Source organism: Anomaloglossus baeobatrachus, chromosome 4, assembly GCF_048569485.1.
Source record: "Anomaloglossus baeobatrachus isolate aAnoBae1 chromosome 4, aAnoBae1.hap1, whole genome shotgun sequence".
NCBI classification, from domain to species: Eukaryota; Metazoa; Chordata; class Amphibia; order Anura; family Aromobatidae; genus Anomaloglossus; species Anomaloglossus baeobatrachus.
This window is the reverse complement of record NC_134356.1, coordinates 407,089,479-407,161,567: the sequence shown is the minus strand read 5'-3', so window position 1 is coordinate 407,161,567 and position 72,089 is coordinate 407,089,479. Positions and strand designations below refer to the sequence as shown.

The following is a 72,089-nucleotide window of genomic DNA, read 5'->3' as shown; positions in this document are numbered from 1 at the left end:
CTTCCCGACAATCCTCGGACCGGATAACAAAGCAATCGTCCTTACAGTAGTCCAAAGAGTTCCACACAATCCCACGGGCCGCCACACAGGCCTAGCTCCGTCCGTGTCCACAGCTACCCAGGCTGGGGCTCCTGCTCTCTTCAAGTTTCAGCTCACTCTGAAGTTACAAAAAGGGAAATGCATTGTCTGGGCTGCTTGACCAGCCCACCATGTTTGTTCAGGGGGTAGGGGTCACACTTCCTATCATCAATGGTTTGGTCCATCACAGGGCTCCAATATGTCTGCCAGCCACAGTAGATGAAGGGATCCCCTGCTGTAAAGAACAATGACTATTCCTTCACTGGCCAATGCAATTACAGATTAGATACACAACTCTGGAAAGAAGAGGACAGGCTATTTACATAATCACATTAGATGCCAAGACTACAATTGTATGAGAGAGACACATTGAGACCAGTAGCTCCCCCAAGAAAATACATGAATTACAACTAATACAACCAGGGAAATATACATATCATGACACAGTATCACAGCATATACAGTGAGAGGGTAAATTACATCTTCACAATCCCTCCCCCTCCCAACTTGTGTACGTACTAGGGACCTCTACAGGTCACTGGTTAAGTACACACAGGCAGAGCGTTACTTACATGTGGCTTCATGCAGCCACGAATTGGCATCGTAGCTCTCCCACATCATTGCCCAGGAGAACAGCTGCAGGCAGACCACCCATCACCCCAACCACACATCGCCTGACCCCAAAACCAAAGTTCAGATCCACAGTGGCTGTGGGAATAGTCCTCCATTGTCCACCAGCCAGTTCAATAACAATCCCAGGTCCTCTATGGATTGCCTCAGGCCGAACCACTCGGGGATCAGCCAGTGTGAGGAAAGCACCCGAGTCACAAAATCCAACAAGTCTCTGTCCATCCAGCACAACCTCCTGCAAGTGCTTACCTCGATGAGCAGAAGTCGTCATAACTGCGGGTCGCACCCCGTAAACTCCTGGTGGTGCAACATGGGGGGCTGAGTCACTAGGCCAGTCCTCACATAACGGTGCCACATCTTCCTCCATGGCACTGGGCTGTAAATAATTAACAATCCGATTGGGTGCAGGATCAGTCCTCATTTGAACAGCTGGGCAGGAGACTTGCCGATGCCCTGGCTGTCCACATTGATAGCATCTGAGCTGGGTCTCCCTCCATCCAAGGCGTCCTCTTGGGTAAGGGGTAGGGGAACTTGGAGGCCGGCTCCCACCTGAAGGTGCTGTAGGGGTTTGAGGATGATTCCTCCATGGCCTGGCTGGGCATGAGGCCTGCAAATGCCCGGGATGCCTACAAACATAACACCTGCGCTCTGTTACTTCCTCTCCCCGGCGTATTCCAGAAAGTGCAGTAGAAGCAACTGGAGGCACATTAACACGGGTATCAACATGTGGTGGCTTAGAGGAACGGGGAACAATGGGGACAGAATAACTGGGGGCATCCGGTGTTGTGGAGCTATTAGGCGTCTCTCCATCCTCCAACAGAACCCTCCACTGAGGCTTGATGGTGAGAGCCTCATCAGCGAGAGCAGCAGCTTCCTCCACTGTCGCTGGTTTTCTCTCACGCACCCATTCCCGGATCTCAGCGGGGCACTGGGCAAAGAATTGTTCTTTTAGGATGACCTACAGGAAGGTCTCCCAAGATAAGGCCTCCTCTGCCTCCAGCCAGCGATTACATATTTGTTTGAGTCTATGAGCATATATCTTAAAAGACACTTCCCCATCACAGGCTAAAGCACGGAACTGAGTCCTGTAAGTGTCTGGGGTCACAGCATAATGTTCTAGAATAGTCTGTTTAATATCCGCATACTCACAGTTCCACCGAGGGTCCATAGCTCTATAGGCTTCAGCAGCTCCCCCCTCTAGGAGCCCAACCAGATGCCGGACACGCTCCCTGTCCGGGACTTCCATTAATCGACACTGATGCTCAAAGTCCTGGAAGAAGCCCTCAATGTCGCCTGCAGCCTCATTAAACGGCTTAAAGTCTTTGCGGGACACCCTGGGAAGTTCCCTCATGATGGGTGCTGGGGTTACAGTCTGTCTGGAACCTCTCGCGGCTTCCACAGCGAGCTCCTTATCCAGCAGTGCCATCTCCTCCATCCTGCGCTCCTTCTCTTTAGCTCCACGCATGGCCTCCCTCTTATCTTCTATGGTGGCCTCATCTCCAAGCAGTGCCATCTCCTCCTTGTACCACACAACCCATTGACGTTTTTGGGTATTCACCTCCGGCTGCCGTCTTTCTTCCGTTTGCTGTGAGGATCCTTCCTCCACGTCATTTTGCGAGCAGACTCCTTCTAGCGCCTCAATCAGCTGCTCCTTGGAGAGTCCTTTGAAACGAACTCCTACTTCAAGGGCCTTTGATTGCAGGCTCCCCAAAGTCCAGGTCTTGTACTCTGCAGTGCTGGTTCCTGATGTTGAGCCATTGTCCTCCATTCCTTCTGCTCTGATCCCAGCGCTGCCAACCAGTTTGTGACGGGAGTGTACAAGAGAGCAAAGGATGGACGAGGCCGAGGGACGATCCAACAGGTTTATTCACAAGAACACTGGAACAGCACACGATAAGTCCACGTAAAACAGATTCGGGGGCCCTTCCCGACAATCCTCGGACCGGATAACAAAGCAATCGTCCTTACAGTAGTCCAAAGAGTTCCACACAATCCCACGGGCCGCCACACAGGCCTAGCTCCGTCCGTGTCCACAGCTACCCAGGCTGGGGCTCCTGCTCTCTTCAAGTTTCAGCTCACTCTGAAGTTACAAAAAGGGAAATGCATTGTCTGGGCTGCTTGACCAGCCCACCATGTTTGTTCAGGGGGTAGGGGTCACACTTCCTATCATCAATGGTTTGGTCCATCACAGGGCTCCAATATGTCTGCCAGCCACAGTAGATGAAGGGATCCCCTGCTGTAAAGAACAATGACTATTCCTTCACTGGCCAATGCAATTACAGATTAGATACACAACTCTGGAAAGAAGAGGACAGGCTATTTACATAATCACATTAAGGCCACTTCACACATAACGAGATCGTACAACGAGATCGTTACTACGTCACAGTTTCTGTGACGCAAGAACGACTTCAATTGCGATCTCGTCATGTTTGACACGTACCAACGATTCACCCCCTGCTGCGAAATCGCTGATCGATGCCGAACAGCTTGGGCCATTTTTGGCTCGTTGGAGTCCTGCTGGGCTGCATGAATCTGTATGTTTGACACCCTATTTACGATTTCGTTGACGACCTAGATGAGATGCACGAAGGCGTGTTGTTGCGTCCCCGTTTCCACGCCCCTTCTGCGCCCATTGGTTGGCGCTGAGAACAATAGTGTTTAGTTACGTCGCCATTTCCGCGCCCCCTCTCTGCAACGATTGGTTAGCAATGAGAACACTATTGCGCTCTGATTGGGTATCACTTCATGCTTTGTTCCCTTTTGAGTCTTCTAGGAGCAAACCGGTGACTACACCCAGATTCATTCGTGCTTTGTTCCCGCTTGCTTGGTTTTCGGATCAAAGCTGCATCTTCCCTCATTCATTCCCGAGCGTGTCGCTGTATTACAGATTCATTCGTGCTTTGTTCCCGCTTGCTTGGTTTTCGGATCAAAGCCGCATCTGCACTTGTATATCCCTCATTCGTTCCCGAGCGTGTCGCTGGGAGGATCGAAACTGCGATTATTAATAGATAGCATAGACGGCTGCATTTTCTGGACGTGGTAAGTCATTTTCGTAAAGTCTATGTTACTTGTTCCATGTTTTTGTTATAGTATGGAAAGTATTTGTGTTTATAGATAGTAATTATTTTTGCGGATCATCAAAGTGGTTGGTTGTTATCTGTACACATATGTCCTTTTGTGCGTCCATCGTCCTTTTATGTGTCCTTATGTAGTATTGCTGGTTATTTTGTCTCTCTGATACAGCCGCCATTTTGTTTCTCTGACACAGACAGCCGCCATTTTGTTTCTCTGACACAGTTACAGCCGCCATTTTGTTTCTCTGACACAGTTACAGCCGCCATTTTGTTTCTCTGACACAGTTACAGCCGCCATTTTGTTTCTCTGACACAGTTACAGCCGCCATTTTGTTTCTCTGACACAGTTACAGCCGCCATTTTGTTTCTCTGACACAGTTACAGCCGCCATTTTGTTTCTCTGACACAGTTACAGCCGCCATTTTGTTTCTCTGACACAGTTACAGCCGCCATTTGTTTCTCTGACACAGTTAGAAGTGGTGCACTTCTATGGGGGCGGCCATTTTAGTGTCTCTTTTACACCCCCCCAAAAAATGTGATTGGTTTATAGCAACTTTTCTCATCTTTACATGTTTTTTTGCAGTGTGGACAACATGAACGACATGCAGCGTGTTGTGCTGGGTGCTGCATTGATGTTTGAGGCCGGTCGGCTACGTGAAGTGGAACAGAGGCGTTCCAAACGAAAGCGCCACATGTGGACCAGAGAGTGGCTGCAGAAGAGGTACAAATACTCCCACATGCAACTGCTAAGAGAGCTGCAGGAAAATAATCCTCAGGATTTCCGCAATTTTCTGCGGATGTCAGAAGAATCATTTAGCCTTTTACTCGAAAGAGTTACGCCAATTATTCAGCGCAAGAATACAGCGATGCGTGCTGCCATCCCGGCAGATGAAAGATTGGCAGTCACGCTGCGTTTCCTGGCCACCGGACGCTCCCTGCAAGACTTACATTTTTCTTCTGCAATTTCAAGGTCCCTGCTCAGCATTCTTATTCCGGAGACATGTAGAGCAATTTTCCACAGTCTGCGTAACTACATTGAGTTCCCCAAAACTGTGGAGGAATGGCAGAAGATTGCCACCGATTTTGAACACCTTTGGCAGTTCCCAAACTGTGGTGGTGCTTTGGACGGGAAACATGTGCGGATCACTCAACCACTGAACAGCGGCTCCTATTTTTATAACTATAAGGGCTATTTCAGCATCATCCTAATGGCCCTTGTGAATGCCAATTACGAATTTATTGCTGTTGATGTTGGCATGAATGGCCGGGTTTCTGACGGTGGGGTTTTAGAACACACAGGCTTTGGTGAACGTTTGCAAAATGGTGAACTGCATTTGCCCCCCAACTCTGACACTACCGCAAACCTTAACTTTGTATTTGTGGGCGATGAAGCCTTCCCACTTCATCCCAATCTCATGAAACCATTCCCACAGAAAAGTCTAACGGCGGAAAGACAAAGGTTCAATTATAGATTATCAAGGGCACGCAGGGTTGTGGAAAATGCCTTTGGGATAATGGCAAATCGCTTCCGCGTTTTCCACACACCAATTAACCTGAGTCTACCATCAATAGACGCAGTTGTTTTGGCCTGTTGCGCCCTTCACAACTTTCTTCGACGGCGAGATGCTATTACGTACTGTCCAACAGGCTTTGTAGACTCTGATGACTTAAATGGCGAAGTGGTGCTTGGCGAATGGCATTCTGAAGATCCCGCAATCGCAGGACTTCAACCATTGGCGCCCGGCAGAAATACCGATGATGCGAAGGCCTGTCGAGAAAAGTACTGCCAATATTTTAATGGTCCTGGTGCAATTACGTGGCAGCATTAGATAAACTTGTATTGAGCACATTTATTATGCTGAGTTTTATTTTCTTGTATTGATTGGTTTTAGAAACTTCCCTTCTTAATTTTAAAAAATATATGGTTACTTGTATTATGTTCATCACATTTATACTAATTTTAAAATATATGGTTACTTGTATTGTTATGTTCATCACATTTATAATAAAATGTCATTTTTGCAAAATGATTACTTTAATAAACAGTTGTTTTAACTTTCCACAAGATTTGTTTGTCATTCATTCACTATTAAGGGCTACTGTGGGGAGCAGTACCACCATTGCTGCCGTTACATCACCCCCGGAGGCCCCATACAGCAGCGGCGGATTAAGGTGGCGTCACGAATATAAACTACAATCACCCCCGCTGAAGCCATGACTCCGGCAACCACTTACGACCCCCAGACTAGTCCGGCCCGGCACCGGGTGTCATCACCGCTATCATTGGGCCTCCTGCTCCGGATCGCACATTGAGAGTGAGCGTAGCGAACAACAGCGTGCCAAAATATGTGCCAAACCAGTTGATTTCAACCACATATTACATATGGGTGCACTAAGAAGAAATTGCACAATATATTTTATGGTGAATTTTATCTTGATACCATAGTAGAAATGCTCAATGGTATGACTAAAATTTATTTTTGGGTTTAAAAGTAAAATGTTCACTTTTAACTTCAACATTGCTTTTCTTTAGGTAAAACCCTGCAAAGGTTTATTTACTTCCTCAATTTGGCGTCCAGCTGTATGATGAATACATCATTTAGGGCTCTTGTACAATTTAGATTTCCATGTACCAATGCAATAAAAAAAAAACACACAAATTATGAATATGAAGCCTTATATATTTTCATTTGGGGTTTTTAAACGGGGACGTTTGTGCGTCCCCGAAACCTTCAAACGACATCTCTTTTTAGATTTTTTATAATTGTATGTGCGCTCGCAGTGTGTGATACCACGACCCCTTGACACAGCATTTGCGTCATGGCGCGATCTCATTTCTGCAGCAAAGATCATTCTGATTTGTTAAAAGTGCGTCGCACTTTCACCTTCAAACATAGCATTGTAATATTTCACAAATCAACAATCCCGCCATGGCCGACGGCGGCCATTGGCTGGAGCAGGATCAACAACGTCCACCCCAATCTGATTGGAGCTAGCGTTCACGTGACGCTGTCGGTCGAATCAGATGTGAAGAGGCGTTACCGCGGGTGACGCAACTGCGTTTGCTACGTAGACACACCAGCGAACAATGGCGGCACGCAGGAGGGCAACAGCTTGGGGAGAGGCGGAGGTCCGTTACCTAATTAGAGAAGTGGATGCTCGCGATTATGATTGCCGTGAGGCGCAAGAGCATCCACTTCTCCATAAGAAAGCGGTATTGCGCAGGATCCAACGTGGGTTGAGGAGGAGATTTCATTTGGAGCGCACCTGCGCCCAGATCCGAAAAAAATTAGCGGATCTGCGGTACCGCTCCAGTGCCCGGATCTCTGCCATACAAGCAGAGTTACAAAACCAAGGTAGGCGCAGATGAGTGTGCCTTGGCAACGTATAATGGTGTTCTTAAATATATATCTATTTATTTATATATATATATATATATATATATATATCTCTATCTATCTATCTATCTATCTATCTATCTATCTATATATATATATATGTATATATATATATTTATTCTAAAAATAAATATATAAATATATAATACATATATAAATAATATATATATATCATATATATATAAATCTATACATATATTTTTAAATTAAATATATATATAATTCATATTAATTATATATAAATATAAATATAAGAAAATATACATATATAATAAGTAATAAATATATTGATTTAAATGTATATATTTATGATATATATATCCTTTTACTTAATTAAAATTATATATATATAATCTATTTTATAGATCGATAGATTATATATATATATATATATATAAAACATATAAAATATATATATATATATATATATATATAGATACAATTCGAAAAATATATTTAGATATATATAATAATAAAAAAAAATATACATATAATATATATATAAATAATATATATCTATATATAATTATAAAAATATATCATATATTAATTATATATATATATAATTATAAAAATATATAATATATTAATTATATATATATATAATTATAAAAATAAATATATACAGATAATATTTAAATAATAAATATATATATTTTAATGTATATATATTTATTATATATATATATATATATATATTTCCCATGAACTGACAACCCTCTATCAGCACACAGTTTTCATATGTTCTGATATACCTCTTGTCCTTGGCACCCAGCTTCGCCATGCTTGGCAAAACATCATTCCCTCACCACCCAGCTTTTCCCATATCAGAGAGAGCATGGCAAAGCCGGGTGCTGTGGGTAGTGGGTCTTTTTCCCTCAGCACAAAAAAATTCCATCTCCTGCTTGTATTTTTGTACCCCCTCATATCTAGTTCTCCAAATACAATATTGGCCCCCACATAGCCTTCCATATAGTATAAAGGGTTCCACATAACCCTTCAGATATTAGAATGCATCCCATAGTCCTCCATGAACTGTAATGAATTTCCTAGAGTTCTCCATGAAGTTTCATTCACCCCAGAGTTCTCCATATATTATACTGCACCACATATTCCACAATGTGTTCAAATTCACCCCCATAGTCCTTGTATAAGGTAGGCTACGTAGTCCGCCATATATTTCAATGTACCCCCCACAGTCCTATATGTATCATAACGCAACCACATTAAACTTTATATTTTCTTAAGAACCCCCAGAGGAGCAAGGGGCCGCAGAGGAGGGAGAGCATGTGCCCGAGCCCCCGGTGGATCTACAGCCACCAGAGGAGGAGGAGGAGGAGGAGGAGGAGTACCACCCACAGGGGCCACCGGCCGGATCGCCCCCCGGTAATTTTTTAATATAACATTAACGCCATATAAAGTACAAAACAAAAAGCTGTTGAGTACTATAAAGTGTTTTTTGTTATCATAGATGCTAGTCCAGGCTCCATAAGTGAGTCTGTATCGGACGAGGGGGATAACCGTAAGTCATGAATCTCCTACTTTGTAATAATAAGCAGAAATAAAAATTATGATTTATTAATTTTACCATTCCCTCCATAGGCATACCCACTTTGGCCGAAATCATGTCCTCCCAAAGAAGGATTTTGTCGGCCCACAGGAGGCTGATGGCCAGAGTGGAGCGGCATGCGGCGCTGCTGGCCCGTTATGTGGCTGGACAAGGGGAGGGCAGCAGCAACTAACGTTTTTTTTTTTTGTTATTGTATCCATATTCATGTGTTATAAAAAATTTGAAATTGATATCTGCTGTTTGGTATGTCTCATTGCATAAAGCAAGTTAACAGCTATCACCACTCACAAACTCACCACTCACAAACATCATATTACATGTAGGCATCTGTATAGATGCACCAATCCCATTATCCACGAGGGGGGTGACTAGGCTTTACTGGTTGTTTGCTGTACATGAGTGTGGGGGTTGTGTGGTGGTATGCCAATGAGGGTGGAGTATGGTACAATCTCTGTAACTACCGTGTTTTGCCAGGGCATCACAACCATATGCTGAATTAAGTAACGCAGGCAGCAAGATTGAAACAACATAAATTTATTATTACAATGAAAATATAACAATCAATTGAAATTAATCTCAAATAACAAAACAACAACAATAACAAAATTTAGTGGCCGTCTTCATATTGGTTGACATATTCAGGCCGGGTGGGAGATGACAGTTGGCTTAAAAATGAATCATTTGAATACCTGGGATAATGTGGGGGGGGAAACTGTGGGGGGGGATACTGTGGGGGGGGATACTGTGGGGGGTGGTCAAGCTGCAAGCGTGGTGGATGCATCCTGTTCGGTGTACTTTGCAGGGGCTGGCGAGGAATCCATGTATTAGAATCATGGGACTGGTTCTTCTTGCATATCGTGTCATTGTCATCCAGTTCTCCTCGGCCTGCCTTTCTTAGGACTTCCAACATCAGTCTTTCGGCTTGCTCCCTCTGTGTGGAATCCAATTTGCAGAGTCTGTCCGATGCAAATGCGGCAAAGCTATCGACTGGGGTGCTTTTTGGCTGTGATAGCAGTTGGGTTGCCAAAGAATAAAATTCAGCCGATGTCACAGGGGTGTTGGCCTTCTTTTTGCGTAACTGTCTTCGCCGCATTTCACCAGAGGGTGCAGGTGCCTCATTATCCTCCACAATAGGCTCGCTCGATGTGGTGGGGTTCTCATTCAATTGGGGCCTCACCATATCTGTCTGAGGGTTCTGCGGGAACAGAAAAATAAATGTTAATTAAAAGTCATACATTAATAGTTAGTAAATTTAATTAAAGTGTGACAAAATTGTATTGGAGTGTACTTATCTGAACTGGAAGGGATAACATTTCCAAACTGCACAATAAATCATGGCAACAATAAGTTACTATTTTGTGTTCCTCAATGGCATGTACATAAAAAGTTTGAATACTATGTAACGTGAAGCAAATAAGGTACTTACATCTACAACAGCGGAGGTGTTGTCATCGATCGGGATGTCATCGTTTTCAATGTCTGCTTCCAGGTCTACGTTTCTTTGGTAGGAGCTTTCCATCATTCGTGGTAGCTCCTGGTCCCTTGTGAATTCCAGGAGATTGAAATACCACAAGGGAGAAACATATACCTGGTCAGTGCCGGCCCCTGACTTTTTTGATTTGTCCACCTTATTTGCTTCTTTCTTATATACAGTCCTCAAGCCTTGTATCTTCTTTTTTACTACTTTGACATCCACCGCCTCGCCTCCACTGTGTTTTTTAAAAAGATCCTCCAGTTGGGCATAGGCGGCTTGTTTTTTTATTCTGTCTGAATATTCTGTGGATTTGATTCTCCACAAGCAGGGCAGTGATTTATACAAATCCAACAGCTCACGCACAAAGTCTTCTTTGTTATAATAAGCCATCTGAAATAAAGAATGAAAAATTTATATGTAAACATAAAAGAAGTTGCAATAAACCGATCACAATTTTTGGTTATGGTGTGGCAGAGACTAAAATGGCCGCCCCTATGTGTGGCAGAAACACAAAATGGCGGCTGTAGCTGAGAGACAAAAGATGAAAAAAATCCAGCACTCAAAGCATTCAACTGAAATTGTTTTATATTTTATTCATGGATCTGTGTAATTATTAAAGACGTTTCGGTCATCCGACCTTCATCAGTTTACACAGAAAAGGTTCTGTAGACAGTATGTGACATTGACTGCAGACCGGGACGGGCAGCTTTTTCCTCTGGTCCAGCTTTTTCATATATTTCTACAGAACCTTTTATGCGTAAACTGATGAAGGTCGGATGACGGAAACGTCTTTAATAATTACAGAGATCCATGAATAAAATATAAAACAATTTCAGTTAAATGCTTTGAGTGCTGGATTTTTTTCATTTTTTGATCTGGGGTGGGACCCTATCCAAGCACCAGCGACTATAGAAGGAGTGCCACATTTCTATATTTTATTTAATGAGAGACAAAAGAGCCAGCAATGCTAGGATAGGACACATTACAAACAGCACTATGGAGAGACCCCTCTTTAAAAGGCATTATACACGCACAGATAAAAGCCAGCAACTTTAATTAACTCACATAATAACTATTAACATATATCTAACAGCAATCAACTCACATAATAAATATTAACATATATCTAACAGCAAAAACATTATTCAAAAAAAAGCCCACCCCCCCAACAAGAAAAAAGACCTACCTTTTCAAAGAAGTGTATATCAATGTAGAATCCAAGCGGAATCGCAAATACGATCTCACCGACACTCGAGAGCACTGCAAGGATACTCCAGGTGCAACTGCGGCTTCGATCCGAAAAACACACCAACAAAGCGACCGGGTACAATGGACGAAGGAATCAGGGTGGAGACGCAGGTTCTATCTCAAAGCAAAGCGCAAAAGAAGTGACAAAGGGTGGACGCGATCCAAAATTTAACCGCTAGATACGCCCCCTGCATGCCCAATCAGAACGCAGTATTGGCCGCCAATGAAAGCGGAGGGGGGTATGGAAAAGGCGACGCAAATGTGACTCACTGCATAATGGGATTGGAATCGTTAACATAGTAGCTGTGTGACAGGGTCCTTATCAATCAGAGCGGAGGGGGTGGAAAAGGCGACGCCCGCCCGGCCGCCCAATCAGAACGCAGTATTGGCCGCCAAAGAAAGCGGAGGAGGGTATGGAAAAGGCGACGCAAATGCACGCCTACGTGACTCACTGCATAATGGGATTGGAATCGTTAACATAGTAGCTGTGTGACAGGGTCCTTATCAATCAGAGCGGAGGGGGTGGAAAAGGCGACGCCCGCCCGGCCGCCCAATCAGAACGCAGTATTGGCCGCCAATGAAAGCGGAAAAGGCGACACAAATGCACGCCTACGTGACTCACTGCATTTTACTACGCCCCTAATGGGATTGGAATCGTTAACATAGTAGCTGTGTGACAGGGTCCCAGCGATTTGAAAGATCGTTATACGGGACGCATGCTCGTTCATAAACTCGTTATGTGTGACACCCAACATGCGATTTCAACAACGACTCATAAACGATCCAGAAAGTGTGACGTAGTAGCGATCTCGTTCACGATCTCGTTATGTGTGACTGGACCTTTAGATGCCAAGACTACAATTGTATGAGAGAGACACATTGAGACCAGTAGCTCCCCCAAGAAAATACATGAATTACAACTAATACAACCAGGGAAATATACATATCATGACATAGTATCACAGCATATACAGTGAGAGGGTAAATTACATCTTCACAGGCAACATAAATGATTATTTTTAATTTATAACTCTATTTACATAAGGACACTGTTGTACACATTTTCTGTGAACACCTATTCTTTGTACCTGAGTGGGGGCTGACCAAAGTTGCTATGGGTAGATCTGCGTAACCATGGTGTCTCAGCTGCTCCCTGTTGTGTTCTGGTGTCTACTGCAAGTGTCTCACTACTGGTTGTAGGTGGACTAGGCAATTGTCTGCATCTTCTTGGTGAACTGACGGATCCATTGTTTGTAGTTTCTTCTGGAACTTGAACTGGTTCTTCCATTGGTTGTGGGAACGTGATGAATGGCACTATTATTGCTCCATTGTACTGAGGCCAATTCTCTGGAAAGTCTCCAAATATTGTATGTATCACCTTCTCTTTTTTCTCTGGCACTTGAGGTGCACTGGGTACTTCTCCTTTTAGTTTCAATGGTTCTGGGCATTTCTTCAAATGATCCCTTGAGACTGTTGATGAAGTTTTTCCTTTGTCTCTGCTGATTAAGCACGTTTTCTTATTGTCAGAATTGGAAGGTAGTACTGTGTAGGGTTCTGCTTCCCACTGATCATCGAGTTTGTGGACTCTTCTCCTCTTTAGAACTATTTCTCCAGGTGTTAAGGAAACAGCTTGTTTGTTTTTGTTGTAGTCCTTCTCTTGTTTTTCTCGAGTTTGATTTAAGCTCTTTTCAACACACTCTTGTATTTTTTTGTACTGTGTTTGGCAATTAGCATCCCAGTCTGCACCTGATGAATCCATTTCTGGCATGACGACTCCCATTTCAAGATCTACTGGCAATCTTCCAGGTCTTGCTCTCATCAGATATGCTGGAGTGCAGTTTGTTGTTCACAGGAATGTTGTTGTATATATCCACTACATCAGGTAGTTTTTCTGGCCACATGTTCCTTTCCTCTAGTGGTAAAGTCTTCAACAACTCAATGACAATTTGATTCTTTCACACATGCCGTTGGTTTGTGCATGGTAGGGTGTAGTACGAATCTTTTTACAGCCATACAGGTTACAGAATTCTAGGAATATTTCAGCCTCAAATGCAGAACCTTGATCTGTTAATACCTGTTCTGGGTATCCGTGAGGTCTACAGAAGTAAGCTTGAAAGGCTCTTGCCTTTATTCTCGCTGTCAAGTCCTTTACTGGTACGACCACTAGGAATCTGGAGTAATCATCTAGCATATGTATAGCCTGTGAGAGCGTATGTATAGCCTGTTAGTGTTAACTTCACATGGTCCAGGGCGACAATCTCCAATGGCTGCTTGGTGACAATGGGTCGCAGAGGTGCTCTTTAGTTGTTACGATCTTTCCTCCTCAGAGCGCAAGGACCACAGTTTCTGCCCCATTTTTCTATCGTGGGTCTCATTCCAATCCAGTAAAATCAATCCCGCAGTAACGCTTCTAACTTCTTCCATCCGAAGTGTCCTGCTCGATCGTGGTAGGCTTCCAGCACCATCTGAACGTGGCTTTTGGGTATTACCACTTGACATTCCCTTTCATGGGTTTTGGGGTTGGTAATGTTTCTGCCATACTCCTCCAGCAACCACACTCCTGGGCCCTCAGGTCTCCGTTGCACTCCTGTGTTAGAGCAGTTGTGTCCGTCTTCTCTCACTTCCACTTACGAACTCTAACTGTCCAACTGTTGTTCCCTCCCACCTAGTCGTTGTCTAGTGGACTGGATCGGCTCCACCTCTGGGTGGCCATCCATTATGGTCCAGTTCTAGTCTGTGACCAGTCTATGGGGATGGGGGAAAAAGTGGGATTAAAATGTGTTTTGTTGTTACCGGCACTGGTCTTCCAGGTCCTTGGGGGTAGGCCCTGCATCTTTGGCAGGATGCAATACCTTGTAGTGCCCTAATGGATTCAGGGGTGTGCTATTCCTAATTGTTTTAGTTAAAACTGTTATTTAATGTTTTTTATGCTTGTCTCTGCTGCCATCTACTGGTCAGACCTTTTGGCTCCACTGTTTCTTTTGTCCAGCCCATGGGAGTGTCTGCTGATCCTCTTACATCAGTTCCTGGCATATTCAGTTCCAGACAGAGTTTTGTGAGAATCACATCCCTTATTGGAGCTGCTAGAAGCAAAGTCTTCTGACCTTAGTGACTCCAGAAACAAGCATCACAAGAGAACCACAATGCCAGGTACTTGGACCACTGTACTCTGCATGTCCTAACCTTTGGAGAAAATAAACCACCATTGTTTTATCTCAGCATGTGCATGTTTAACTTTGGAGCGCTCTGGTCCTGTCTGCCTCACCTATAGGAAAAACAAAGGTAAGATTCTCACACTATTCCATAACTACGCACCTTCAATTGCCTTTAAGTAGGGACAGAACAAGGGGCGCTAAATATAGTGAGTAGGAGATGTTGGTCAACAGTGTCGAAGGCTGCAGAGAAGAATAAGTAGAGAGGAGTCACCACTGTTTTGCTGTCAAAAGGTCATTGGTCACTTTGATAAGGGCAGTTTCTGTAGAATGTAGGGGCGGAAGCAGACTGTAATGGATCTAGAAGACAGTGAGCAGTGAGGTAACGGGTAAGGCGGGAGTAGACCAGGTGCTCCAAGAGTTTAGAGAAAAGGGGAGATTGCAGACTGGTCTATAGTTGTTTGTGCAGGATGGGTCAAAAGAATGTTTATTTTAATAATGGAGTAATGACAGAGTGTTTGAAACAGGAGGGGAGGATGCCAGAAGAGAGAAAGAGATTGAAGATTTTAGTTGGGTGTGTAGTGACAGACATAGGGACTGGAGTAGGTGTGAAGGAAAGGGGTGCAAATGGAAGCACGAGAAGAAGAGCCTGAAGACTTTTACTTCTGTGACTGGGACAAATGTGGAGAGTGAGCCAGATAGGATGTGGGGAGGGATGAGAATCATAAAGCTTAGTGGCTAGGAGCCAATCTCCGAATGCATATTTTCTATTTTCTCTGTGAAACAGGAGGCCAGATTGTCAACACAAAGATTTGTAATAGGAGTCTATACTTTAGGACTGAGGAGAGAGTGAAAAGTGTTGAAGACCTTTGTTGGATTGTTGGGAAGTGAGGAGATCAAGGTGGTGAAGTTGGTCTGTTAGAAGAGGTGAAGGGCAGAGTTGTAGGTTCTTAACATAAATTTATCGTCGATAAAGTTTTCTGGTGTGCGAGTTTTCCTCCAAGGGCATTCGGCACTCCTAGAGCATTGCTAGAGAAATCGAGTTTGCGATGTGAGCCAGGGCTCTTTTAGTTTATGGTTGGAGGCTCTGAGGGTGAGGGGTGCTACTTAGTCTGCTTCTGAGATTGTCACTGTAGTGATTTACAGCTAGATCAGGACAGGAAAGTGAGGAGATAGGGGACAGTGAGTGTAGATAGTCTGTAAGTGTATGAGGGTTGATGGCCTGTAGATTTCTGAATGCGTGATAGGTGAGAGAGTGCTGGGGTGGGCAAAAATTTGTGAGCGTGAAGAAGAGGATGTTGTGGTCAGAGAGGGGAAGAGGTGAGTTATCAAAGTGAAAGACTGAGCAGATGTGGACGGACAAAGACCAGGTCAAGGGTGTTACCGTCTAAAAAACTGTTCATTGCTATATGCACATGAGGTCTTTTTGCTGAGTTTTCAGAGCAAAAGCTGAGGAGAACCTCCAAGTTTTTAAGGAATTTCAAGATCTATTTTGGAGATTTTCCGATCAGTTTCCACTCAGTATCTTTGTGCACACAATGAGGGCAATTTGTTAACATGACAGTTGTAGCAAACGCTCCTCATTCATTTAGGCCGGAGTCACACTTGCAAGAGACTCGCGCAAGTCTCACATCGCAGCACCCGGCATGGCCAAACACTCTCCTGACAGGAGCGGGTCAGCTGCATGTATTTCTATGCAGCTGAGATGCTCCTGTCAGGAGAGCTGCAGGCCATGTCAGGTGATGTGATGCAAGACTTGCACGAGTCTCTCACAAGTGTGACTCTGGCCTTAGGGGTGCACTCCACTTAATGGATTAGGCGAGGCATGTAGTGGGGAACGCCACTGTGTGCGCCTTGCCAGAAATCTTACCCAAGCCTCTGCTGTCGCTTGTCATGAATTTAATAAGCGGGGGATGCCATACCCACGGCCCGCCCCAGCTACACCCCCTTTGTCAAGGCTGAAGAGAGTGAAAAATGCCTGAAGTCGCATTTTTTACCCCACCAGAAATCTGGCAAAAAAAGCTTTAAGGTGGTGTGCACACAGTGCGTTTTTATCGTATTTTTTATGCATTTTTTTTGTACAGTTTTGTCTCAAAACAACAAGCAAATCCTTATGCCAGTAAAGTCAATGAGAATCCTCAAGTGTAGTGCACATGTTGATTTCTTTTTCCTTGCAGATTTGGTTTAGAAACTAATCTGCAGCATGACAATTCTTTCAGCATTTGCCTGTGTTTTGCGCATGCTGCTGAGTATTTGGTTGCAGAAATTTCTAAATCAAATTTGCATCTCTTGCCAGAAATAACGCAGAGCAGAAATGCAGATTTTTTAAGCATTTTTTAATGCGTTTCTGGCCATTGATTTCAACGATGAAAAATGCAGGCAAAAAAAAGCTGAAAGAATAGGCATGCTGTAGATTATTTTCTGCACCAAATCTGCAAGGAAAACTCCTTAGGCTATGTGCGCACGTTGCGTAATTTCATGCGTTTACTCTGCATATTGCACTGCAACGTAAACGCATGCGTCCCCAGCACAATCTATGAAAATTGTGCATAATCCATCCACACGTTGCGATTCAGAGCGCAGCGATTTGCTCAAAAAAGTAACATCACTTATTTTGTGCGCTTTGGATGCTGCTCCCACTCTGTCTATGGCCCCCTTCACACATCCGTGAAAATCACGCACGTTTTTCACGGACGTGTCAAGGGTGCGTATATCCCTCCGTGTGTTGTTTTTATGGCTCAATGTGTGTTCTTCGTGTGTTCAGCACCACGGAGATCAGGAACTTTCTGCTCACCTGACCCTGGCGTTGCTGTCTGTGGTGCTGATCTTCGGTCCCTGGTCCTGCCGACTCCCCAATGCTGCTGCTTCCGCCCGCAGTGGAATAAATATGCGATGAGCATAATGAGCGGGGGTTGGAAGCAAGTGACAGCAGCGGCAGAGAATGCAGCACTGGGGACAGGTGAGTATAGAATTTTTCTTTTTTTACCAACACGAGTGTTTTCTCCGGAGTGTGTCACATGGATCATATCCGTGCGGTCTGTGTGTGGGCCGTGTGATACCCGTGATGCCGGAGAAAAATGGACATGTCTACGTGTGGAGTACACGGGCACACGTATGCTCCACACGTACACATGGTCTATAGCAAAACACGCACGTGTGCGCAGACCCATTGATTTTAATGGGTCTACATGTGCCCGTGTCTCCGGCACGTGAGGAAACGAACCAAACATGTACCGGAGACACGGACGTGTGAAGGGGGCCTATGGGAGAGGCAGCATCCAGAGCGCATGAAATTGGGATTTATTCTGCAGACACACTGCATCCATTACGCAGAGTTTCTTCATCGATTTGAAGCGCACATGCACTGCCAAATCACTGCAGATTTTTCAGCATGGACACTACGCAACGTGTGCACATAGCCTTAGCGTGCAAGACACTTCAGGTTTCTCATTGACACAACTACACTAAAAACGTGATAAATACCCGCAACACACATCCGTTTTTTTTTGTACGTGTGCGGTACGTATTTGCACGTACCGGAGACACGTACACACGGAGACCCATGTTATTCAATGGTAGATGGCACACGCACATAAAATCACACGGAACGTGTGTCCGTGTCGTAAGTTCGTGTGTGCACTTTTCTACACGGATGACATGTCCGTTTTTTGCCGGCAACACGCAGGCACGGACCCGCTTTAGTCTATGGGTCCGTGCCTGCACAGACCGCACACGGAGTATTTCCGTGTTCAGCACGTATCGTTCGTGTCCGTTTTTCATCACAAAATCTGAAACACTTGTTACCAATCTATCAGGTCAATTGTAGGCCATTAATTCTGGCGCCAAACATACATTTCCTGTGTCATTTGCACGCCAGACAGCAGCTGGGCACCTGTCCTCTCACTGCAGGGGAACTTTGAGCACAGAGAACAACACAGGTACTGAGTATGGCGCCCAGAATCGATACCGAGAGGCTGATTGGAGAAGTGGAGAGGCATCCAGAGCTGTGGGACACACGTGTTGATGGCTATCATGACAGGTTAATGGTGGAATGAGCATGGATGTCTGTGGCAGAGATAGTCTACCCTAGGAATGGATGGTCTCAATGTACCCCTGGAAAGAAAAATAGATATGGTGAGCAGGGCCGGCTCCAGGTTTTTGTGTGCCCCGGGCGGAAGAGTCCCAGTGGGCCCCATAAACACGCAGACACACACACATACACAGATACATACACGTACATATACATATTTAAAAACAAACTCACAAAAATACATATAAACAGACAAATCTATACAGTCATATACACTGACATACATAGATACACATCATACATGCATACATACAGAGACACACACTGCTATGCTGCATACATACATATAGACAGACACACACATACTGCTCTGCTACATACATACATACATACAGACACACACATACTGCTCTGCATGCATACATACATACATATAGACAGACAAACACATACTGCTCTGCTGCATGCATACATACAGACACACACACACACTGCTCTGCTGCAGACATACATATAGACAGACACACACATACTGCTCTGCTGCATGCATACATACATACAGACACACACACACTGCTCTGCTACATACATACATATAGACAGACACACACATACTGCTCTGCTGCATGCATACATACATACAGACACACACACACTGCTCTGCTGTGTGCTCAGACATACATATAGACAGACAGACACACACACTGCTCTGCTACAGACATACATATAGACAGACAGACACACACACACACACTGCTCTGCTGCATACATACATACAGACAGACACACATATACTGCTCTGCTGCATGCATACATACATACAGACACATAGTGCTCTGCTGCATACATATATATAGACAGACAGACACATACTGCTCTGCATGCATACATACAGACAGACACGCATACTGCTCTGCTGCATACATACATGCATACATACAGACACGCATACTGCTCAGCATGCATACATACAGACACGCATACTGCTCTGCTGCATACATACATGCATACATACAGACACGCATACTGCTCTGCTGCATACATACATGCATACATACAGACACGTATACTGCTCTGCTGCATACATACATGCATACACGCATACTGCTTAGCATGCATACATACAGACACGCATACTGCTCTGCTGCATATATACATACAGACACGCATACTGCTCTGCTGCATATATACATACATACATACAGACACGCATACTGCTCTGCTGCATACATACATGCATACATACAGACAGACACGCATATTGCTCTGCTGCATATATACATACATACATACAGACACGCATACTGCTCTGCTGCATATACAGAGATTAGCGGTAAGATCCCTTCCTCCATCAAACCTCGTTCCAAAAAATTCCTTCCGTTGGCAACATGTGCCAATGTAGAACTCTTTGTTAAAGTAGTTACAAAGGAATTGGAGAAAATCTCTCCTACAATAAGGAAGGATAATCTATCAAGAGCTGAACGTTTGAGACTCCAGGAACTTAAGGAACTTCCAGGAGTGGTGCTGAAGCCAGCAGACAAGGGCGGCAACATCGTCATCTGGCCCACCAAAATGTATGAGAGAGAGGCATTTAAACAATTGAAAAATGAAATATGTTATAAAAAAATGACTTTTAATCCTCTCTCTTCATTTACATTACAACTTAAAAAAATCATTGGTGAGGCAGCAGATGGCGGTGTTGTCGACAGGGGGCTGGCATCGGCGCTACTGGTGGCAGAACCAACAATTGCCACTTTTTACCTACTGCCTAAAGTGCACAAAAATGCCTCCATACCCCCAGGAAGACCTATTATATCGGGGTGTGGCAACTTCCTTGAAAAAGTTAACCGGTGGATTGATTCCATTCTTCAGCCGATGGTTGAAAATTTACCATCATATATCAAGGATACCGGTGACTTCCTCAGGAGGATTGACAGCTTATATGTAGGTAATGACACGATACTGGTGACAGGAGACGTTGAGTCACTATACACCAGTATCATCCATAAGGATGGCATTGAAGCTACCAAATTCTATCTGGATATGGCTGATATGCCCCCGGATTTTCGTGTGTTGGTGTTGCGTCTCCTTGAATTCTCCCTTACACATAATTTTTTTATTTTTATGGGTTCCTTCTCTCTACAGCTCCAGGGTACTGCAATGGGGGCGGCTTTTGCCCCCTCATATGCTAATTTATTCCTGGGGCTGTGGGAGAGGGACCTCCTCCTGTCAGATCGGCAGCCGTTGATGGACCGCGTCCTTTTTTGGGCGCGGTACATCGACAATATCTTCATGATCTGGCAGAGGTCGGTTGAGGAACTTAATTTATTTATGCAGGGAATGGGTTCGGGGGGACGCAACATCAACATCACGTTCAAGTGGTCTTTTGAACAGATTGAGTTCCTGGACGTATTGATAAAGAAGGATGCTGACGGTTTCCTGCAGTCCAATTTATATCGTAAACCAACTTCAACAAATATGCTCCTCCATGCATCTTCTGCACATCCCCAATTCATGATCAGATCGGTACCGGTCGGGCAGTTTCTCCGTCTTAGGAGGATCTGCTCGACCGATGTGGATTTTGAACAACAGGCTCATAACCTCATGGTAAGATTTAGAGAGAGAGGGTACAGTGGGAGAGTTGTAAAAAAAGCATACCACAGAGCCAAGTATTCATCTAGGAATTCACTACTATACTCCCAACCGAAATCTGAATCAAGTGACAAAATTCGCTTTGTGACTAATTATTGTGCACAGATTCCATCTATACGTGATTGCCTGGAGAAGGCATTTCCTATACTCCAAGCCGACCCCACCCTTAATAAAATTATCCCCGAGAAGATATCGATTACCATGCGCCGAAATAAAAACCTTCGGGATCATTTGATCCGTAGCCACTACGTGAGTAATAGGAGAGATCCAACATTTTTGGGAAATTTTAAACCCAGTGTGAAATTGGGGTGCTTCCCCTGTGGAGAGTGCGTCGCATGCCCCAATATATGCCGTGAGAGTACCTTCACTGACGCTAAAAATACTAAAACCTATCAAATACGGAAATATATAACATGCAATTCTAGGGCAGTTATATATTATGCGACATTTCCTTGTCCTAAGATCTATATTGGACTCACGACGCGTCAGCTGAAGGTACGTACTCGTGAGCATATATTGGGGATTGAAGCTGCGCGCAATGCGACTGACATTGAAGGCCTAAAAACCCTTCCAAGACATTTTTTTAAATTTCACTCCTGTAATAGTGGTCTACTAAAGGTGAAAGGTATCGATCAAATTGAGTTGGGGATTAGGGGTGGTGAGATCAGCAGGAGATTGGCCCAACTTGAGGCCAGATGGATATACACACTGGGTACTGTATGTCCATCTGGCCTCAACGAAAATATTAGCTTTGCGTCATTTCTATAGAGTTGCATGCCGTCTTGGCATGCATGGCCTGTAATGCCTTATATATATATTTTTTGTGCCTTATATGCATCTATTTTTATGGTGTTAATTAATTTTTGTCTAATTAACCCCCTTGTTTTTATTATTAATTTCTAGTTAATTGTGAATACCTTCTCATGAATGGAGATATACCTATTGATGGAAGAGAATAAATGGAAAGACTGATGATTTGACATTTCATACCTAATGTATGGGCAGACGCAATGGATATTGCCTAATGACATTGTTTGGCGGACATATGGAAAGTGCTAAGCAGCAACCATTATGGGTGCTGTGGTGATGGGGGACTATACCTATCCCCTTGTTCTATAATAAATGTATAAATATTCTAACTTATATCCGATATTCCATAATTTGTATGTTTTGTCATATATATGGTTTATATTTCTAATCAGTGGTGGTATAGTAATATAATAATTCTTTATTACCTCTTTTGTCGACATCTATGTGCCATAAATAGGATAAGGGTAAATATATATATATCCTATATTTCCCCTTTCCATGAGATGATGTTTTTCACATAACTAGTTTATATGTATAGCACAATTATCATGTTTTTGCACATATATAATTCATCTGATACCTGCACGCACGGCTGTCACTGGCGGCCGGCACTGACCAGCTTGCTGTGTCTATACTGGTCTTCTACTCCCGGGCTATAACATCCTGGGGCTGATGACTGGTGACGCGGTAGCTGGATCAGCGTCGGCAAGGCGTCATGACAACGCGCGCGTCATCTAAGGGGTTGATGGTGATTGGAGGCAGGCAGTATTTAAAGTCCGCACTCCCGGGTGATTAGACACGCCCCCTGACGAAGGTTGAGAAGCCGAAACACGTGTTGGGAGTTCCAGTTTACAGCGGTAAATACACATTGCATTGTTTTGTCAACCACTGTGGCTTGGTGCCTGTAGTACGCCGTAATATACGGTAGTTATGGTCGGCCTTGGCCACAATGTGGTATTGCCGATCAGTGGTCCTATGCCCATAATCTGTACGTCTAGCATATGGTGCAGAGGTGTTTTTGGCCTTTTTTTGGCTATAGATTGGCCTTAGGAAAAATCTGTGATATAGTGACCTCTGCTGTCTATTTGTAAAAACTACACCTATACGATTGGATCTATTTCTGTTTAGGATCCCAATATATGAGTCCCTGGCTCTCCTTATGTTAAGGATATATGGCATCTAACCATGTGCAATGAGCCATTATAGGATGTACCTATTTGCTAGGTTTTATAGACATAACTTTATACATGCAGTTTCCTTTGAACCATGTGCCATATAATAAAGGTGTATATATAGTGTGCTGTTATGGGCATGTATACATGGCTAATTATGTGTCCTTTTGGGAGACTATATGTATGATTAGAGGCTGCATTTTCAATAGGCTATGTAACTGGTGGTTACAACTATACAATCCCGCTGTATAAATATGATATATATATATGATGCATAATTTGTGTCCACAGAATCATTTGTGATAACACTTGACAATAAAAATCACTATTTGTACAACTTTGATCTTTATCTTTATTGGGCTTTGATCGTTTGTTCTCTTTTTTGTTCTCATAAATATTGTACGATTTATGCCCCCTTTTTTTGATATAGTCCTGGTGTCACAATTGAAATTATTATATATGCTATATTGCAATTTGTGAAAATGTAATACTGTATTCTATATTACTGGGTACTGTTCTCAATACACACAGACACGCATAGTGCTCTGCTGCATATATACATACATACATACAGACACGCATACTGCTCTGCTGCATATATACATACATACAGACAGACACGCATATTACTCTGCTGCATATATATATATATACATACATACAGACACGCATACTGCTCTGCTGCATATATACATACATATAGACACAAATACTGCTCTGCTTCATATATACATACATACATACAGACACGCATACTACTCTGCTGCATATATACATACATACATACAGACACGCATACTGCTCTGCTGCATATATACATACATACATACAGACACGCATACTGCTCTGCTGCATATATACATACATATAGACACAAATACTGCTCTGCTGCATATATACATACATACATACAGACACGCATACTGCTCTGCTGCATATATACATACATATAGACACAAATACTGCTCTGCTGCATATATACATACATACATACAGACACGCATACTGCTCTGCTGCATATATACATACATATAGACACGCATACTGCTCTGCTGCATATATACATACATACAGACACGCATACTCCTCTGCTGCATATATACATACATACATACAGACACGCATACTGCTCTGCTGCATATATACATACATACAGGTACGCATACTGCTCTGCTGCATATATACATACATATAGACAGGCATACTGCTCTGCTGCCTGCATACATACATACAAACACACACCTTGCTCTGCGGGGCCCACACACGCGGCTCAAGGGGGCCACACACGCGGCTCCGGGGGCCACACACGCGGCTCTGCGGGGCCCACACAAGCGGCTCTGCGGGGCCCACACATGCACGGGGGGACAGGGAGGGGCGGGGAGGGAGTGATGTCCCACATACTGATCAGGTCACGGTGCAGATGGCTGGGGCCCACACAGCGCTGGAGGGAAGCGATGTGCTGAGGGTCGCTGGCTGGCACTGTGACTCCTTCATCTGTTTCTGTGCGACTGAGCAGGACGCCGGGCGGTAGCTCTGCCCACAGATGATGCTCAATGCAGGAGAACACAGTGAACGCTGTGGTCTGCGGGCCTTAAAGGGCCGGTAGCCACAGTTTCCAGTGCCAAGGACTGCTGTCCCCGGAACTCGGCCCGGGGGCAGCAGAACTGACGAGCTCGAGTGGGCCCCCCCAGCTCTCCAGGGCCCCGGCATTTGCCCGGGTATGCAGCATGCTGACGCCGGCCCTGATGGTGAGTACAGATATTTGCATTGCTTCTGTCTTTACCTACATGTGCACATTCTGTAGGCAGAGTATAAACATATTTGTATAGTTTGTTTGGCATGTATTAATGGGCCTGATTCATTTTGAGATACACTGGAGACTCACAAACAGGAGAGTGTAGTTTTCTGGCCTTTTGAAGTATTCATTGCAGTTTACTAGTAATGTCAGCATGTGTATATGTGGTCTGCAAAGCATGTTATGCATGTACAAAAGGCATTTCAGGGTGGTTAAGCCACATCCGTGAAAATCACGCACGTTTTTCACGGACGTGTCAAAGGTGCGTATATCCCTCCGTTTGTCGTTTTTATGGCTCAATGTGTGTTCTTCGTGTGTTCAGCACCACGGAGATCAGGAACTTTCTGCTCACCTGACCCTGGCGTTGCTGTCCGTGGTGCTGATCTTCGGTCTCTGGTCCTCCCGACTCCCCACTGCTGCTGCTTCCGCCCGCAGTGGAATAAATATGCGATGAGCATAATGAGCGGGGGTTGGAAGCAAGTGACAGCAGCGGCAGAGAATGCAGCACTGGGGACAGGTGAGTATAGAATTTTTCTTTTTTTACCAACACGAGTGTTTTCTCCGGAGTGTGTCACATGGATCATATCCGTGCGGTCTGTGTGTGGGCCGTGTGATACCCGTGATGCCGGAGAAAAATGGACATGTCTACGTGTGGAGTACACGGGCACACGTATGCTCCACACGTACACACGGTCCATAGCAAAACACGCACGTGTGCGCAGACCCATTGATTTTAATGGGTCTACATGTGCCCGTGTCTCCGGCACGTGAGGAAACGAACCAAACATGTACCGGAGACACGGACGTGTGAAGGGGGCCTATGGGAGAGGCAGCATCCAGAGCGCATGAAATTGGGATTTATTCTGCAGACACACCGCATCCATTACGCAGTGTTTCTTCATCGATTTGAAGCGCACATGCACTGCCAAATCACTGCAGATTTTTCAGCATGGACACTACGCAACGTGTGCACATAGCCTTAGCGTGCAAGACACTTCAGGTTTCTCATTGACACAACTACACTAAAAACGTGATAAATACCCGCAACACACATCCGTTTTTTTTGTACGTGTGCGGTACGTATTTGCACGTACCGGAGACACGTACACACGGAGACCCATGTTATTCAATGGTAGATGGCACACGCACGTAAAATCACATGGAACGTGTGTCCGTGTCGTAAGTACATGTGTGCGCTTTTCTACACGGACGACATGTCCGTTTTTTGCCGGCAACACGCAGGCACGGACCCGCTTTAGTCTATGGGTCCGTGCCTGCACGGACCGCACACGGAGTATTTCCGTGTTCAGCACGTATCGTCCGTGTCAGTTTTTCATCACAAAATCTGAAACACTTGTTACCAATCTATCAGGTCAATTGTAGGCCATTAATTCTGGCGCCAAACATACATTTCCTGTCTCACTTGCACGCCAGACAGCAGCTGGGCACCTGTCCTCTCACTGCAGGGGAACTTTGAGCACAGAGAACAACACAGGTACTGAGTATGGCGCCCAGAATCGATACAGAGAGGCTGATTGGAGAAGTGGAGAGGCATCCAGAGCTGTGGGACACACGTGTTGATGGCTATCATGACAGGTTAATGGTGGAATGAGCATGGATGTCTGTGGCAGAGATAGTCTACCCTAGGAATGGATGGTCTCAATGTACCTCTGGAAAGAAAAATAGATATGGTGAGCAGGGCCGGCTCCAGGTTTTTGTGGGCCCCGGGCGGAAGAGTCCCAGTGGGCCCCATAAACACGCAGACACACACACATACACAGATACATACACGTACATATACATATTTAAAGACAAACTCACAAAAATACATATAAACAGACAAATCTATACAGTCATATACACTGACATACATAGATACACATCATACATGCATACATACAGAGACACACACTGCTATGCTGCATACATACATATAGACAGACACACATATACTGCTCTGCTACATACATACATACAGACACACACATACTGCTCTGCATGCATACATACATACATATAGACAGACACACACATACTGCTCTGCTGCATGCATACATACAGACACACACACACACACTGCTCTGATGCAGACATACATATAGACAGACACACACATACTGCTCTGCTGCATGCATACATACATACAGACACACACACACACACTGCTCTGCTACATACATACATATAGACAGACACACACATACTGCTCTGCTGCATGCATACATACATACAGACACACACACACACTGCTCTGCTGCAGACATACATATAGACAGACAGACACACACACTGCTCTGCTGCAGACATATATAGACAGACAGACACACACACACACACTGCTCTGCTGCATACATACATACAGACAGACACACATATACTGCTCTGCTGCATGCATACATACATACAGACACATACTGCTCTGCTGCATACATATATATAGACAGACAGACACATACTGCTCTGCATGCATACATACAGACAGACACGCATACTGCTCTGCTGCATACATACATGCATACATACAGACAGACACGCATACTGCTCTGCATGCATACAGACATGCATACTGCTCTGCTGCATACATACATGCATACATACAGACACGCATACTGCTCTGCTGCATACATACATGCATACATACAGACACGTTTACTGCTCTGCTGCATACATACATGCATACACGCATACTGCTTAGCATGCATACATACAGACACGCATACTGCTCTGCTGCATATATACATACATACATACAGACACGCATACTGCTCTGCTGCATACATACATGCATACATACAGACAGACACGCATATTGCTCTGCTGCATATATACATACATACATACAGACACGCATACTGCTCTGCTGCATATATACATACATAGATACAGACACGCATACTGCTCTGCTGCATACATACATGCATACATACAGACACGCATACTGCTCTGCTGCATACATACATGCATACATACAGACACGTATACTGCTCTGCTGCATACATACATGCATACACGCATACTGCTTAGCATGCATACATACAGACACGCATACTGCTCTGCTGCATATATACATACAGACACGCATACTGCTCTGCTGCATATATACATACATATAGACACAAATACTGCTCTGCTGCATATATACATACATACATACAGACACGCATACTGCTCTGCTGCATATATACATACATATAGACACGCATACTGCTCTGCTGCATATATACATACATACAGACACGCATACTGCTCTGCTGCATATATACATACATACATACAGACACGCATACTGCTCTGCTGCATATATACATACATATAGACACGCATACTGCTCTGCTGCATGCATACATACATACAAACACACACCTTGCTCTGTGGGGCCCACACACGCGGCTCAAGGGGGCCACACACGTGGCTCCGGGGGCCACACACGCGGCTCTGCGGGGCCCATACAAGCGGCTCTGCGGGGCCCACACACGCACGGGGGACAGGGAGGGGCGGGGAGGGAGTGATGTCCCACATACTGATCAGGTCACGGTGCAGATGGCTGGGGCCCACACAGCGCTGGAGGGAAGCGATGTGCTGAGGGTCGCTGGCTGGCACTGTGACTCCTTCATCTGTTTCTGTGCGACCGAGCAGGACGCCGGGCGGTAGCTCCGCCCACAGATGATGCTCAATGCAGGAGAACACAGTGAACGCTGTGGTCTGCGGGCCTTAAAGGGCCGGCAGCCACAGTTTCCAGTGCCAAGGACTGCTGTCCCCGGAACTCGGCCCGGGGGCAGCAGAACTGACGAGGCCGAGTGGGCCCCCCCAGCTCTCCAGGGCCCCGGCATTTGCCCGGGTATGCAGCATGCTGACGCCGGCCCTGATGGTGAGTACAGATATTTGCATTGCTTCTGTCTTTACCTACATGTGCACATTCTGTAGGCAGAGTATAAACATATTTGTATAGTTTGTTTGGCATGTATTAATGGGCCTGATTCATTTTGAGATACACTGGAGACTCACAAACAGGAGAGTGTAGTTTTCTGGCCTTTTGAAGTATTCATTGCAGTTTACTAGTAATGTCAGCATGTGTATATGTGGTCTGCAAAGCATGTTATGCATGTACAAAAGGCATTTCAGGGTGGTTAAGCCACTATTAAACATGTTTGGGTTTTTTTTGGTTTGCATTTCTGTGCATTGTCTATTGCAAATGTGCTGTGAATTGTCTATACATTTTGAGTTGTATTTCTATGTTTGGTTTATTATGCATGTTCCTTGGTGTCACTATGTCTGGAATGGTAACAGTAATGTGTAGTGCAGTCATGGCGAACCTTTTACAGGCCGAGTGCCCAAACTGTAGCCCTAAACTCAATTTTTTTTCCGAAGTGCCAACCAATCCTATTATGTAAATAATTAATTGTAACCTTACCTTTGCCGTCTTCTCTTCTCTTCAGCAGGGGGCATCACGCTCATGCTTACCACACATTGAAGCTGAGCCCCTGCCCTTTCCAGACACAGCAGTTGGATTGATATTTCTGGAAAAAATTGCAGCATATTAGACAGAGATTTTAGCATGGAAAGCAATCAGATGTCACCCTGTAATCCACATCTACATTTCAAAGTCTGAACATCTTGAAATCCCATAAAGACGTACGAGTGGCTCCCCTCCCCATCATTGTGTAGTTCTGTCCACTTCCTCCGCCACTTCCTGGTAAACATGTCCCCCATCCTGATATATATTTCCTACATTCTGGTATATTTGTCCCTATCACGGCCCCATCCTGGTAAATGTCCTCCATCCTGGTAAATGTTATCCATTCTGGCATGTTCCCCCATGCTGGTAAATGTACCCCATCCTGACATATTGCCCATCCTTGTAAATGTTCCCCCATCATGGCATGTACCCCATTCCTGGTAAATGTTCCCCCATCCCGGCATGTACCCCATTCCTGGTAAATGTCCCCCATCCAGGTAAATGTACCCCTTCCTGGTAAATGTACCCTATCGTGGCATGTTTCCTCCATCCTGGCATGCATGTTTCCTCCATCCTGACAGGCATGTTTCCTCCATCCTGGCATGCATGTTTCCTCCATCCTGACATGCATGTTTCCTCCATCCTGGCATGCATGTTTCCTCCATCCTGGCATGCATGTTTCCTCCATCCTGGCATGCATGTTTCCTCCATCCTGCCATGCATGTTTCCTCCATGCTGGCATGCATGTTTCCTCCATCCTGGCATGCATGTTTCCTCCATCCTGGCATGCATGTTTCCTCCATCCTGCCATGCATGTTTCCTCCATCCTGGCATGCATGTTTCCTCCATCCTGGCATGCATGTTTCCTCCATCCTAGCATGCATGTTTCCTCCATCCTGCCATGCATGTTTCCTCCATCCTGGCATGCATGTTTCCTCCATCCTGCCATGCATGTTTCCTCCATCCTGGCATGCATGTTTCCTCCATACTGGCATGCATGTTTCCTCCATCCTGGCATGCATTTTTCCTCCATCCTGGCATGCATGTTTCTTCCATCCTGGCATGCATGTTTCCTCCATCCTGGCATGCATGTTTCCTCCATCCTGGCATGTATGTTTCCTCCATCCTGGCATGCATGTTTCCTCCATCCTGGCATGCATGTTTTCTCCATCCTGGCATGCATGTTTCTTCCATCCTGGCATGCATGTTTCCTCCATCCTTGCATGCATGTTTCCTCCATCCTGGCATGCATGTTTTCTCCATCCTGGCATGCATGTTTTCCCCATCCTGGCATGTATGCTTCCTCCATCCTCACATGCATGTTTCCTCCATCCTGGCATGCATGTTTCCTCCATCCTCACATGCATGTTTCCTACATCCTGGCATGCATGTTTTCCCCATCCTGGCATGCATGTTTTCCCCATCCTGGCATGTATGTTTCCTCCATCCTCACATGCATGTTTCCTCCATCCTGGCATGCATGTTTCCTCCATCCTGGCATGCATGTTTCCTCCATCCTCACATGCATGTTTCCTCCATCCTGGCATGCATGTTTCCTCCATCCTCACATGCATGTTTCCTCCATCCTGGCATGCATGTTTCCTCCATCCTGACATGCATGTTTCCTCCATCCTGGCATGCATGTTTCCTCCATCCTAGCATGCATGTTTCCTCCATCCTGCCATGCATGTTTCCTCCATCCTGGCATGCATGTTTCCTCCATCCTGCCATGCATGTTTCCTCCATCCTGCCATGCATGTTTCCTCCATCCTGGCATGCATTTTTCCTCCATCCTGGCATGCATGTTTCCTCCATCCTGGCATGCATGTTTCCTCCATCCTGGCATGTATGTTTCCTCCATCCTGGCATGCATGTTTCTTCCATCCTGGCATGCATGTTTCTTCCATCCTGGCATGCATGTTTCCTCCATCCTGGCATGCATGTTTCCTCCATCCTGGCATGTATGTTTCCTCCATCCTGGCATGCATGTTTCCTCCATCCTGGCATGCATGTTTTCTCCATCCTGGCATGCATGTTTCCTCCATCCTGGCATGCATGTTTCCTCCATCCTCGCATGCATGTTTCCTCCATCCTGGCATGCATGTTTTCTCCATCCTGGCATGCATGTTTTCCCCATCCTGGCATGTATGCTTCCTCCATCCTCACATGCATGTTTCCTCCATCCTGGCATGCATGTTTCCTCCATCCTCACATGCATGTTTCCTACATCCTGGCATGCATGTTTTCCCCATCCTGGCATGCATGTTTTCCCCATCCTGGCATGTATGTTTCCTCCATCCTCACATGCATGTTTCCTCCATCCTGGCATGCATGTTTCCTCCATCCTGGCATGCATGTTTCCTCCATCCTCACATGCATGTTTCCTCCATCCTGGCATGCATGTTTCCTCCATCCTCACATGCATGTTTCCTCCATCCTGGCATGCATGTTTCCTCCATCCTGACATGCATGTTTCCTCCATCCTGGCATGCATGTTTCCTCCATCCTAGCATGCATGTTTCCTCCATCCTGCCATGCATGTTTCCTCCATCCTGGCATGCATGTTTCCTCCATCCTGCCATGCATGTTTCCTCCATCCTGCCATGCATGTTTCCTCCATCCTGGCATGCATTTTTCCTCCATCCTGGCATGCATGTTTCCTCCATCCTGGCATGCATGTTTCCTCCATCCTGGCATGTATGTTTCCTCCATCCTGGCATGCATGTTTCTTCCATCCTGGCATGCATTTTTCCTCCATCCTGGCATGCATGTTTCCTCCATCCTGGCATGCATGTTTCCTCCATCCTGGCATGTATGTTTCCTCCATCCTGGCATGCATGTTTCCTCCATCCTGGCATGCATGTTTTCTCCATCCTGGCATGCATGTTTCCTCCATCCTGGCATGCATGTTTCCTCCATCCTCGCATGCATGTTTCCTCCATCCTGGCATGCATGTTTTCCCCATCCTGGCATGTATGCTTCCTCCATCCTCACATGCATGTTTCCTCCATCCTGGCATGCATGTTTCCTCCATCCTCACATGCATGTTTCCTCCATCCTGGCATGCATGTTTCCTCCATCCTGGCATGCATGTTTCCTCCATCCTGGCATGTATGTTTCCTCCATCCTGGCATGCATGTTTCCTCCATCCTGGCATGTATGTTTCCTCCATCCTGGCATGCATGTTTCCTCCATCCTGGCATGCATGTTTTCTCCATCCTGGCATGCATGTTTCCTCCATCCTGGCATGCATGTTTCCTCCATCCTCGCATGCATGTTTCCTCCATCCTGGCAGGCATGTTTTCCCCATCCTGGCATGTATGCTTCCTCCATCCTCACATGCATGTTTCCTCCATCCTGGCATGCATGTTTCCTCCATCCTGGTATGCATGTTTCCTCCATCCTCACATGCATGTTTCCTCCATCCTGGCATGCATGTTTACTCCATCCTCACATGCATGTTTCCTCCATCCTGGCATGCATGTTTCCTCCATCCTAGCATGCATGTTTCCTCCATCCTGGCATGCATGTTTCCTCCATCCTCACATGCATGTTTTCCCCATCCTGGCATGTATATTTCCTCCATCCTCACATGCATGTTTCCTCCATCCTGGCATGCATGTTTCCTCCATCCTGGTATGCATGTTTCCTCCATCCTCACATGCATGTTTCCTCCATCCTGGCATGCATGTTTACTCCATCCTCACATGCATGTTTCCTCCATCCTGGCATGCAAGTTTCCTCCATCCTAGCATGCATGTTTCCTCCATCCTCACATGCATGTTTTCCCCATCCTGGCATGTATGTTTCCTCCATCCTCACGTGCATGTTTCCTCCATCCTCACGTGCATGTTTCCTCCATCCTGGCATGCATGTTTCCTCCATCCTCACATGCATGTTTCCTCCATCCTGGCATGCATGTTTCCTCCATCCTGGCATGCATGTTTCCTCCATCCTCACATGCATGTTTTCCCCCTCCTGGCATGCATGTTTCCTTCATCCTGCCATGCATGTTTCCTCCATCCTGGCATGCATATTTCCTCCATCCTAGCATGCATGTTTCCTCCATCCTGCCATGCATGTTTCCTCCATCCTGGCATGCATGTTTCCTCCATCCTGCCATGCATGTTTACTCCATCCTGCCATGCATGTTTCCTCCATCCTGGCATGCATGTTTCCTCCATCCTGGCATGCATGTTTCCTACATCCTGGCATGTATGTTTCCTCCATCCTGGCATGCATGTTTCATCCATCCTGGCATGCATGTTTCCTCCATCCTGGCATGCATGTTTCCTCCATCCTCACATGCATGTTTCCTCCATCCTGGCATGCATGTTTTCCCCATCCTGGCATGCATGTTTTCCCCATCCTGGCATGTATGTTTCCTCCATCCTTACATGCATGTTTCCTCCATCCTGGCATGCATGTTTCCTCCATCCTGGCATGCATGTTTCCTCCATCCTCACATGCATGTTTTCCCCATCCTGGCATGTATGTTTCCTCCATCCTCACATGCATGTTTCCTCCATCCTGGCATGCATGTTTCCTCCATCCTGGCATGCATGTTTTCCCCATCCTGGCATGTATGTTTCCTCCATCCTCACATGCATGTTTCCTCCATCCTGGCATGCATGTTTCCTCCATCCTGGCATGCATGTTTCCTCCATCCTGGCATGCATGTTTCCTCCATCCTCACATGCATGTTTCCTCCATCCTGGCATGCATGTTTTCCCCATCCTGGCATGCATGTTTCCTCCATCCTCACATGCATGTTTTCCCCATCCTGGCATGCATGTTTCCTCCATCCTGGTATGCATGTTTCCTCCATCCTCACATGCATGTTTCCTCCATCCTCACATTCATGTTTCCTCCATCTTCACATGCATGTTTCCTCCATCCTCACATGCATGTTTCCTCCATCCTGGCATGCATTGTTCCCCATCCAGGAATGCATGCCCCCCCCCATGCTGGCATGTGCGTTCCCCCTCCCCCACCCCATGCTGGCATGTGCGTTCCCCCACCCCATGCTGGCATGTGCGTCCCCCCACCCCATGCTGGCCTGTGCGTTCCCCCTCCCCCACCCCATGCTGGCATGTGCGTTCCCCCACCCCATGCTGGCATGTGCGTCCCCCCACCCCATGCTGGCCTGTGCGTTCCCCCTCCCCCACCCCATGCTGGCATGTGCGTTCCCCCACCCCATGCTGGCATGTGCGTCTCCCCACCCCATGCTGGCAAAAAAAAACCGAAAAAGAAAAAGCGCAACACACAACTTACCTGCACACGCTCCCCCGCTGCGCGCTGCTGGGTCCTCAGTTCCCACGCGGCTAGCAGACAGCGCCGGCGCCGCTCCTCCGTCTCCTAGGCAACACACCTGCAGCCTGGGAGAGGAGGAGTGTCAGAGCGGAGGAGAAATGTCTCCTCCGCTCCAACACAGATTTGATCTGCCGGCGCCACTGCACTAGCAGATCAATCAAAACTGCAGAATCGGGCGACAGCACGCGTGCCACCAGAATGGGCTCAGCGTGCCCCTGGTGGCACGCGTGCCATAGGTTCGCCATCACTGGTGTAGTGTATAATGGAAAATCTATGTGGAACATATGGCACTTCATGGGTTAGTAGTCATTTTGTTTCTCATGGCTTTCTGTAGGTTGTTTTTTTTTTGTTTTTTTTTAACATTTAAAAGGAGATAAATGATTAATCAGTGGTTTAAGATTTTTACTGGTGAACTTGTTTTCTTTCTCATGCTTATTGTGTTATTATGTCACTATATGAGTGTTATGGGTTGTTGTTTTCATACACATGGATGTGTGTTCCTATTTTTTACAATTGCTGCAATACAAGACTAATGTCTAATGTTTTTAAATCTACAATTGTTAGAATTTGTGACCTTATTTTACAATTTTATTTTTTTTTTTAAACAGTGGATCTTGTCAAACGGCGATGGCGCTCAGCCTGTGACCAGTTCAGAAGAGAGTATAACCCTGTGGCCACCACAGCTGCCGCTGCAAAAAAAGAAAAAATATGTCCATTATGAAAAACTGAGCTTCCTTGTGCCCATTATGGAAGTACCAAAGTAAGTTTAAACCATTACATCACATGGTGGTTTTATTTAAAAGGCACACATTAATGTTTGTTTGGGTTTTTTTTCATCAAAGTACAGAGGATAACCTGGAAGATAGTGAGGAAGTCCAGTCAGCAGTATTAACAGCGACCTCTGCTTCTGAGATGGGGCCAACCTCATATCAACCACCAACAATCCCCAACACCAGCCAGCCAGACGCAGAAGAAATGTCCTCTGATTTGGGTTTGGGAACAAGTCAATCCACTAATGTAATTGCAGGCCAGTCTACAGGGCAACAAAGTGGCCCTTCACCAGTTCTTACGGAGAGTAGTCCACAGCAACATGCAGGCACACAGCCAAGAATAACAACTAATACCATGCGCACAGTAGCACAATCTATCCGTGGTTGCAGACATAGGCGTTATGAAGATTTACGTTCCCTGCCAGATATCATTGATACCAGAATTATACACATGATGAATTCACTGATACCAGAGAGTGATGGAGAGAGATTTTGCCGCTCCCTTTCTCCCTCTCTTGCATTGGTTGCACCTGATAGGCAGGACAGATTGAGGGCGTCCTTAATAACACTAAGATCTGCTACCCAATGTGAGCCAGAACCCATTTATTGTTTTGAAGTGATAGAACAATGGAGAGCCAATCCACGTGGCCCACACACAAACACAACTCAACAAACTGTGGAAAACCAAACAGAAGAACATTTCTCTAATTTTCAACTTAATCCTGTAGTGCAACAAACACATATACAGTGTCCATCTTCTTCTATGGTAACTGATGTACAAATTAGGCCAACACTTGTCCCACACCAAACAGGTACATTAATGACACAAAGGACATCTCAACAGCCAACATTTGTCCCACAAGTACCCCAACAAACACCAATGCAAACCTCTTTTAACTATCCTAGTATTGTTAGTAATGTTCATAGACTACCTCAAATGTTTCAACAACCAACAGCATACCATGTTCCTAATAATCCACAACAACAGTACTTTCAACAACAGACTTACCCAACTAACTTCACATACACACATACTCAGCCTCTTCCAACACATCAATATGTACCACCTACACTTGGTCTTCCATCTGCTCAAACAACTGCATCATTATTTGTTCCAAGTACAACAACTGTTACTAGTGGAAAAACTGATCAGTCACTCACTACAACATCTACTGTTGTGCAGCAAACATATTCTGTAGATGTCAATGCAATGGAGCCTACACAGGAAAACATCACTAGCCTAGAGGATTTAGTTGAATCATAATGTGATATTGTATGTATTATTTTACATTATGGTATGTTTTCTATGGTATTGCTGGTGGGGAAACATATCAAAATGTAACACATTACTTACTCTATATGCATGTGGTCATATTTTTGTTTTCCTTTACAAAAATTCAATAGAATTTACTCTATCACTTCAAAAATAATACCTGCCTGTTAGAATGATGCCTTGCTCTGGACATGTTGTTTGGACCATCCATTAGAATAAACTGGGTTTAGGGAAAAAATGCATGCACATAAACTACTACACTAACATTCAGACACCTTTATTATTAAAAATCCAGCCACTATGCAGTATCTGCATATGGTCTGGTCCCATACTTGTATTCCAATAGTGTCAAACAAATTATGTTTGCGTGACATTATTGCATAATAAAGTATGGTGTTTTGTATGGGCTAATGTCCCTGACAAAATTGTATTTAAAAAAAACAAAAATACAGGGTGTCTTGCAAAAGATAACATACATACATAGGTAAAATAATAATTCTGGACTAACTTTTTCAAATCAAATTTGCCATAATTTTATTAGTCATGTACATTCAGTAGTACTGTTTTTAGAATAACAAAAATTCCTGATGTTATAACAATATAGTTATATCACAATAGCTTATGGGGACCACAAACACAACCAACCAACAAAAAAAACACAAATTATACCTATGTATGGTCATTTTCTCTTTTGTAATACATATGTGTTTGTGCTTATGTAACCAAGTGATAAAAAACTATAACAATGTCAAAATTATACATGACTATGGCGATTTAAACTAAAATAATCTTTAAACTGATTCCTCACTTGTAGACCAGAAGTGGACACAGTGGTTCTAACACTACCATTCTCTACAAATGGTGCATTTAAAGCAGGCAACTCCTCAATGTCTTCGTCATTGCTTTCATGTAATCTACAGCAATTATGTAACACTACTGTAGCTTTAATGACAGCCTTGATGGTGGTTGGTTGGAGTTGGATGGTGGTTTGATAGATGCACCATCTTGAGGCCAAAATGCCAAAGGCACGTTCAACATAGCAACGTGCTCTGGCCAATTTGTTATTAAATAGGGCTTTTGATCTGTCCAGCCCCCTTCTGAGATATGGACGCATCAAATGCCTAGACAATGCAAACCCCTGATCTGCAACCATTACAAAAGGGACAATAGGGCCATTAGTACCAGGCAATGGTCTTGGTGCAGGCAAACTTAAACTATCAGACATTAATCGTCTTGCTAAACGTGAGCTTCTGAAAATGCGTGCATCTGAGGCACTGCCATAGGCCCCAATATCAGCAAATAAAAAGCAGTAGTTTGCATCTACCATGGCCAAAATAACTACAGAAAAAAACTTATGATAATTAAAATATCTTGATGCAGAGTTAGGTGGTTTCTTCACTCTAATGTGCTTTCCGTCAATGGCGCCAATACAATTAGGGAAAGCTGTTTTCTCCAAAAATTCATCTGAAATGTGCATCCATTCCTGTGTTGAAGGCAGCTGCATGACATGATGCCTAAGGGTCTCCCATAGCACAGTGCAGGTATGCAGGATACTCTTGCCAATTGTGGACCTTCCCAATAAGAATTCGAAATGTAGACTGCTGATGGATTGCCCAGTTGCTAGGTAACTGAAATAGAATAAAAACATGACATTACTTTGAGTATTCATGTAATTTGTATTTCACACCAAATATTTGTATCATCCAATGACTGGCGAGATACTGTGTATATTTTTTTAAAATTTCTTTGGTTGGGAAAACATATGTGATCTTTACTTTCCATATTGGAAAAATATTTAATTTTGTGTTTAATAAACAAGCTTGTTTGAGTTAAGCCTCTTGTTTCTTTAATTTTTGTAGAGATAGAATGGTAATGTGACTTCTCAGATCTTATTTTGAAATTGCACTGTGGTTAAGTGATCAGTATAAGTTTTCTACAAAGACCATAATTTTAAATTACATAATTTCAACAAAATGATGCCTTAGTGACTTAACATGTATTTCAATATAACAGATAATGCATGAGTATACATGACAACACCTACCGTAAAGTCACCAACAGTCGTTCCTCAGGGGAGATGCTGAGACGCATAGAGGTGTCCTGATGCTTCAAACGATGGTACACAAGGCCAAGGATGTTGTCAAATGAATTCATAGTGAGATGGCAGTAGGCTTGGAATTTTGGTGGAAATTTCCGCATTTCCCCATATAAAATATTAAAATGCCCATTTGTTTTCCTGAGCTTCACAAGGGGGTGAATCCACATCCTTTTCTCCAGTGGTGGCTCTTCTTCAATCATATGTCGCCTAACCCCAAATCTCCTAGATATCAACCAGAGCAAATACATGGTTGCTTCATTGGAGAGAGACATTTTGGAGTGTGTCTAATGTGAGAATGAGTTCTGAAGCCATGTTTTTTTTAAGGTTTTTTTAAGCAAACTAAACAAATTGGGTAGTTAATTGACCAATTTAACACACCAGGAGCACATTTTGATGGGCTAACAAGGTTATTTGTGTGAAAATACGTATCTGAAAAAACGGACGGCACACGGACTGCACACGTACGTATTTTATGTAAATACGGACATTCCACACGTACACACGGCTCGCATACGCCATCACACGGATGCCATACGTACCGGAGAAACGCCCCAAAAATATGGAACACGGACCCAAAAAACGGACCGTGTCATACGGACGTTTTTTTTGCGGAAGTGTGTTTTAGGCCAAAAACACACTGTGTGCACACAGCCTTGACAACAATAAAAATGCATAAAAAATACATTAAAAAGTGGCAAAAACACTTTTGGTATTTATTGCTTGGATCACACTTTCTACTTTACAATATAAGTCAATGGGAACGTTCACAACATGCCCAGAAAACAATGGAATATTTTTGGGAAATTTTAACTGTAGTTTTTGCTGGTATTAGCAGAGGTTTATCCACATTTCTTAATTGGGAGGCACTTCAGAAAACTCTTCTTTGCTCTGGTGTTAACCCTAAAGAATCTTTTATAAAGGGATTGTTTCTTGAGCGCTTTTTTGACATTTTTGGATGCTGCCATTTTTTCTGAGTCATAAACAAAGCGAGATAAATGTTCACATCAGCTCACCAGCTCCAGACAACAATCCCATAATGAGTGTGGTGCACAGAAGAAATCTTCGGTGAATAATTTTACTTGATGAGAGAAAATATATATCTGCCGCAGAATTTTCTTTTTCCATAAAAATATTATTTTATTGATATGTTCTTAACTTCTTTATGACACATGACATACTGGGTACGTCATGGCTCATGTCGGGATATTAACCCACGCCTGTTAACCACTTAGATTGTGCTGTCAAAATGTAATAGCACGATGTAAATGCCCGCAGCAGGGAATGCGTCTTTCCCCGCTGCCATCGGAGGCCTCGTGACGTGATGACATGGAGCCAATGGTTGCCATGGTAGCACAGTGTCATGTGACGACTCCTGTCACTATCATGACTCACTTCCTCTTAGGCCTGAAACACACGTCCTTGAAAACCACGTGCGTGTAATACGGGTCGTTTTTCGGGTCCGTTTTCTAGGTCCGTTTTTATGGTATGTGTGGCCTGCGTGTGTATCCCATATGTGCGTGTGAAATGTCCGTGTGCGCGTGTGAAACTTAACTGACATGTGTTTGTGTTTTCCGTGAGAAATGTTGCGTGTGTGATACAAAATGTCGTTACTACATGTTGGCTGACAGCAGACAGAGTTGCTCTATGACAATGAACTCTGCTACATGGAGGTGACAGGAGCTGCAGAAGACACCGCCGCTCCTGACAGCTCCATGCAGCAACTGAAGAGAGTTGCGCGATCAGCGATAACGTCAGTCAGGTAACTCGCGGCCACCGCTGGATCATACAACTGTGACAGCAACTCACCTGTGACTTCATCGCTGTCACTCAGGCGACTTGCTGTCACAGTTGTATGATCCAGCAGTGGCCGCGAGTAACCTTAGTGGCATCATCGCTGATCGCGCGGCTGTCTTCAGTTGCTGCATGGAGCTGTCTGGAGCGGCGGTGTCTTCTGCAGCTCCTGTCACCTCCATGTAGCAGAGCTTGAAGAGACGCTGTAACTCCGTGGATTACGCCGGACATGGAGGGCTTTTTCAGGCTGAATAAAGTGGTGAACGAGGATTTTTTCAGGTGTGTGTGTTTATTTACTGTAATTTACAGATTACTCATGGAAGGTATCTCGGGGAGACGCCTGACATGATTAATCTAGGATTTAGTGGCAGCTATGGGCTGCCATTAACTCCTTATTACCCCGATTGCCAATGCACCAGGGCAAATCGGGAAGAGCCGGGTACAGTCCCAGAACTGTCGTAGCAAATGGATGCGGAAATTCTGGGTGGCTGCTGGCTGATATTGTTAGGCTGGGGGGCTCCCCATAACGTGGGGCTCCCCATCCTGAGAATACCAGCCTGCAGCCGTATGGCTTTATTTGGCTGGTATTAAAATTGGGGGGGACCGCACGCCATCTTTTTTAATTATTTATTTATTTATTTCTCTGCTCCATACTGACATGCCCACCGGCGGCTGTGATTGGTTGCATTTAGACAGCTGTCACTCAGCGTGTGGGCGTGTGTCACTGCAACCAACCATATTTGCCGGTGGGCGGGGAAAGCAGGGAATACGAGATTGTTTAATGAGCGGCCGGCTTTTTCAAAATAGCATAAGCCGCCGGAGCTTTTATAACAGCAGTGCAGCATCGTGCCGGAGATCGGGGAACGGTAACTATGAGAGAGGGGGGGAACTGACCGACAGACAGCGAGAGGGACAGATAAGACAGAGAGACCAACTGACAGACATAGAGAGAGACCGACCGACAGACGGACTGAGGGAGAGAACGACACAGAAAAAAAAAAAAAACGACATCACATGAAAAAAGCACAAAACGTACACGGAGCATACAGAGATGCGTCCATGTCACTTAGGCGTGCGCACAGACCCATTGACTTTCATTGGGTCCGTGTGTGCATGTTCTGTGATGAAAACGGACATGCTTCCGTGCAAAACGGAGACACAAACGTAGCACGCACACGGACACACGGACCTTAATGAAAAACGCACATGTGTCCTCAAATATTAAATAACATTGGGGCATGTTTGCCCGTGTCTCCGGTATACACGGAAACGGACCAAACACGCACGTATTTCACGGATGTGTGTTGGAGGCCTCACTGCCGGCAGAGCGCTAGCTGTTGGAGAAGAGCAGCATTTCTGCAGATCAGAGCTCTGCAGCTGTGATCTACAGAAATGAACAAGCGATCAGATTTCTGATCTATATAGCCGCCTAGGGAGACTAGTAAAATAAAAAAAGTTAAAAAAAACTTTTAAAAAATAAAAAAATAAAAAAACTTAAAAGTTCAAATTACCCCCCCCATTTGCCCCATTGAAAATTAAAGGATTAAAGAAATTAAAAATGTATACACATATTTGGTATCGCCGCGTTCAGAAATGTCTGATCTATCAATGTATAAAATCAATTCATTTGATGGGCAAATTGCGTAGCGGCAAAAAATTCTAAACGCCAAAATTATGTTTTTTGATCGTCGCAAATTTTGTGCAAAAAGTAATAACAGTCGATCAAAACTTAGCATCTGCGCAAAAATGTACCGTTAAAAACGTCAGGTCAAACCGCAAAAAATAAGTCATCACTATGCCCCAGATCCCTAAAAATGAGAACGCTAAGGGTTTCGGAAAATGATGCAAAAAGTGTGGCACTTTTTTAGGACAAACTTCAGAATTATTTTTGTGCCTTAGATAAAAGTAAACCTATACATGTTTGGCATCTACGAACTTGTACCAACCTGAGGCATCACACTGGCACATCAGTTTTAGCATATAGTGAACATGGTGAAAAAATATCCCAAAAACAATCGTGCAATCACACTTTTTTGCAATTTTTCTGAATTTGGAATTTTTTTTGCCATTTTCCAGTACACTATTTGGTAAACTCATGGTTTCATTTCACAGTAGAACGCGACCCGCAAAAAATAAGCTCTTATACGGCAAGATTGACGATAAAATAGAAAATTTATGGCTCTTGGAAGAAGGGGAGCAAAAAAAAAAAACAAACGGAAAATCGCCTGGGGTGAAGGGGTTAAAATAAGGGTTGAAAAGTCTGAAACACTTGACCTACACGTTTCGAGCATTGAATGCTCTTAACCATAGCATAGGCTGTAATTAAGAGCGTTCTACGCTCAAAACGCGTAGGTAGATGTTTCCGATTTTTCACCCCTTATTTTAAGTGCATATCAATAAAATGTTTTTTTTTTGTGTGGGCATTTTTGCAGTTTTTTTTGGTGTTTTTAGTACAGGTGTGGTTTTAGAGAGAGAGAGAGAGAGAATTAATAAATTCTCAGAAGCCTGAAATTATGAAATTTCCCTCTTTATTACATTAGGTTGGTGGAACACAGGGATTTTGGTTGCAACACAGGTTAGGTGGGCAAAGATTGCACTGCGACCAGCAATTTACTGCAACCAGCACGTAGTAAAACTTCGGAGACAATTGGATTGTTTGCAGTGTATTAATGAAAAAAGCTAAAAAGTAAAGTATAAACTTTTTTGCATTTGCATCAAAATATAAAGTAAGATATAATATGGTAATTATTAACATATCTATACTAAAAAAAATCATACGAAAAGAAATAAGTTGTTATGAATGTCGGATTATTGGGAGACAGGGTACATTTTTACTTTTTTGACCAAGCAGCTGTACCGTGAATCCAAAGATGTTTTTGACTAAACTTTTTTTTTTGTTTTAGGTGAAACGTTAAATAAGGCTACATTCACATGACTATTCTAGTTTTGCGGTCTGCAAAAAACAGTACTGTTTCTCCACGGATGCATCCGCGTGACAACCGCATCTGTCTGGTTTCGTTCAGTATATGGTCCGTATGACATTTGTGTGACTTAAGTTTTTTTTTGAGACGGCAAAAAAACACAAAAAAAACAGAAGGAGAGTTACATGCAGTCCAGGGTATCTGGCCAGATGCTGGTCCCCATATAAAGTCTATGGGGAACAGAATCTGGGGCAAAGGAATAGGAGCAAGCACTACAAACTCACCGATCACTGGCATGGCTGTCACACTGCTCCCGTGGCAGATCTTTGTTCTTCCCATACCGGTCGCTCATTAGGCTCCTTCCCTCATCTGGTTATAGTCAGACGCATCCCCACGCTGTGACACCTGTCTGACTGCAACCAATCACAGTCACCAGTGGGCGAGCCTATATGGTACAGTACAATAAATAAATAATTTAAAAAAACAGCGTGCGTCCCCCCCCCAATTTTGATACCAGCCAAGATAAAGCCTCACAGCTGCTGGCTGGTATTCTCAGGCTGGGGAGACCCACATCATTGGGAGCCCCCTCAGCCTAAAAATATCAGCCAGCAGCCAGCCGGAATTGCCAAATCCATTAGATACGACAGTCCCGGGACTTTACCCGGCTCATCCCGAATGTCCTGGTGCAGTCGCAAATGAGGTAATATATGGGGTTGATACCAGCTGTGTAATGTCACCTGGCATCAAGCCAAGAGGTTAGTGAGTCATGGCGTCTATCAGATACCCGACATCAGTAACCCAGTCAGTAATAAAAAAAATAAACAACAAACAAATTTTTATTTGAAAAAACACTCCCCAACACATTCCCTCTTTCAACAAATTATTGGAAATAAAAAACAATTCCGGGTCCGATATAATCCAGTAAGGGGGTCCCACGACAATCCATACTCACTGTCCCAGCTGGGAGAGCAGTGCAGTGATCAGAGCTAGCATCATGAGGTCAGCCCAGGTCACTGCAGGGCATGACGAGCGCTGAATTCAGTAGGCTTGCTAGGTACATTACCTGTGGTGATGAAGTCTGTGAAGGCAGATGCTGACACTGCAGTACGGGCATATGCTGACACACTGCAGTGCCAGCAGCTTCGGGGCTAGTGCGGGAGTGGGACACAGACTGCAGGGGCACCCGACGGAAGTCACACGGAAGTGCTTTTGTGCGGCTTCCAGGTATTTTGCGGACCCATTGACTTGTATTGAGTCATGGTCCATTATTACAGAACAGAACAGAACATGTTCCATAATAATGGAACGGACATACGGCATCCGATCTGTTTTTTTGTAGGATTGGATGCCCACGGAAGTGCTTCCGTGTGCCATCCGATTGTACACAAAAGACATTGAAAAGATGGTCTTGTCTGCAGGTCCGCAAAAAACGGGAACTGACCAGGACAGACGGAACGGTCATCTGAATGAGCCCTAAAACTGTTTTGCCTGTAAAAACTTTACAACTTAAAACCGTGACAATTCTTGGTTGAACCATATACTTTTCGATTGTGCACTCAAAAAACGTACTGTAGCTATAAAGCCCTGTGCGTTCTTTGGTGCAGTTTGTTGCCGAAAATTGCATGTCTATCTTTATTCCAGCAAAGTTAAGTGCTGTGCACACGTTGCTTCTTTTTTCCTTGCAGTTTTGGGTGCAGAAAAAAGAAGCAGCATGTCACTTCTTTTTAAGTTTTTGCTCTGCGTTTTTTTTTGGCCTTCTAGATAATGAATACAGTAAAAAAAATGCAAGGTGCAGTTTTTGGATGCAGATGTTTTCTGCAGAGTGCGCACATACCCAAAGCAAAGAAAATTCATTAGGTTCTTGAGGCCAAAAATGTCCTAGTCTTCGGCTATTTTCACACTTCAGGTTTTTGCCGTCAGGCACAATCCATCGAAAAAAACTGATGCGACGGATCCATTGAAAAAATGGATCCATCACATCAGTTTTTTTCCATCCGTTTCTTCCATTTTTCGACGGATCCATTGTGATACTGAGCATGCTTAGTTTAAAAAAATGCAATCCGTTGCTGTATTGCGTTTTTTGCCGCATTATGACGGATCCGGCACCCATAGGCTTGCATTAGAAAACACACCGGATGGCGCCGGATCCGTCGCCGTCCATTTTTGTGCCGGCACAAAAAATGTTGCATCACGTTGCATCCGGGGGCCGCACAGACAAATTTCACCAGATCCGTCGCACACCGGATGAAACGCGAGGCCATGAGGCGCAATCCAGCTCAAAAACAACACTATGAGGTAAAAACGAATCCGGCGCCGGATCCATTTTTTTACAAAAATTGCCAGATTGCGCATGAAGGCAAAAAGTGATGTGTGAAAGAGGCCATACATGGTGCGTCCTTTCTGGCGGCCGCACATACAACTTTTTCTGGATACGGCGCATGCCGGATCAAACGCAAGGCCATGCGGCACAATCCGGTACTAATACAAGACTATGAGGAAACCGGCAGCAGATCTGTTTTATCCGCAATTCGCTTGATTGTGCCTGATAGCAAAAACCGGATGTGTGAAAGTAGGCCTGGTACACATATCCGGCTTTTCGCCGGTTTGACGGATGCGGCGCACGCCAGAACAGTGTTAGGCCCCCTTCACACGTCCGTGATACACGTGCGTGTTTGGTCCGTTTCCGTATATACCGGAGACACGGCCAAACGTGCACCAATGTTAATCTATGATTGTGGTCACACGTCCGTTATTTCATTATGTCCGTGTGTGCGTGTCCGTGATCCGTATGTGTTTGCGTTTGGCACGGATGCATGTCCGTTATCTGCACGGAGCACGCACACGTGGACACAATGAAAGTCTATGGGTATGTGCACACACGTTAGTAAACACGTATGCATATACCTATAGTCCGTGTCCGTTTGGTGTTTTTATTTCTAGTGATGTCGGCTATTCTTTCTATTTCTGTGTATGTCGGTCAATCTCCCTGAGTCCGTCGGTCAGTCTCTCTGTCTCTCTGTCGGTCTCTCTGTCTGTCTATCCCTCTCTCACAGTCTGTCGGTCAGTTTCCCCCCCTCTCTCATACTTACCGTTCCCCGATCTCCGGCGCAGCGCTGCACGGCATTCACACTGCTGCGGCGGCTTTTACTATTTTGAAAAAGCCGGCCGCCCATTAAACAATCTCGTATTCCCTGCTTTCCCCGCCCACCGGCGCCTATGATTGGTTACAGTGAGACACGCCCCCACGCTGAGTGACAGGTGTCACACTGCACCCAATCACAGCAGCCGGTGGGCGTGTCTATACTGTGCAGTAAAATAAATAAATAAATAATAAAAAAAAAACGGCGTGCGGTTCCCCCCAATTTTAATGCCAGCCAGATAAAGCCATACGGCTGAAGGCTGGTATTCTCAGGATGGGGAGCTCCACGTTATGGGGAGCCCCCCACCCTAACAATATCAGTCAGCAGCCGCCCAGAATTGCCGCATACATTATATGCGACAGTTCTGGGGCTGTACCCGGCTCTTCCCGATTTGCCCTGGTGCTGTTGGCAAATCGGGGTAATAAGGAGTTATTGGCAGCCCATAGCTGCCAATAAGTCCTAGATTAATCATGTCAGGCGTCTATGAGACACCTTCCATGATTAATCTGTAAGTTACAGTAAAAAAACACACACAACTGAAATATCCTTTATTAGAAATAAAAAACACACACAAATTCCCTCATTACCAATTTATTAACCCCGACAAACCCTCCATGTCCGGCGTAATCCACGGACCTCCAGCGTCGCGTCCAGCTCTGCTGCATGGAGGTGACAGGAGCAGCAGAAGACACCGCCGCTCCGGTCACCTCCACGCAGCTAATGAGATGAGTAGCGCGATCAGCTGCTGTCACTGAGGTTACCCGCGGCCACCGCTGGATCCAGCGGTGGCCGCGAGTTACCTGACTGACAGCAGCTGATCGCGCTACTCACCTCATTTGCTGTGTGGAGGTGACCGGAGCGGCGGTGTCTTCTGCTGCTCCTGTCACCTCCATGCAGCAGAGCTGGACGCGACGCTGGAGGTCCGTGGATTACGCCGGACATGGAGGGTTTGTCGGGGTTAATAAATTGGTAATGAGGGAATTTGTGTGTGTTTTTTATTTCAAATAAAGGATTTTTTCGGGTGTGTGTGTTTTTTTACTGTAACTTACAGATTAATCATGGAGGGTGTCTCATAGACGCCTGACATGATTAATCTAGGATTTAGTGGCAGCTATGGGCTGCCAATAACTCCTTATTACCCCGATTTGCCAACGGCACCAGGGCAAATCGGGAAGAGCCGGGTACAGCCCCAGAACTGGCGCATATAATGTATGCGGCAATTCTGGGCGGCTGCTGACTGATATTGTTAGGGTGGGGGGCTCCCCATAACGTGGAGCTCCCCATCCTGAGAATACCAGCCTTCAGCCGTATGGCTTTATCTGGCTGGCATTAAAATTGGGGGGAACCGCACGCCGTTTTTTTTTAATTATTTATTTATTTATTTTACTGCACAGTATAGACACGCCCACCGGCTGCTGTGATTGGGTGCAGTGTGACACCTGTCACTCAGCGTGGGGGCGTGTCTCACTGTAACCAATCATAGGCGCCGGTGGGCGGGGAAAGCAGGGAATAGGAGATTGTTTAATGAGCGGCCGGCTTTTTCAAAATAGTAAAAGCCGCCGCAGCCGTGTGAATGCCGTGCAGCGCTGCGCCGGAGATCGGGGAACGGTGAGTATGAGAGAGGGGGGGAAACTTCAGTCACTCGGGGGATTAGCGGTCACCGGTGAATCCTTCACAGGTGACCGCTAATCAGTACTCGACACAGACAGAGCCGCGGTATGAGGATGAAGTCGGGTGAAGTTCACCCGAGTTCATTCTCATCGCGCAACTCTGTCTGCTGTCAGCCGACATTTATAAACGACATTGTGCATCACACACACGGACATTACACACGGACATTACACGTACACATACACGTTAATTCCACACGCACACACGGACGTTCTGCACACAAACACGGCTAGCATACGCAATTCACACAGGTGCCACACGGACCATAAAAACGGACACAAAAACGGGACACGGACCCGAAAAACGGCCCGTAACACACGTGCGTGTTTTTCACGGACGTGTGAAGGGGGCCTTAACAGTACACTGGCAGCGCAACAAGCGCCGGTCACATGCAGTCATGTGACCGGAGCATGTGACCCGGAAGTTGCGGCGCTGCCACTGCCACTGTACTGTATCATACTGTACTGGCGTGCACCGCATCCGTCAAACCGGCGAAAAGCCAGATATGTGTACCGGCCATAGCCTTCAAGGTGTTAAACTGCAGTACTTCTATCAGGTGACATTATTAGGCTGCTTTATAAATCATGGTGGAGAAGAGGGCACCTGATCACTTCTCTTTAATACTGATTGTTTAGCTGGGAAGGTTTCTGGGTGCAGGCAGCAAGCTCATAGTGAAATAATGGTATGTAAGGGTTTTATTTCTTATAACTACGTGGAAATTGTTTTATCTTTTATCCAAGAATTTAAATGAAACTTGGTTGTATATGATGTTTCATGGGGTGTAAAAAACTGTGTACCTGAATAAGAAGCTGAAAGGGCACGTCCATCTTGTACTCCTGGTCCAACCACAGGATATACTATAAACATAAGAGAAATGCAGATCCCATATGGGATTTGAAACTTTGAGAATGGGGGCCTGATGTACCTTGCTGTTTGAAGTGTGTGTGTGTGTGTGTGTGTGTGTGCGCAATTCAATGGGAAGCCTAGTGTCTCCACTGAATGCAGTGTAGTGGAGCCCAATTGAAGCGTTAAATGAGATTCCCATCTGTTTGGGCCTCTCCTGTGGCTATGAAACGAGTGTACGAGATGGGGATTATTTCTGTAATGTCCTCTGCTGTTAAACTTTTTTTTTTTTTTTTTTTTTTTTTTTTTTATACCTTGTTGTCTTGCATATATCATATACAATTCCCTCCCAAAATCCCCCCTCCCCCCCCGTGACTTAATGGTAAAATCTGAAGGAGGTGAGGAGAGTAACTCTGCATACGTGTAGTTACGTTATGAAGCTCTGCCACAGGAGGAGCTCCATAGGAGGCAGATTTGCACTATATAAACTGTATTATTCAAAAGGTGAAGAATCTAAATATTCTGTATAATGCCACTATAATTCATACAGGACAAAAAAAATCCTCAATGAGGACCCTCAGATTCAAATAAAAGGGATAGTGACAGATTTATAATATAAAATATAAATTTTTATTTTTTAACATTAAAAATATCATGTGCAGAATAAATATAAGACATAAATGCTGGACCGGATCAATTTGCCAAGTGTAAGCTGCAGATTATCAGGTTTTATAAAGTGCCTAGTGCAGTTACTATATTTTAGTAGTAAAAGTTGTATATAGCCTAGATATAAATATCGGTAAGGGTAATCTTCTTCTGGAACCAAGGCTCACAGGACTCAGCACAAGGTGGGGTGCAGACCCTAGGACAGCAGGAAACTTAATGGTCAACTGATAATTTTTGCCAGGTGACGGGATTTCCAGGATCCCTCACCAACCCAAAGAGTCTGAAGCCTCAGCAGCAAAGAGGGGACATGAGACTGAACCCCTTAAGGACGAAGCCAGATTTGTACTTCATGCCCAGGCCATTTTTTGCAATTTTGACCAGTGTCACTTTATAAGGTTATAACTCTGGAACGCTTCAATGGATCCTGGTGATTCTGAGCTTGTTTTTTTTTCGTGACATATTGGGCTTCATGTTAGAGGTAAATTTAGGATATTTTTTTATTTTATTTGTGAAAAAATCTGAAATTTGACAAAAAAATTAAAAATTTTGCAAGTTTAAAACTTTTAATTTTTTATGCCCATAAACCGGAGAGTTATGTCACACAAAATAGTTAATAAATAACATTTCCCACTTGTCTACTTTAGATCAGCGCAATTTTTGAAACAAAATTTTTTGGGGTTAGGAAGTTAAAAGGGTTCAAAGTTCATCAGCAATTTCCCATTTTTTCAGCAAAATTTACAAAACCTTTTTTTTTTTTTTTTTTTTTTTTTTAGGGACCACATCCCATTTGATGTGACTTTGAGAGGCCTGGGTGACAGAAAATACCCAAAAGTGACACCATTCTAAAACCTGCACCCCTCAAGGTACTCAAAACCACATTCAAGAAGTTCATTAACCCTTCAGGTGCTTCACAGGAACTAAAGTAATATGGAATGAAGAAAAAATAAATAACATTTTACCTAAAAATGTTATTTTAGCACTAATTTTCTTACTTTTTCAAGAGGTAACACCAAAAATTGGACCTCACACTTTGTTACCCACTTTCTTATGAGCGCGCCGATACCCCACATGTGGTCAGAAACCTTTGTTTAGGTAAATGGGAGAGCTTGGAATGAAAGGAGCAATATTTGAATTTTGGAAAGCAAAGTTGGCTGAAACAGATTGCGGGCACCATGTTGCTTTTACAGATCCCCTAAGCTACCTAAACAGCAGGAACCCCCCTCAAGTGACCCCATTTTGGAAACTAGACCCCTTAAGGCTTCTATCGAGGGGTATACTGAGCATTTTGGACCCACAGGTACTTCACAGATTTTGATAACGTTACTTTGTCATATTGAAAATTGCAATTTTTTTTTTTTTTCTCAAATGTTGCTTTAGCATCAATTCTCTCACTTTTTCAAGAGGTAATTCCAAAAATTTGACCCAAATGTTTGTTACCCACTTTTTTATGAGCGCGGTGATACCTCACATGTGGTCTGAAACCTTTGTTTGGACAAATGGGAGGGCTTGGAACGAAAGTAGCAATATTTGAATTTTGGAAAGGAAATTTGGCTGAAAAAGATTGCGGGCACCATGTTGCATTTGGAGGACCCCTAAGGTACGTAAACAGCAAAAAACCACCACAAGTGACCCCATATTGGAAACTAGGCCTTTCAAGGAATTTATCTAGATGTTTGAGTACCCTGAACCCCCAGGTGCTTCACAGAAGTTTATAACGTTGAGCCATGAAAATAAAAAATAAAATTTTACCACAAAATTGTTACTTCAACCAGGTAGCTTTTTTTTCACAAGGGTAACAGGAAAAAAATCACCATGAAATATATTCTGAAATTTCTCCTGAGTTTGGTGATATCTTATATGTGGTGGAAATCAACTGTTTGGGCACACGGCAGGTCTTGAAAGGGAAGGAGTGCAATTTGACTGAACATTTGGCTGGAATAATTAGTGGACGCTATGTCGCATTTGGAAAGCCCCCTAAAGTGCCTAAACAGTGGAGGGCCCCCCACAATTGACCCCATTCTGGAATCAAGAAACCTCAAGGCTTTTATCTAGGTGTATATTGAGCATTTTGAATCCACGAATACTTCACAGAATTTGATAAGCTTAGGTTGCCATATTGAAAATTTTCATTTTTTTTCACAAAAATGTTTCTTTAGCATCACATTTCTCACTTTTTCAAGAGGCAACAACAAAACATGGACCCCACAGGTTGTTATCCAACTTCTTGTGAGCGCAGGGATACCCCATATGTGGCCAAAAACCTCTGTTTGGATATATAGGAGGGCTTGGAATGGAAGGAGCACCATTTGAATTTTGGAAAAGTTGAAATAAATTGCGCGCACCATGTCACATTAGCAGGGCCTCTTGGGTACCTATACATTAGAAACCCCCCCCACAAGTGACTCCATTTTGGAAACTGGACCCCTCAAGGATTTTATTCAGAAGTATAGTAAGCATTTTGAATCCACAGGTACTTCACAAAAATGTTGCTGTAGCAACAAATTTCTTTCTTTTAGGCTGTGGCCATGATCCAGCGACACGACGTCCAGTACAGTGTCAGCCTTCCTGCAGAGATGTGAGTGTTGTTCACGGGAGAACGCAGCTGCCCATGCCCACGATTTGGGTTCAGGCTGCTGTGGAGCTCTATGCTACCTGCAGAGCACACTCATCTCCGCAGCATAAATTGACATGCTGAGGCTCGGGAAGCTGCGCCACAGGTCGGTTTATGCTGCGGAGAAAAGCAGTGGGCACGGGATTTCTAAAAATCCTTCAACTGTGCTTCTACTGCACAACGCTGCGTTATGGACACAGGGAAAACACTCTGCGCCCAAAACGCTGCAAACACTGATTGTGGGCACATAGCCTAAAATGCTACAATGGATGAATGGATAGATGTCAAACATATATAACGTCCCACCCCCCCCTGCATATTCTAAGCTGGCGCCCTTTAGTGCCTTTCATGTGGCACTAAAGGGTGCCTAGCCTTGTATTTAGCCCAAAAAGAAAAAAAAATAATTAAAATAAATGACGTGGGGTCCCCCCCTATTTTTGATAGCCAGCTAGGGTAAAGCAGACAGCTGTAGCCTGCAAACCACAGCTGACAGCTTCACGTTGGCTGGTGATCAATTTGGAGGGCTCCCCAAGCTTTTTTTTTTTTTTTTTATTAATTATTTATAAATAAATAATTAAAAAAAACAAAACAAACGTGGGGTCCCCCCAAATTAGATCACCAGCCAAGGTGAAGCTGACAGCTGGGGTCTGGTATTCTCAGGATGGGAAGAGCCATGGTTATTGGACTCTTCCCAGCCTAAAAATAGCAGGCCGCAGCCACCCCAGAAGTGGCGCATCAATTAGATGCGCCAATTCTGGCGCTTTGCCCCAGCTCATCCCGCGCCCTGGTGCGTTGGCAAACGGGGTAATAAATGGGGTTGATACCAGGTGTGTAATGTCACCTGGCATCAAGCCCAGCAATTAGTTATGTCACGGCGTCTATCAGATACCCGACATAACTAATTGACAGTAATAAAAAAAAAAAATTGACAACAAAAAAAATTATTTGAAAAAACATTCCCTGATTGACCAATTTATTGAAAAGAAAAGAAAAAAAAATCCGCTGTAATCCATTTGGACGTCCCACGTCGACTCTGGACCTTCTAGAATATGGGGGACACGTTCAGGGATCGTATCCCCCATTTTCTAGTATTGCAGACCCTCCATTTGAGGAGAGTGGGTGCAAAGAATCTGCACCCACCCTCCCTGGGTCACAGCTGCAGTGTGCCGAGCAGCAGCAGCAGCCAGCGTCCTGAACACAGGAAGCTGACAGCCGCGCTCTGCACATGTGACCGGCGTCTGCTGTGAAGGAGCCGGAGGAGGGGGCCGCGGGGGATCAGTGCTCCGACAGGTATGTATGACACCGGGGGGGATAGGGGTGGACCCGGTAGGGCCTAGGGAGCAGGTTTCTGTCGCATGTGTTATGGCACATACGACAGAAACCATAAGAAAAGTGTAAATGCGGCCGGCACGCTGCTGTGCTCGCCGGTGCGCGCGGCCATCTTGGATTTTCGGGAGGGGGTTGGGGGTTGGGGGTCAGGGGGGGCACTTTGGGGATACCGAGGGGACCGGAGGGAACCGGGAAAAAGATTTATCTCCCATCTGGCATGTTTGATCATGCCAGATGAGAGAGAAATCATTTTTTACCGGCGCGGTCATTTACTGTAACCTGATCATCGGTATACGGTGTATACCGGTCATCAGGTGAGCGGGGACCAGAAAAAACGGCCAGAATCATGATCTCCAGGGTCTCAGCTACCCCCGGCAGCTGAGACCCCGGAAATTTTCTGACTCTGGGGGGCGCTAGACCCTTTTTTCCGACCGCCGTTAAAAAGCGGCGGATAGGAAGAAGTACCCTAATTTGTCGCCGTTAAAAGGCGTATCGGCGGTCGTTAAGGGGTTAAATAGTTCAGGCTGCCTGCAATAGGACCAAGACTGAAGAGAAGGGACTCAAGCAGCTCTAGGCCACGGGAGCCCATTAACAACAAGTGTGCACAGAGGACAGCCAACCCATGTCACAGCTAGCAGAGAACAAAGGGAGCGGGAACACCTGTAACCGGCCCCAGGTACGCCAGGCCAATAAAGGAAAGTTGAAACTGCAATGCCGGTGTAGACTGTTTCCTTTGCGCACATGCTGACTGTCCCCTATCATTTCCCCCTTCATCATCCACTGCTGGGGCCTGTCCCTGCTTGCAGAGGGCTCAAAACACCTAAGCTGCCCTACTCAATCAGCCCCAGCAGGGACCTGCAGTGGCGGCCCCAATAACCTAGTATAGTAACCAGCATAGTCGTGTGGGTGGGTGTTTTTGTTTTTTTTTTTTTTAAATCGGACCAACCCCCAGGGTCACGTAACTGGTCATGGACCACCTGTATTCTTCTCTCCCCCCCCTCCCTCTGCACGCCCAGGACAAGTACCCCACAGCCCTGGGGCGTCGCACAATAGCTATCTACTGCGTGATGAGTATACTCTGCTCCCAAGCCCTCTCCCCACTCTGTAACGCACATATATGGGTTAAAAGGTTCTCCAGGCATATAACGTATCCTTGGGTTAATATCAGATGAGTGGGTGTCCAACATCCCTATCCTACTATAATCTGAATCTGCAGTGGCTGAATGTGCACATTGAATGTCGCTGCACTGTTGCTACTGGATATTGACGACCAGCTCGCACTCTTGAATAAGAGCTAATCTGCAGTATTTGGCAATGGTTGCTACATATTGGGCAAATTGACAGTAAACAGTGATGTTTATATCCAGCTGCTAGCTGGGATCTTGGTGTTGGACCACAATACTGATTGATCATCTTCCCTGGGTAGGTGATAAACAGCATGCATGGCATCAATACTACCTAGATTAGATGAAGGATGTCTCAAGCTAACTTGCACAGAGTAACACTACACATGATATGGAAAAAATATTATTTCTAGCTTCCACATACACCAATGAAATACTGACAAGGATTGATTGCAACCCGCCCCCAATTGGGTATGTGATGTCTGAATACTTTAATTAATGGTGCTGTATAACAGAAATACACAATTCTTCTGATCTTATTTTGCAGAGGGAATGCATATCTATCCATGTAGGCCAGGCAGGTGTTCAGATGGGCAACTCCTGCTGGGAGCTGTACTGCTTGGAACATGGAATCCAACCAGATGGGGTAATACAACCTGAAAAGACCAGACAAGCTGTGGACTCCTCATTTGGCACCTTCTTCAGTGAGACTGGGTTAGGAAAGCATGTGCCAAGAGCTGTTTTTGTTGACTTGGAAGAAACGGTCATAGGTACAGTATCCATTCTTGTCTCAAGTGAAGTTCTTTGGTATTAAAAGGTTACAGGGTGGGTTATAACTAGGGATGATCGAATACCTCAAATATTCGGCTTTGCAAATATTTTCCGACTAGGTCGCCGCTATGCTAATATTCGATGCGCAATGTAAGTCTATGGTAAGCCTGAATAGTTGTTGTTGTTCGAGGTTTTCCATAGACTTGCATTGCGCATCGAATATTCACAAATGGTCGAGTAGCGATTGATTTATTCGGCAAATATTCGCGATCATCCCTAGTTATAACTTGTTGATCACTGGATTCCCCCTGAGCACAGGACTCTGGAGAGCCCCAGCTGAAGAGTGCAGTGGTCAACCATGGACATCACTCCTCCAGTCATTATTTCTGGAGCATTTGCAGACTAATGCATTTGTGATAGGAGTTTACCACTTCAGAGGTGGAAATGGAGCCCCTGTGCAATGGCACCAATGCTATGGTTGCCCCTGGATAAATGGAGAAAAAAAAAACACCAAAAAGGAGCCAAGACAAATGATATGTGCACACACAGAATGTGGTGAGCCTTCCTCATAAAGATGGCTGCAGCCGAGGTGCAAGATGCTGATGTCACAGCCACTCAACCTCCACACTAGGGGGGAGGGGCAGCTGCTTAGCATAAGACATGCACACTAATAAGGCTTGCACTGGGAGCCCATCATATAATGAGTGAAATACAGTCTGAACTGTGACCTATAAATGACGCCAGAAACCCAGGTCAGGCGGGCAAAACAGCACTATATAGGTGCATCTCATTCTGTGTGTGCACATATAATTTGTCTTGGCTCCTTTTTGATGTGTGTGTGTGTGTGTGTGTGTGTGTGTGTGTGTGTGTGTGTGTGTGTGTGTGTGTGTGTGTGTGTGTGTGTGTGTGTGTGTGTGTGTGTGTGTGTGTGTGTGTGTGTGTGTGTGTGTGTGTGTGTGTGTGTGTGTGTGTGTGTGTGTGTGTGTGTGTGTGTGTGTGTGTGTGTGTGTGTGTGTGTGTGTGTGTGTGTGTGTGTGTGTGTGTGTGTGTGTGTGTGTGTGTGTGTGTGTGTGTGTGTGTGTGTGTGTGTGTGTGTGTGGTTTTTTTTTTTGTTTTGTTTTTTTTTATATAGTTCTTTGTGGTTTTTATAAATGGAGTAAAGTAGTTTTAGATGGGCAATTTAACTTTTTTGATTAGCTTCCATTAACTCCAGCAATTTTCTTTCCAGATGAGACTCGAAATGGACTATATAAAGGCTTGTTCCATCCAGAGCAGCTTATTACTGGAAAAGAAGATGCTGCTAACAACTACGCTCGTGGGCACTATACAATAGGCAAAGAGTTAATAGATTCTGTGCTGGACAAAGTGCGAAAGCTGGCAAGTACATTCAGGCTGAGGTAGCCATGTCTTCCATTCCTATACTAGCCCTTATGTTGGTTATCATATTAAACTTCTCACCTCACCCCCCCCCCCCCCACACACCATACCTTAACAATTGGCTATATACCTTGATGGGGGTGTTCACAACAGGGCTGTGGAGTCGGAGTCGTGGAGTCTGAGTCGGAGCTCATTTTGGTGGAGTCTGAGTCGGTATAAAATGCACCGACTCCGACTCCTAAAATATATAATAAATTGGGGACAGGAGTGCAATGCAGAATGTGCTGAATATTTTACTAAATAACATTTAGTATAATGCTTATATTTAAGTGAAAAATTTATTGTAGTACAATGTGAACATCAGACATTTAAATGTTTTTATGATACAATAATCAAGATATTTGGATAGAACATAAAATATTTATTGGAATACAACTTTAGAACACAAAAAACTAATAAATTGTAAATATGTTATATATATATATATATATATATCACAGTGTATATACACACACACAAGATATATATGTAATCTACTGTATATTACATAGTGTATTACATATTTACAATTTATTACAGTTTTTTGTGTTCTAAAGTTGTATTCCAATAAATATATTTTATGTTCTATCCAAATATCTTGATTATCGTATCATAAAAATTATTAAATGTCTGATGTTCACATACACATATTCATGTACTACAATAAATTTTTCACCTAACTAAGCAATATATGTAGGAGTCGGAGTCGGAGTCGGTGCAAGAGAATTTGAGGAGTCTGAGTCGGAGTCGAAGGTTTGGCTTACCGACTCCACAGCCCTGGTTCACAAGTTTGTTAGCCCCCAGCTCTGAGAGCATAACTCTGATTAGTGGAGGTCTGCTGTGACCCTCAGAAATCTGATTCCTGAGACCCTCGACATGCAACCTACTGCTACAATTTATTCTTAAGCATGCCGAATCTTGCCAAGTGCGGAGCCTGGCTGATCTTTGACACTCCTATTAGAATGAATGTAAAGGCTGTGTGCATGACAGACCTACTCCATACAGCCAGGAGGCTTCAGAGCTCCAGCTCTTGGGATCAGTGGAGAACACTGCAATTGGATCTCCAACAATCAGTAACTTATCCCCGTAAGGTGGTGTCACACACAGCGACAACGACGTCGCTGCTGCGTCACCATTTTCTGTGACGTTTCTGTGACGTTGCAGTGACGTCCCGTCGCTGTGTGTGACATCCAGCAACGAGCTGGCCCCTGCTGTGAGGTGGTTGCTGAATGTCCTGCTTCATTTTTTTTTTCGTCGTCGCTCTCCCGCTGTGAAGCACACATCGCTGTGTGACAGCGAGAGAGCGACGAAATGAAGCTAGCAGGGAGCAGGAGCTGGCATCTGGCAGCTGCGGAAAGCTGTAAACATCAGGTAACCAAGGGAAGACCTTTCCCTGGTTACCCGATATTTGCCTTCATTACCAGCCTCCGCCGCTCTTGCTGCTAGTGCCGGCTCCTGCTCTGTGCACATGTAGCTGCAGTACACATCAGGTAATTAACCCGATGTGTACTGTAGCTAGGAGAGCAAGGAGCTAGCGCTAAGCAGTGTGCGCGGCTCCCTGCTCTCTGCACATGTAGCGACGTTATGATCGCTGCTGCGTCGCTGTTTGACAGCTAAGCAGCGATCATAACAGCGACTTACAAGATCGCTGTTACGTCACAGAAAATGGTGATGTAACAGCGATGTCGTTGTCGCTATGTGTGACACCAGCTTTATCCTGTGGATGGGGGATAATTTTTAAACTTCAACCTCTTAAATGTATGTTGGCCTTCACTTTCTGATGCTCAATTTGCATATCTAGCAGTAATTTAATAAGTTTCTTTTCTCGTCTCTTACAGGCTGACCAATGTAGCGGTCTTCAAGGGTTTTTGGTATTCCACAGTTTTGGAGGTGGCACAGGCTCTGGCTTTACTTCGCTATTGATGGAGCGTCTTTCTGTTGACTATGGGAAAAAGTCTAAGCTTGAGTTCTCAGTGTATCCTGCTCCCAGGATCTCTACTGCCGTTGTGGAACCTTACAATTCAATTCTGACAACCCACACGACTCTAGAGCACTCAGACTGTGCTTTCATGGTAGATAATGAGGCGATTTATGATATATGTAACCGTAACCTGGACATTGAGCGTCCTACTTATACCAACCTTAACAGATTAATTGCACAAATAGTTTCCTCTATTACTGCCTCCTTGAGATTTGACGGTGCGTTAAATGTTGACTTGACAGAATTCCAGACTAACTTGGTGCCTTATCCTAGAATACATTTCCCACTAGTAACTTACTCCCCCATAATATCGGCAGAGAAAGCTTATCACGAACAGCTGTCGGTGCCAGAGATTACTAATGCATGCTTTGAATATTCAAATCAGATGGTAAAATGTGACCCTAGGCGTGGTAAATACATGGCCTGCTGCTTGTTGTACAGGGGTGATGTGGTGCCCAAGGATGTAAATGCTGCCATAGCAGCTATTAAGACAAGGCGGTCAATCCAGTTTGTTGAATGGTGTCCTACTGGATTCAAAGTGGGGATCAATTACCAGCCCCCTACTGTGGTCCCAGGAGGGGACTTGGCAAAAGTTCAACGTGCTGTCTGCATGCTGAGTAATACTACAGCAATTGCAGAAGCCTGGGCTAGATTGGACCATAAGTTTGACCTCATGTATTCGAAGAGGGCTTTTGTCCACTGGTATGTGGGAGAGGGGATGGAAGAAGGGGAGTTCTCTGAAGCAAGAGAGGATATGGCTGCTCTGGAGAAGGATTATGAAGAGGTGGGAACAGAGTCTGTAGACGGTGGAGAGGAGGAGGATGATGAATACTGAACAGCTTCAGCTTGATGACAAAAGTCTAAATGCTGGCATTCAATTACCTGTTGTATAGAATATCTTAAATATTTAACTGCTCAACTATCTTGTATGTTTTAACAATTTCAGATATACAAAAGGTCTTGTGTGTATCGTCTGTATTTCCTGCTGACTATGTATGGACCCTATGAACTTGTATTGATGATTAAAAGAGTATTTCTGCTGCTTTTCTATCAATAAAATGTGATGCATCAGTCTGGCATTCAGTAATCTGATTCCATGGCCTTTCTGTAAAGGTGACTGGACTGAAATAATCTCGATCTAAATTATTTTAATTCAAACTAAAATTAAATGCATTTTGATAAACTTTTCATGTGCAACGTTGGGTACAGATTTTATGATCTAATTTCCCATGGTGCTACATCATGACTTAACACGACAGCTGTAAATGTTCTTGGCCATGTGGTTTGCCCTGTAACTGCTGTGGCATAAGTTTAAAGTTGAAGTCCAGGAGGAAGAGGATTCCACAGCACTTTAGTGTAGGGAGTTCTCCTGTACTGGCAGTCAGCCTTCATGTATATCGGTGGGAACTGAACTGCTAGACATCTGTATCCCACCCTACCAGCAATCTAATGTTGGTGACCAAGCGTGAAGTGGTACTTCATCATGGTCAACCCTTACTCTATTTATCCTTGTAAAATAAAAAATATCCTATGCTTGCTTTCAGAAATCACTAGAACTGTGACAGTGCTGCAGGGGAGGATAAGGTATCTCTTTAAGGATTTGCCAGAGTAGCAGACCACTAGATGGTGAGCCCCCCCCACCCCCACCCTCTGACCAAACCTACTGCTGGTCCCTGGGGTTCCCTCACCACCCAAGATAGGTTTTGCACCTATGTGTTGAGTCGGATACCTGCCCCTAGGTATAAATAGAAAAAGTACATTTGGAACTAGCTAATGCAATCCAGAGGATGACCACAAAACGCAGGATGCTGCATGGACCAATTTGCCAGCCGGCCAGACTGTGATCAGTAGAATGAGAGAAAAATCCAGCATCTAAATCAAAGGGCTTTTAAAAAAAAAAAATAAATAAAAAAATTATCCATTTATTCAATATGCATTAAAATCGTTTCCTTCAGTTTAAAAGTGTATACATACATGGTATCCCTAGTGCTAGACCCTAAATTGGGAACAAATGGGATGAGCTCTTCGTCTATGCCACTAAATGCTAAAGGAGGACACATGGGAGGAGGAAAGCATTAACTACGTATCCACAGATGACATGGGTAGGAATTCTGCAAGCTTCAGCAATGAAACTACAGATGAGTACAAGTCACCGGCTTGCAACTACAGCTGATATCAACTGAATAATATCAGCACCAGTCTGGGGAAAAGAGTATTTAAGCACCAAGAGATCGCTAAAGATCAGTAGCTGGGTGCAAGGTGAGCTCCTGCTGGCTTTAAAAGAGGGAAAGATGAAAATCAGGAAATCTCCCTAGTACAATGAATACTAACAGCAGGAACAATAGAAAGTCAAGGAGCATTTTCTGCAGCCAGATGCTGTGACCTTATATAGCCAGAAACCACATGACTGACTGTCTCTCGTGACAGTACACTTGGTCAAAATTACTGTTAGGCCCTGTGCGTACTTACCGGATTTTGCCGCGGATTTTTTGCAGTTTTGCTGCATGTTTTGCTGCAGAAAATGTTCATAACATCTCTGCAGTGAATCACCAGCAAAACCTATGGGCAAAAAAAATCCTGTGCGCACTAGGCGGAATTTGACAGCTGCATGTTTTGCTGCAGAATTCCCGCAGCAAAAACAATTGCATGTCAATTCTTTTCCGCACGTCGCTGCAGGATTTCACTACATTGACTCCAATGTTAATCACTGAAATCCCGCAGGGAATAACGCAGGCAGCAAATTCTGTGCGGTTCACTGCGGTTTCCTGCGTTATTCCCTGCGGTATTTTGCGGTTTACCTCCGGTAATGTACATCGCTTGTCTGCGGTTTTGCAGGGAAGTGATGTCATTACAGGAAGAGGAAGCAAAGCAGAGAGTAAACACACACATCACGCACATAGACATCACAGACACATAGAACACACATAGAAAGCAAACAGAAATCTAGAAAACAAAACACGTGGGCTCCGCTGCATATTTACCGTCCAGCCGAGGTAAGCACACAGCGGCGGCCCGGTATACTCAGGCTGGGGAGGGAGAGGGGCAGGGTTAATGTCCCCCGCCTCACTCCCCCTCCCGCAGCCGATATCAGCCGCAGCTGCCCTGGGACTGTCGCATGCATTATGCGGCAGTACCGGCGTGTCCCCGGCTCTTCCTGCCGCCGTGTAGCAGTGGCAGCAGGGTAATACAAGGAGTTAATGATGGCGGATCGCCGCCATTAACTCCAGGCTTGATCATGGCAGCGTCTATGTGACAGCTGACATGATCAACCCATAAGTAAAGTGAATAAAACACAGACACCGAAAAATCCTTTATTTTAAATAAAACAAACAAGCCTCGTTCACCCTTTTATTAACCCCTCCCGAAACAAAGCTCCGGTGTAATCCACAGCTCCGGCGTCCTGCGCTGCTTACATCCAGCCGCGACTAACACACAGCGCTGAATTACCTCTGCTGTCTCGCAGCGAGACAGTAGAGGTAATTACTGGTAATTTTTCCAGCACCCATGACGGCACCACGAGAGAAGGGATCCGCCCTTCAAGGACCGGAAACCTCCAGAATAAAAAGGGGCGGCACCTCTCCCCGCATCAGTTGGTTTCCTGTCCTTGAACAGGGAGCCTCCAGAGATCCAAGAAGGTCCTGATGGGCCGAAGATTCAAGTCCGGCGCCCGGTCGGCCGGCTCTGGCAGCGGCACGGGTCCTGCTGCGGTCGGCCGAGGTGCTGTGGAGCTGCCGCAACAGACCCATGGGGGTCCGGAGTGCGTACAGCGCGCCCGATTGGAGCGCCAGGAGCCTGCGGGGCAGGTAAGTGGATCTTCCAAGGGACCTGTCCGCAGGGCTCTCCCGTCGCAGCGTACCCACGGGGGTTATGTCTGCGCACGGGCTCCTTCCCTTCCTCCCCCCCCTCCTCTCCTTACCAGCGTCTTGTCTGCGCGTGCCGGCACCAGGCCGAGATGAGGGGGACGGCTGCTGCGATCCCTGCGGGGCGTCCTCGTGGCGGCTGATGATGTGGCGCTTCCAGGAGGAGCACCATGTTGTGGGTGGAAAGGAGATGTCCGGGCTGTGCGCAGGCGCGCGTTTTTTCCTATTGGACGGGCGGCCTGTGGAGCCGGATGGGACATCCGCCGGAAGTGGGGGCGGAGTCGCCAGACTGTCTTTGAAATTTAGAGCGGCAATCCTCTCTATGGTGCCTGTGCTCTGTTACCATGACGGACAAGCAGTCAGCGGCGTCTCCTTCACCTCCCTCCTCTCCAAAACCTCCCTCTGATCATGATACTTCCTCCCTGAAGCGGCAGCAGAAGGGTGGCAAGGATTACAGTGTCACCGGCTCAGGGGTCAAGCGTGGGGGGACTGATGACCGGTCCTCCAAGCGGAAGGACCCTGACTCTCCTGACAGAAGACGGCCTTCTAGAGGAAGGAAGTCAGATGAGGGCCCTGCTGAACCGGTATAGCCTCTGGGCATCGGTGGGTGAGTGCACCTCAGTTGTTCCGCTTTTAATGGTGGTCATATTGTCTGTTTTTTTTATAGGATCGCAGTAAACCTAAGAAGTGTTTATCTAAATCCAGACATAAGGAATGTGCCTTGTGCTGTAAAGAACTTTCTGGTTCTTGGACTAAGAGATTGTGCAAAGGCTGCATTCAGCAAACTTTGTCGGAGGAACAGCCAGGATTTGCTTCCGACCTCCGGTCCCTCATACGGGAAGAAGTCAGGGACTCCCTCCGATCCCTGTCTGGAGCACAAAGTGCTGGGGGTTCTCGAGCCCCTTCGCCTACCCACGAGAACTCTGATAGGTCGGATGGGGAATGTGATTCCTCTGGCTCTACGTCCCGCTCCTCCTCTGATAGTGACTCAGGGGGTCGCCAGTGCTTTCCACTAGATAATATGAAGAAGTTAGTTAAGGCGGTGAGGACCACCATGGGCCTCACAGATGAGAAACCTGAAAAATCTATCCAGGATAGGATGTTCGGGGGCATGGAGCAGAAGAAACGACGCTCCTTCCCGGTGGTGGATAAGATACAAGCCTTAATTGCCCGGGAATGGAAGAGACCTGATAAGAAGCATTCCATTCCTGGCGCCTTTAAGAGAAAATATCCGTTTGAGGAGGCCTCCTGCTCCACATGGGATAAGGCGCCAAAATTGGATGTGGCTGTCGCTAAGGCATCCAAAAAGTTTGCCTTGCCATTTGAGGACATGGGCTCCCTGAAAGACCCATTAGATAAGAAAGTTGATCACTTCCTAAAGAATACCTGGGAAGCTGCTGCCGGAGGACTAAGACCCGCCATTGCGGCTACCTGTACGGCTAGATCCCTGACTATATGGATTGACGAACTGGAAGACCTGTTTAGATCCCGAGCACCTAAGGAGGAGATTGCGTCCTCCCTCTCCAAGTTGCGGGGGGCGGCGGCCTTCCTTGCAGACACCTCGGCGGACTCCACTAAGTTGGCGGCAAAGTCAGCATCCCTCTCCAATGCGGCTAGAAGGGCTCTCTGGCTGAAATGCTGGCCGGGGGATCTGCAAACTAAGTCTAAACTCTGCAATATCCCTTGTCAAGGTGAATTTCTGTTCGGGCCGGTACTGGATGACATCCTGGAAAAAGCTAGCGACAAGAAGGGCGGCTTTCCCTTTCCATCGTTTCCTTCTTCACGGCGGTCCTTTCGGAGGAAGCCAGTTCGCCACCCCACCCGACCACGGGATCGGAATACCTGGTCCGATAGAAAGACTCAGGGAAAGGGGTTCATGTTCAAGGGCCCCTCAAAAGATCAGAATAAGTCGTCCAAGTGACTCGCTTTCCCAGGTCGGAGGGAGGCTCTCTCAGTTCCTTCCGGCTTGGGAAAGGATTTCCTCCAGTGCATGGATACTGGCCCTTATACGCTCCGGCCTCCGGCTCCCCTTCCTTCGACCTCCTCCTCACCGGTTCGTGGTTACCCCTCTGCGTCGTTCCCCAGCGGAACAGCTGGCGTTGGAAGCAGAGGTCCGTCACCTCCTCTTCAAGAGGGTTCTAGTGGAAGTTCCCTCAAGGGAACAGGGAGAAGGGTTCTATTCCACCCTTTTTCTGGTAGGGAAGCCCGATGGTTCCTATCGCACAATCATCAACCTGAAAGCCCTCAACCGGTTCCTTCAAATAGACAGCTTCAAGATGGAGTCCGTGCGGTCCATAGTGAAATATCTGTATCCCCACTGTCACATGGCTGTCATAGACTTACGCGATGCATATTATCATGTCCCAATCCACTCTCTCTTCCAATGCTTCCTCAGGATAGCCCTCCACATGGACGGTCGGGTCTGCCATTTCCAATACAAAGCCCTCCCCTTCGGTCTGGCCATCGCCCCGAGGATTTTTACAAAGATAATAGCAGAAATGTCGGCATATCTGCGTCAGAGAGAGGTCCTTCTGATTCCTTATCTGGACGACTTCTTGATTGTGGGCACCTCAGCTCTTCATTGTGCGGCCCTTCTCCGGCAGGTGCAAGCTTCCCTGCGGGAGTTGGGCTGGTTGATCAACGAGGAAAAGTCCAGATTAATTCCATTAAAGGTTCAGCTGTTTCTGGGACTCATTTGGGACTCCAACACTCAACTCAGTCGGTTGCCTCCTTCCAAAGTGGAAGCCCTTCGGACTCAGACCGGACTCTGAGGCACCGGCGTCTGTCTCTCCGGGGTGCGATGTCCCTCCTGGGCTCCCTGACTGCGGCCATCCCGGCCGTCAGATGGGCTCAGGCACACACCAGGGTCCTACAGTGGAATATCTTACAGCATCAGACGGCTCACGGGGACCATCTGGACAGACTCATCATTCTCAAACATCGCACATTGCAGTCCCTCTATTGGTGGCTAGATCCGGTCCACTTGGGCAGAGGGGTGCCTTGGAGGGCGCCAGAGCCCGTGGTGGTAACCACCGACGCCAGTCTCTACGGTTGGGGGGCACATCTGGACGCTCATTTCATTCAGGGACGATGGTCTGGAGAAGAAGCTCAAAATTCCTCGAATACAAGGGAATTGCTGGCAGTGGAAAAGGCGTTGGGTCATTTCATGCCGTGGTTAAGGGGTCGACATGTAAAAGTTCTGTCGGACAACCAAGCGACGGTAGCTTATCTCAACCACCAGGGGGGTACTCGCTCCAGACACCTCATGTCCGTCGCAAGCAGGATCATGTCTCGGGCAGAGGCTCATCTGGGTTCCCTGTCGGCAGTACACATCCGAGGGAAGGAGAAGGATTTGGCGGACTTTCTCAGTCGCACCCAGTTTCACCAGGGCGAATGGTCTCTAAATCAGTCCGTTTTCAACAGGATAACGGGGATGTGGGGGGTTCCCGAGATAGACCTCTTTGCAACTCGGGCCAACAGGAAGGTTCCCCGATTCTGTTCCCTGGATCCAAGGGATCGTCCCCACTCGGTGGACGCGCTGTTGCTCAAGTGGGACTTCCGCCTCGCATATGCCTTCCCTCCACTCATCCTCCTCCCTGCAGTACTCAGGAAGATACGGGAGGATCAAGCAGTCGTGATTCTCATAGTACCCTTTTGGCCGAAGAGGCCTTGGTTTTCTTGGCTGACGCGTCTGTCAGTCACCGATCCGTGGGTTCTCCCGGACCTACCGGATCTCCTATCCCAGGGTCCAGCCTTCCACCCACAGCACACCAGGTTACACCTGACGGCGTGGCTCTTGAGAGGTCGCTATTAGGCACTAAGGGGTTTTCTCAGGGTTTGATCTCCACCTTGATGCAGTGCAGAAAGCCTGTCACTACTCGCATTTATGGGCATATTTGGGCGAAATTCCTGACCTCTTCGGGTGCGGATCCTACTAAACCACCCTCCGTCCCGGTTGTCCTGGAATTTCTCCAGAAGGGTTGGGAACTGGGTCTATCCGTTAGTACCCTTAAGGTGCAAATCTCCGCACTGAGCGCCTTGTATAACCATGCCCTGGCTGGAGATCCCTGGATATCTAGGTTCGTTAGGTCCTGTGCTAGGTCTAAGCCTCGGGGAACCATGCCTCTTCCGTCCTGGGACCTTAACTTGGTCCTTTCAGCTTTAACACGGCCCCCATTTGAGCCCTTAGATTCTATCTCTCTCAAGCATCTGTCCCTTAAGACGATTCTGGTCGCCCTCACTTCTGCCCGTAGGGTTAGTGACCTTCAGGCCTTATCCATTTCTCCTCCGTATACCCAGTTTTTTGAGGACCGAGTAGTTTTACGTACTGACCCTGCCTATTTGCCGAAGGTGCATTCCCACTTCCATAGATCACAAGAAATAGTGCTCCCCTCTTTTTATGCCAACCCTTCTACTCCGGAAGAGATGGGATGGCACTGCCTGGATGTTAGGCGTTGTCTTCAAAGGTATCTGTTGGTCACCTCGGAAGGGAGGAGGGATAAGTCTCTGTTTGTAGTCTTCCAGGGTTGTAGAAAGGGGCTTAAGGCTTCTAAATCCACTTTTGGCAAGGTGGATCAGGGATGCCATCTTGGTTGCCTACGCAGCCGGGGGGGAAGACGTACCTCCTGGTTTGAAGGCACACTCCACGCGGGCGATGGCATCTTCCTGGGCGGAGAGATCGGAGGTCTCCATCGAGCAGATATGTAAGGCGGCAACCTGGTCTTCTCCGTCCACCTTTTTTTTAATCACTATCGCCTTGATTTGTCGTTCACCGACATCACCTTTGGGAGGCGGGTTCTGCAAACTGTTGTCCCTCCCTAGGTCTTCCTCTCTGTAATTCTCTCGTGGTGCCGTCATGGGTGCTGGAAAAATACGTAAATACTTACCGGTAATGTGTTTTTTCTGAACCCATGATGGCACCCTTACATTCCCTCCCTGGACTTGGGGGTTGCTAGTTTGCTTCCCTTTTCACTCCTCTTCACTGGGCGGTTATGGTGGCGGGATATGTTTTTTAACGATGTTCCTTGTTTCGGAGGTCCTGTCATGCTCGGTAATCAACTGATGCGGGGAGAGGTGCCGCCCCTTTTTATTCTGGAGGTTTCCTGTCCTTGAAGGGCGGATCCCCTCTCTCGTGGTGCCGTCATGGGTTCAGAAAAAACACATTACCGGTAAGTAATTACGTATTTCCCACGGCCGGTAATGTGAACTCACTGCCGACCGTGGGAAATGCAGCGATCTTCTATCTATCTATCCATCTATCCCTCTATCTAATCTTCTGTCTCTTTATCTATCTACTATCTCAGAATGAAATTACTTTTTTTTTCTTTCAATGTGCTTTATTGCATTGAATGCAATAAAGCACATCCCAACCCGCACGCGCAAAACCGCGAACAATACCGCTGTAAAACCGCAGCAAACCGCATGCGGTTTTCGGGTGCGGTTTCCCGTGGTTTTTTTACCGCGGGTGCGGTAATATTTGAATACCTGTGGAATTTTCTTGAGAAAATTCCATTTTCCAGTGCGCACATAGCCTTATTGGGAACAGTTGAGCAATTTGAAGATGAAATGATCTCTAAAAGGCAAAGTTATAGATCACACATTTCCTTTGTAGTTTAGGCAAAAAATACATGTAATTTTGCATCTTTTACATTTTTAAATTAACAAAATAAGAGAATGGGCTGATGCAATGGTTTGTGCAGTACTTTGGGAAGTATCACAGTTTGTAAATGCTTCTTGTAGCCAGTCAAGAGTCTTTCAATTCTTGTTTGAGGGATTTTCATTCATTCTTCCCTGGAAAAGTCTTCCAGTTCTGTGAGATTCCTGGGTCATCTTGCATGCACTGCTCTTTTGAATAGTGATGTGTCGGTTGCAAACGATCCGACACAAAGATCCGGCTCCCTGTTGTGACTGACAGGAGCCGGATCACCAAAGTGAGCCACTAAAAGCTCTAAACGGCTCTTTTTGCCGCTGAAACCCCACCCACCTGTGTCTAAATCCCGCCCACTCTGTGATCTAATTGGTCCCTTGTAAGTGGGTGGGGTTTCAGCAGCGTAACTATAATCTTAAATATGTGTTCACCTTGGGGTGAACACATATTTAATAAGGAGCCGAGAACGATCCGAATGAGCCGGCTCTTTTTGGTGAGCGGAGCCATGGGAACCGGATCACCAAAAGGAGCCGGACTGCCCATCACTACTTTTGAGATCTAGTCACAGATTATCAATGATGTTCAGATCAGGAGACTGTGAGGCCCGTTGTAAAAACCTTCAGTTTGCACCTTTTGAGGTAGTATAGTGTGGATTTTGACTTAGGATCATTATCCATTTGTATTTTTTAGCCCAAAATGTAAACCTTTTAGGCCCTGTGCGCACTTGCCGGTTTTTGCCGCGGTTTTGCTGCATGTTTCACTGCATTTATACACAGAGACAACCGTGGTATAATTTTGAATAAAACATAATCTTTATTATATCATATTAAAATTAATACAGCAATAGAGTCCTCAAAGGGTTAACTAGACTGCTGGAGTAGGTCAATAACAGTAATGGTGGATAATTTACAGTTTGATCACAATTACAGACTGGAAATATAGTACAATAATTTGTATATAGGTACATATCATACTTTCCTATCAATACTGTTTGGTGATCATGTATCCCACTAACAGTTAATTAGTTGCGACCACTATTTCCATGTCATATATCTATGGTCATTGTAATGTAACCAGAGCTTCGCCCATGCGGCAAGGGGCACCTAGTAATCAACCGGCATTGCCATAGTGTGTAAAATTGTCCCCGATCGCCGCGACACTACTAGTACATAACAGTAGATTCATACAACCATTTATCCCGTATTTGTTTGTTACTGTTGGAATCGGGTTAACAGTGGCAGCCCGTGAGCCGTCTGCACCATATATCCTATGCAGTTGGATCAATTCCAAGGTAACTAACAGGGATGCAACACAACAAGTTTGTACAAAAAATCCAATTCATAATTTCCCATTGATACTACTTTAAGGTGATGTACTCAATCTCACAATGACCAGTTACAACCATGGTATCAAGTATCAGGACCATATAATGATTACAAAGTAGCCCAAGTTTCGCCCATGTGGCTGATGACAGGAAGATAGTGGTTGGTTGCCTGGACTTGCTGTGAATTGGTCAGTAACGCTTTATTTACTATATTTGTGGATAAGAAAACAAGCCGTGATCATGGTGTCATGACTATCTTCCTGTCATCAGCCTGAAGTGAGTGGGCAGGGAGGCCTCTGGCTGTGTAGTCGTGGCAGCTCTGTATTCAAGGCACATCCCTGACTTCATCACTTCTTCAATGCTGGGACAGTGTGTGTCAGTATCTTCATCGGCCGATGCACAAAGAGTCTTCAGGCAAAAGTTGAGATGCATAAAAACTGACATTTATTCACACATAAAAACAACACTCCGGACAGCAGGTTCCGGCAATCTTGGTGGAGCTGGGGACAACCTGCCCAAACGCGCCCTCTGGTGGGGATATGCCCTAGATACTCCTCTTCTCTGGGCTCCCACTCTCCGGTCAAGCACACACTGGACCCACACCAGCGGAATAGACTCTGAGGTTGCATCCACCTCCTTCACTCCGGTGTCCCTTGATGTTCCACTCACACACTCACACTTGCCGCTGCAGATGTTCACTGCCTGCTGTCCCGGATCCTTCTCCCCACACACACACGATCTCTCCCTAGATATCCGGCCGACTCCTCCTCCCCGGTGGCAACAGCCGTCCCACCCGACCACTAGGGGGTGCCCTAATACACCAAAATCACATACAGTAATAAAATTCAACATTTTTAATAATAACAATGTCGGGTAACTATGCTGAACTAGTAGGGGGTAGGCCCACCCACTACATGCCTCCCCTCTTAAAATCCGAGCCTCCCGGCAAGGCTCTTAACTATAAACAGATTAAGACAATAAAACCTTTTAGGTCAGTCCACAACAACGACTCCAGTTCAGCGGCGCTCCCGATCTGTAGGGGCGCTTAGTGGCGCAGCAGCGCTCCCGGTCTCTACGTAGCGCCCGGAGGCTCAACAGCGCTCCCGGTCTTTGCTGGAGGGCAACAGGCCCGTAAACCTTTGAACAGAACTTCTGCCGGTTAACAGCACCGGACTTAAACATCAGATGAGCAGTAGGCACTTACTCTTGGGGCCAGGCCCGCTTCCATTCCTCCGCTTGAGCCTGGATGTAGGCCCCCAAAGATTGTCCCGGCTGGCGGCGGATCCTTCTAAAGGACACAGGGGCGTAAGGCGGCTCCACGGGCTCAGCTGCTGCAGCTCCTCGCGGGGGTGATGGCGTCTCGGCCCGGGACGGTGGTGGTGCGGATGGCGACGTGTCTAACATGATGACCGGCCTGTTGGTAACATTTTGTGTTACCGCTACCACGGATGGAAGCCGCTCCGGGTCAAGGGTCGGTTCAGTCGCTGTTTCCGGGGCAGCAGCCGTGATGCGTCGGTGGTGAGAGGGCTCGGACGGGATCGGTCTAGCATGACTCCGGCGCCGCTCTTGTTGTTCCTCCCAGTCAATCTCCTGTTGCCACTGCTCCGCTTCCCGGGTGGTTGGCATGCGAGAGACACAAACGGCAAACAGGCCGCGGCTACCTGCGTCCGGCAGGAATTGAACCCTCTCGCCCGGCCACAGGGTATGGAGTCGCTTGGGCAGCCCTTCCACGTCCAGATGAACTCTGTTGTAAAAATAGTCATCCCCGGTTTCTGCTTCTCGGATGAATCCATACCCCTCCTGTTGGTTGAACTTAACAACCACTCCGGTAACAAACTGCTGGGCCAGGTCTTCACCGCCAGGACCGGACAGCATCTCCCGGACAAGGGTCTCGGCCAGGAGACGTTCCTGAACTGGGTCAGGCTTCGGGGACGGAGCTCTGGGATACGGTACCGTGGGCGGAACAATGACAGGGTCCCACATAAAGCCCCGGTGATC

At 45.6% G+C, this 72,089-nt stretch overlaps 1 protein-coding gene across 1 annotated transcript; it reads left to right on the top strand.

The window, feature by feature from the left end:
* The first annotated feature begins 20,904 nt into the window (after positions 1-20,904).
* LOC142302451 (tubulin alpha-1B chain-like) lies at positions 20,905-60,251 on the top strand. The gene is made up of 5 exons (XM_075343513.1): positions 20,905-21,264; positions 21,415-21,558; positions 55,640-55,862; positions 57,092-57,240; positions 59,118-60,251. Exons 1-5 carry the CDS (start codon positions 20,905-20,907, stop codon positions 60,093-60,095), a joined length of 1,854 nt encoding a protein of 617 aa, XP_075199628.1. The 3' UTR covers positions 60,096-60,251.
* Positions 60,252-72,089: the final 11,838 nt, after the last annotated feature.

What these genes read in the sequence shown, in the direction of transcription:
- LOC142302451 (XM_075343513.1), top strand. Translation starts at nt 20,905, where the DNA reads ATGGACCGCGTCCTTTTTTGGGCGCGGTACATCGACAATATCTTCATG. An exon ending in ATTTGATCCGTAGCCACTAC is followed by an intron (nt 21,559 to 55,639) that starts GTGAGTAATAGG and finishes CTTATTTTGCAG; the next exon opens with AGGGAATGCATATCTATCCA. An exon ending in TGGACAAAGTGCGAAAGCTG is followed by an intron (nt 57,241 to 59,117) that starts GCAAGTACATTC and finishes CGTCTCTTACAG; the next exon opens with GCTGACCAATGTAGCGGTCT.